The 69,961-nt window shown below is 46.8% G+C and overlaps 2 protein-coding genes across 2 annotated transcripts in view; both read right to left on the bottom strand.

Annotated features, from left to right (window-relative positions):
- Positions 1-18,354, bottom strand: part of LOC122433255 (integrin alpha-X-like) — a 19,743-nt gene extending 1,389 nt beyond the window's left edge. Inside the window, exons 1-30 of the mRNA XM_043455993.1 lie at positions 18,227-18,354; positions 17,506-17,608; positions 16,903-17,006; positions 16,547-16,617; positions 16,281-16,395; positions 13,850-13,980; positions 13,582-13,727; positions 13,209-13,359; positions 12,753-12,903; positions 12,237-12,310; positions 11,948-12,077; positions 11,680-11,822; positions 11,379-11,519; positions 11,077-11,286; positions 8,732-8,862; positions 8,466-8,623; positions 8,182-8,336; positions 7,316-7,447; positions 7,153-7,226; positions 6,794-6,941; positions 4,178-4,294; positions 4,009-4,088; positions 3,834-3,917; positions 2,424-2,502; positions 2,207-2,314; positions 1,789-1,872; positions 1,470-1,583; positions 1,218-1,319; positions 835-945; positions 1-81 (exon numbers count right to left, since the gene is read on the bottom strand). The exon at positions 1-81 is cut by the window's left edge and continues 1,389 nt beyond it. Of these exons, the coding sequence (XP_043311928.1) occupies positions 1-81; positions 835-945; positions 1,218-1,319; positions 1,470-1,583; positions 1,789-1,872; positions 2,207-2,314; positions 2,424-2,502; positions 3,834-3,917; positions 4,009-4,088; positions 4,178-4,294; positions 6,794-6,941; positions 7,153-7,226; positions 7,316-7,447; positions 8,182-8,336; positions 8,466-8,623; positions 8,732-8,862; positions 11,077-11,286; positions 11,379-11,519; positions 11,680-11,822; positions 11,948-12,077; positions 12,237-12,310; positions 12,753-12,903; positions 13,209-13,359; positions 13,582-13,727; positions 13,850-13,980; positions 16,281-16,395; positions 16,547-16,617; positions 16,903-17,006; positions 17,506-17,608; positions 18,227-18,287 (3,489 nt within the window). The 5' untranslated portion in view covers positions 18,288-18,354. The remainder of the gene's footprint in view (positions 82-834; positions 946-1,217; positions 1,320-1,469; positions 1,584-1,788; positions 1,873-2,206; positions 2,315-2,423; positions 2,503-3,833; positions 3,918-4,008; positions 4,089-4,177; positions 4,295-6,793; positions 6,942-7,152; positions 7,227-7,315; positions 7,448-8,181; positions 8,337-8,465; positions 8,624-8,731; positions 8,863-11,076; positions 11,287-11,378; positions 11,520-11,679; positions 11,823-11,947; positions 12,078-12,236; positions 12,311-12,752; positions 12,904-13,208; positions 13,360-13,581; positions 13,728-13,849; positions 13,981-16,280; positions 16,396-16,546; positions 16,618-16,902; positions 17,007-17,505; positions 17,609-18,226) is intronic.
- Positions 18,355-32,832: 14,478 nt separating this feature from the next.
- On the bottom strand, positions 32,833-68,502 carry ITGAM (integrin subunit alpha M). Its single transcript, XM_043456270.1, has 30 exons — positions 68,366-68,502; positions 65,728-65,833; positions 62,329-62,432; positions 61,743-61,813; positions 61,479-61,596; positions 60,658-60,788; positions 60,096-60,241; positions 58,970-59,123; positions 57,808-57,958; positions 56,305-56,378; positions 54,088-54,217; positions 53,416-53,558; positions 47,991-48,131; positions 47,698-47,907; positions 43,270-43,400; positions 43,024-43,187; positions 40,962-41,116; positions 40,735-40,866; positions 40,430-40,503; positions 40,087-40,228; positions 39,868-39,990; positions 38,400-38,479; positions 37,236-37,319; positions 36,836-36,911; positions 35,656-35,763; positions 35,390-35,473; positions 35,122-35,235; positions 34,932-35,033; positions 34,597-34,707; positions 32,833-33,937 (listed from the first exon to the last, which is right to left on the bottom strand). The coding sequence occupies exons 1-30, from the start codon at positions 68,391-68,393 to the stop codon at positions 33,866-33,868; spliced, it is 3,459 nt and encodes a 1,152-aa protein (XP_043312205.1). The 5' UTR covers positions 68,394-68,502; the 3' UTR covers positions 32,833-33,865.
- Positions 68,503-69,961: the final 1,459 nt, after the last annotated feature.

Raw genomic sequence — 69,961 nt, 5'->3', positions numbered from 1 at the left:
GTCTCCTGTCTCATTTTCTGGGACAGTCTGATTGTTTGCTCCTTCCATCATTTCCTTGTACTGACGTTTGAAGAAACCAACCTGTTAGGGAGGAAGGAGAAAAAAAAAATCAGGAAGTCCAGTGGACGAGAAGAAAAGAGATGATGGAGAGGATCCGTGATCACCATTTCTGGAACCCTATGTTCCAGCACTATACTAGGAACTTTAAATAAACAGTGTCATTTAGACTCTGCCACAGTTCTGTGAGTTGGGTAGAACCACCTTCAGAAAGAGAAACCAAGATCCATCATGGACCAACCACATGCCAACGGCCAAGGAAAGAATCAGTGGTGGCATCAACATCAAATCCAGGGCTTTCACGCTCTAATTTGCCTTCCAGGGAAACATGTAAGGAGATGAAGAAGAGTGGAAAAGAAATGGAGACAGATTAGAGGGGGCTTGAGAATCGGACAGAAAGACATGGAGTCCACTGGGGACAGGTGATGTCACAGGTGGCTTCCCTGATGGCTCAGCAGGAAAGAATCTACTAGCAATGCAGGAGACATGGGTTCGATCCCTGGGTTGGGAAGATCCCCTGGGATAAAGAAATGGCAACCCACTCCAGTATTCTTGCCTGGAAAATCCCGTGGACAGAGGAACCTGGTGGGATGCAGTCTGTGGGGTCACCAAAGAGTCAAATACGACTTAAGAGACTAAACAACAACAGATGTCACAGGTGGGAAGGGATCTCTTTAGGAAGAATGTGGGCTTGACTTGACGGTGAGCTCTTTCTTACACCATTGAAAGAGTGGGATCAAATGCTGGTGGTGTCTGGAGTGGGATAAAAACACTCACCTTATACAGTAAAGCTGTGATGAGGGCCAGGAGCAGCAGTCCTCCCACAGAGCTACCCACCATGAGGGGGATGGGGTTGTAGACTTCATACTTCTCCAGCACCAGCTCCGTCTGGAGTGGAGATGACCCCATCAGAAAGGCTCAGGACTCCTGCTGTCCCAGACTCCTCCCAGGTCCCCTTGAACTCCCTCCCCTCCTTCATCAGGCTCTGCTCCAAGGGGTGGGATACAGAAGGACTCATGGGCTTAGGAACAATTGTCCTGCCTGGGCCTCTCCATCCATCCTGCCTCTCTCTAGGCTTGCAAGCCCCCCATTCAGCATCACGGATTTAGCATCAGGAACTGTCTGACCAGCCCAGCCACTGCCTGCCACATGGTCACTACCTGAGCTCTCAAAAATGTCTCCTGTCCTGGAAGCTGAGAATACACGAGTCTGTTGAAGGTGATTTCAGCCACGCTCACAACCAGCACCTTCTTCTGCTGTGTCTGCAAAAGAGAAGGGGAGAGCTGGGAACTAGCTCTGGTTGGACGGGCAGGAGGGCTCGGGAGTAGAGAAACGCCTTGGGTTGAGGTAGGCACAGACACATCAGACTCCACCTGAGTCTGGGAAAGGACTCTGCTCTTAGAACTACACACCTGGCTGACCCAGCGGAAGCTGAGGTTGCCCTTCAGGATGAAGTCAAGTTCCTCCTGGATGCCAAAGGAGGGGATGTCACAGCGGAACCTCAGGCAGTCAGCGATGGAGCAGTCCTGGAGACACAGAAGTGGCGTCAGGCCAGGGAAAGGTGGCTTTGAAGGTAGAAGGCAGCGTTCAACTGTCTGATTTGAGAGGAGCTGCCACATCGGGAGCTCAAGCAGGCTCTTCAGCAGACATCCATCTGATATAATACACATTCCTGAATCAAATCCCTCTGAAGTGTGGCTTCCAGTGGGGGACCACCCAGGGCCCTCTCACCAGGACAGGCTTCTTCGTCAAGTGGGTCAGGAAGTCAGACTCTGTGGGCGCTGTTCTCTCTGAAGAGCACTGAATGGAGGGGTTCTAGGAAAAAGGCACAGGGAGAAAGCATGCGACTCACAAAGACCGAGGAGGCCAGGCAGGGCTTGCCTGGTGGCTCAGTGGTAAAGGATCTGCCCGCCAATGAGGGAGATGCAGGTTCGATCCCTGGGTCGGGAAAGATTTCCTGGAGGAGGAAATGGCCACCCACTCCAGTGTTCTTGCCTGGAAAATCCCGTGGACAGGGGAGCCTGGTGGGCTACAGTCTATGGGGTCGCAAAAGAGTTGGACACCACTGAGTCACTAAAGAATAACCAAGAAACCACAGGGAGTCCAGGGAGAAGGCATTAATGGCGGACCCATAGAGTCCTGTGAGTACCTGGGGGTTGAGGACCACTATGTCCTTCCACACGGCTATCTGGTTCAGCTCCGCGGGCACTGAGATGTGGATACTGACAGGCAGGTCCCTCTGCCCCAGGTTGTTCACCTGCACGGAGGACCGTGAGGGCCAAGGTCACGCCGAGCCCCCCGCCCTCCCGGATCTCTGGCTCCTGGGCCCCCCGCCCCGGGCCATGTTCCCAAGTCACCACACGTGCCTGGTATCTGTGCTGGGCCGCCCTGCTGCCCTCCTCCTGTGAGGCCGAGAAGTTGAGGTACTTGGTGGATTGTTCGTGGCTGCGGGGAGAGGAGGCAGGGGCGGAGGAGACGTCCCGTTAGGGCCTCCTGAGGAGACTCGGGGTGAGAGTGTGACAGGACGGGTGGTCAGAGGGCCCCTGGGCTGGTCGGGAGTGAGTGGCTGACTTAGGGTAATGGGAGGGTTCAGGGAGCCGGGCTGGGCTGCAGGCTGGGTGCGGGCTTCCTGTAGAGACTGTCCAGACAGGAGACCGCCGGGGCAGCCAGGCAAGGGGCTGGCTGAGAGCTCTGTCTGACCCGGGGGGAGGGGGCCAGGGCCTGCCCTCTCGTGCCCGGGTCCCCCTTCCGGGCCTTTGTGGACTGGAGGAGGCCAGATGGGCAGGTGGGACATGACGAAGGTGTAGGGAGACTCAGGCTGACACTGCTGACGAACATCTACTGGACCCACCCCTTCTGGCTCCCTGGGGTCTGCCCTGGGGCCCTTCTCTCCTGTTTCCTCAGTTTTTCTTTCTTTCTTCCTTCCTTCCTTTCTTCCTCCCTCCCTCTCCCTCTCTCTTTCTTCCTTTCTGCTTGTGAGCTCTTAGGTCCTTGACCAGGGATCAAACCTGCAGCCTTGGCAATGAAACCTCAGAGTCTTAGCCACAGGACCACCAGAGAATTCCCTCCTCGGCTTTTCTGGGCCTGGGGTTCAGAGGTGGGGGGGGGGCCAACACAGACTCTCCGCTGGGTATCAGTGTAACCACACCTTGAGGCTGCCCTCGGTCCCCAGCCTGGCCCCTCACCAGGGGGGCTGTTCTCACTTCCCTGCCCCCTCCCCTGCCCCCACTCCACTCCTTGCATACCTGCCCTTCACCTGCACCACAGAAATTCGAACCCCCACTCCTACTCTGAAGTGTCATCTTTCTCTAAGAAGGGCCCCTCCAAAACACCCCAGCTTGTCCTGGGGCCTCTATTAAATGTGGCCTATAATGATAATAATATCATAATTATTATTATCAATAGCCACCAAAAGCACTCAGTTGATTAGTAAGTGCTGCCAGCAGTGTCATCTACTGATTGAAAGGGTAGCAATAAAACTTAAATTTGAGGGGCTTCCCTGGTGGTCTGGTGGATAAGAATCCACCTTCCAATGCAGGGGACCAAGGAACTAAGATCCCACATGTCATGGGGCCACTAAGCCTGTGAGCTGCAACTACAGAAAGCCTGAGCACCGCAATGAAGACCCAGCATGGTCACAACAAAACAAAACAAAACAAAAAAACCGAAACAAACAAACTTAAACTTGGCAGAGGTTCAGCTCCTATAGAAAGAGCGAATTCCTCCTGCCCCATAGAGTGATGGGCGAGGACCCCTTGGAGGTCATGGTGTGGCACCTGCTGATCACGGTGTAGACGGCATACTTCACGGGCAGCTCCAGCTGGAAGGCAGTCTTGCTTGTCTTGGGGCTGTTATTCTCACTGGAAAAAAGAGGAGGATCCTAGCTGGCAAGCTCCCCAGGGGAGGAGACTGAGAGGGAGGGGGCGCTGCCCTGGGCCTGGCCCAGCTCACCTGCTCACATTGGCGGCAAGAAGCAGCTTGTCTCCCAGGGTGGCCGTGGGGGCGACGTGAAAGCTGACCGTGAAGGTGATCTGGGGAGGAGGCAGAAATGGGAGGCGGTCACCGAGGAGGGGGACCGCGTGGGGGCCGGGGAGGAGGTGCGGGCAGAAGCAAGGCGGACCTGGGCGCCCTCACGGAAGATGAAGTGGTTGATGCTACAGCGGGTGCTTCGGGTGCCCTGGGTCCCAGCAGGGGCGCTGTCACAGGTCAGACGCAGGGAACGAGACTGCAGATGGTTCTGGGGAAGCACGGATGAAGCCAGGCAGGTGAGAACGTGTTAGTGTCCCGACAAAACTCTACAGAAGTGACAGCTACCTGCAATTTACCTTAAGGTTATGTTTTGTTTTGTATTAAATTTTTGGGCTTCCCTGGCGGTCCAGTGGTTGAGAATCTGCCTTGCAATGCAGGGGACACGGGTTTGATCCCTGGTCCTGGAAGATTTCATATGCCTCGGGGCAACTAAGTCCATGTAATACTGAGTCTGTGCTCCCGAGCCCAGGAGCCACACCTACTGAGGCCCTGGGGCCCTAGATCCCATGCTCCACAACAAGAGACGCCACTGCAATGAGAAGCCCAAGCACCTCAACTAGAGAGTAGCCCCCGATCACCACCACAAGAGAAAAGCCCTCCCACAGCAACAAAGACTCAGCACAGTCAAAAATAAATAAAGAAATTGGTGTGACTTAAAAAATTTTTTTAAATCCTTAAACACTATCTGGTCAAACTTCCTCTTAAGGTAGAAATCCCAGATTTATTAGTAATAGCATTTCTCCTCTTTTCAATTCACAGTTCTTTTTAAAAGATTTGTATTATGAAAATTTCAAATCTACTCAAAAGTGGAAAGACAAGGTAAGTCCATCCCATATCCCCATCACTCAGATTAAATTACCAACATTTTTCTACTCTTCTTTTGTTCACCTGTTTTCTGCTTTTTCTCCCCTGAATTATTTAAAGCACAGGCCTAATATCACATACTTTCGATCTGGGAAGACTTCAGTGTATATAAACAACAGGTAAGGGTATTTTTTAACATAAGCACAAGACTTAACAAAATTAACAATAATTCCTTAAGATCAGCTGATATCCATGTTAAGTCATTCTAAATTGTATCCAAAAATGTGAAAGTTATGGCTCGTTTTTAGAAGCAATATCTGGTACTTCCCTGGTGGTCCAGTGATTGTGACTCTACATTCCCAACACAGAGGGCCTGGATTCAATCCCTGGTCAAGGAAGTAGATCCCATATGCCACTACTGAGACTTCCCATGCGTCAACTAAGAGTTCCCACAAGCCAAAAATAAGACCCAGTGTAGCCAAATAAATAAATCTTTTCAAAAAGTAAATAAAAGCCGTATCCATAAAAGGTCCACAGGTGGCATCTAGTTGGTGTGTCTAGAAGTACCTCCAATGATAGGGTGTTCACCCTCAGAAGGAAGCTGGAGCTTGTCATTCCTAGACAAACTCATAGACAGACATTCCTAGAAATACATTGATCATGTATTTGATCTTCATTGATCAAAATAAGCTTCCTTTGGGAAGACTGGCTTAAGAGACACATGGGAGAACAACCAAACATAAAATGTGGACCTAGTTTAAATGCTGGTTCAAATAAACCACTTAAAAGGATATATTTGAGACAATTAAGGAAATTGATTATGGTCTAAATACCAAGAAATCATTTATTTCATTGGGTGCGATCATGGCTATGGGGTCATGTAAGACAGTTCTACTATCCAGAGCAGTGAAACAGGAAGATGTATGATGACAGGGTGTCTGGGATTGGTTTTAAAATATTTAAACCAAGAGAGGGTAAAATCAGATGAAACAATGTAGCAAAATGCTGATGATTGTTGAATCTGGGAGATAATTTAGGAGGAGGTTTGTTGAACCACTCTTCTTTTGTAAATGTTTAACACAATTTTTCATGATAAAATGTTTGTTAAAAATCTCTCTTTGACTCCCTGTGGTCCAGGTTCTGTCTTCTAGAACACGGATTGCCATATGGCAGCCCAGCACCAATTTGTATAAATAAAGTTTTATTGAAACACAGCCATGCTCATTCATACACATATTGTCAATGGCTGCTTTCACTTTACATCAGCAAATATGGAGACAATGTGTGGTCCACAAAACTGAAATATCTACTCTCTAGCCCTTTATGGATAAAGTATGCCAAGCTCTGATCTAGAGTAATCAATAAATCCAACTCATTCTTTCACAGGACAGTATTTTATTTACTTTTTTCTTTTCTATTTTATTTTCTGAGTCACAAGGCTTTTGAGATCTTAGTTCCATTTCCCAACCAGGGATTGAACTTGGACCATTGCAGTGAAAACCCTGCTTTCTAGGGTTTTCACCCTAGATTCACCAGGGAATTCCCTGAAACAGTGTTTTAAAATATTTGAAGGCTGAGATATGTTCTCCTTCAAAAGAGAAACAGTGATACAATGTGGAATACAAAGAAATAGAAGGCAGTGTCCCTGCACTCCTCACACTAGCATCTTCCTGGGAACTCATTCCTGACTATCATTCTCAAAATGCCAAGCTCAGAGCTGAACACAAAATGAGTTGAGGCACACTGCAGCAAACACAACCACATCCCTCTAACCATGATCAGTCCAGCCTCTTGGCTTTCAAGAATGCTAAAGAGTGGAAGACCTGCCTGAGCACTGAACCCAACACAGGAGTCTCTGCTGGCCCCCTGCCATCAGCCTTTCCTTCCCCAGAGGGGACAGTACCTGGCCCCCGGTCACACGTTGGTAAGACAGCCCTGGAGGGTAGAAGAAGGTGACTGAGGTTCCATAGGAGTCCTCGCCATCATTCCACACTCTCACTTTCAAGTTCAGCTCCAGGTTACTCCCCACGATCAGGGTCTTCAAGCTAGCACTGGGGCAGAGGAGAGAAGATGATTCTATGACCGAGGCTGAAAATGGGGTCGGGATGAAATGCAGAGTGGGGAAGTGGGGGGAGAGACAGGGACAGTGTGTCTGGGTCCAGAGCCATGGGTAGAGACATTAGGAAGAGCCAGAGACAGGAGCCCTGGGTTCCAGGAGGGGTCCTGGGGAACCAGGATAGGTCTAAGGGGCTGGACGCTCACTCTGAGACCCCAAAGGAGATGCTGAGGTCATCCTGGCAGACATGATCCGCACCACAATTCTTCTCAAAGGGGAGCTGAGAGGGAAGGCAAAGCAGGGTTTTCCCTCAAGATCTACAGTCCACCCCCTCCAACCCCTCTGGAAAAGGCCAACCCCAGGACTCACAGAGGTCGTGAAGTATCTCTGGGCGTCCACTGCCAGCATAGGCTGGAGGTTTCTTAGGCTAGAGATGGGCTTGCCCACCAGGGAGAAGTTGAGACGCAATATGATGGGGGTCACCGAGTCCTCCACACAGTCCTGGGGGATGGATACAGGAGGAAGCAAGAAATGCATCCTTGCAGCCACCAGCTGGGTCCCATCTCCTCATTCATAAAATGGAGTAACAATGGTACCAACCCACAGCCCCTCGTAAACGCTCATTGCTAGGATCTGCATGTGGAATCGCTACTGTGGTTGTCTGTCCTTCATCTTGAGCAGCCTTCCCCCAGCCTCCCTTGGGCTCCCTCACTCTACCCAGGGTCTTCCCAGACTGTTCCCCATAGCCTGCTGGAACCTGCTCTGTTCTCTCTCCAGCTTCATCTCTCTTTCATCACTATTATCTATTATCTACAAATATTATTGACATCTATTATCTAGGAATTTGATTCGCTTCTGATCTTTCCCCATAGCTCCCCCTGGTCACGATCATTTTGTTCACTGCTGGCTCCTTGGTGTCGAGGACAGGACCTATCTCAGAGGAGTGGCTGGATAAAAGAATCCCAGCCCAGTGCCCCATGGCTCTCCGAAGCAGCCATAGGCTTCTACCTGAAATCCAGCCGAGTCGCCTCTGGCTGATGCAGCCAACCTCATTCATCCTTTACTCCCTCAGTCATTCAGCTAACCTGTGTTAAGCCCCTCCTGCTTTCCACCTGCCCTTGGGGGTGGAGCCAAGGCGAGGACCAGAACACATCCCTGAGTCCCTGCCCAGCCACCACCCCCTACCAGTCTCAGAGTTGCCTCCCTCCCCAGGACCCTGAGGCCACCCCCCTCACCGGAAGGAGCAACCTCACAGCCTCGCAGTGCTGCTTCAGCCCCAGCTCTCGAACACGGGTCAGATTCCGAGTCTTCGTCTCTTGGAAGATGGCACGAGGACTCAGGCGGCCAGGGTCAAGGGTTAGGTCAAAGGTCACAATGCTTTGGAGGTTAACTGTAGGGGAAAGTGGGGGATGGAAAAGGCTGAGAGAAGGAGGAACTCCCCAGGTGGGCAAGGGAGGAGACAGGAGCCCTGGGCCTCCCCAGGGTCAAGGCATCCTGGGTCAGGGGGCAAACGACTCACCCAGCTGGTTCTTGGGACTTTGGGAAACATGGAGGCAGACAGCGGCCTCGCCCAGATCATGGGGAAAGGTCCCCAGCTGCTGACACTCATACACAGACCTGGTGATCTCTGCGGGTGTGATGTGAATGTTCACCCCCATCCTGAGCACAGGTCTGGTCCTGTGGGCAGAACACTGAGCTGAGGACAAGCCCTTGGTTCCGGGAGGACAACCAGGGAGGCTGGTGTCCTCGCAGGCCTGGGACTACCCAAGGGGTATGTGTTCTCACCTGAGCAGCAACGCGTGCCCCTGGGCCCCCACGGCCAAGTCTGCCAGTCCATCCTGGGTGAGGTCCTGACCCCCGCTCAGCGACTGCCCGAAATACTGGAGGCTGGGGGAGAGCTGGGCGCCTGTGATCCGCTGGCCGGAGAGGGAGCGGCAAATCAGGTTGTTGTTATTGTTTAGTCACTCAGTCGTGTCTGACTCTTTTGCGACCCCATGGGCTACAGCCCACCTGGCTCCTCTGTCCATGGGATGTCCCAGGCAAGAAGAGTGGAATGGGTTGCCATTTCCTTCTCCAGGGGATCTTCCTGACCCAGGGATCCAGCCCGCCTCTCCTGAATTAGCAGCTGAGTTCTTCACCACTGAGCCACCAGGGAAACCCAAGTCAGGTTGAGGGTGAGAAAAATAAGTTGAACAGAAGCAACAAGAGGGACAGGGAAGAGGGGATGAGGGAGACAGAATGAAGGGTTGAGCTGTGAAAAAAAAAAAAAGACAACTCCAAGAAGTACCTAAAAAGAGGAAATGGGAGTAGAGAAATAGTGACTAGAGACAAAAGATTTCTAGGACATAAATGAAGAAGTGGAGCTAGAAAGACTGGCTTGGTGACCTGACTTTAATTCATTCACTTGGCTAGTTCATCTCAGGTTCCTATTCTGGCTCCTTCACTTATGAGCCATGAGATCTTAAGCCAGGAGTCAGTCTTTCTCTACCTCAATTTCCTCATTCCTCATCTGGGATGATAACACCTCAGAGCACTAAATGAGCTAATTCATGGAGTTCTTAGAACAGCACCTGGCATATGGTCACTACTCAGTAACTTACCATGATGAGTATCAGGGCTAGAAGGGTCCCTTAGCGGTCACCCCCACGTCCCTCATTCTCCTCTACCCCTTGCCCCTGACAATCAATAATCCACTTTCTGACTTTGTGGATTTACCTATTCTGGACATGTCATGTAAACAGAATCACACAGTATGTGGTCCTTGGATGGATCTAGCTTCTTTCACTAAGCAGAATGTTTTCAGGGTTCACCCATATTGTAGCACATGGCAGTTTTTCATTCTTTTCAGGGCTGAATACTATGCCACTGTGTGGGTATACCACATTTTCTTTATTTGTTCATCAGTGGATGGGCATTTTGATTATTTCCCCCTTTTGGTTGTTACATATAACACTAATATAAACAGTCATGTGTAACTTTTCTGTGTATGGACATATTTCTAATTCTCTTGGGTGGAACTTCCGGGTCACCCAGTAACTCTAGTTTAACCTTTCGAAGAGCTGTTTTCCAAAGTAGCTGCATCATTCTACATTCCCACTTATAGTGGTTGAGTATGCCACAAACTTTCACATCCTCATCAACACTTGTTATCATCTGTCTTTCTGATTCCAGCCATCCTAGTAGGTGTGAAGTAATGTCTCATTGTGGTTTTGACTTCCTGATGACTGATAACTAATGATGCTGAACATCTTACATGCGAATTGGTCCTTTGTATATCGCCTTTGAAGAAAAGTCTTTTCAGATCTTTTGCTTATTTTTTTAATTGAGACTTCCTTAACTTTTTCCCTCCCTTCTCAGCCTGCCCCACCCAGTGAAGGGCTCCTGCCTATGGGTATCTGGCAGGATTACTGATGGCAGGAGACAATAAAGTCATGACATCCAGGGAGATGAAGGGGTAGGTGGACAGGCAGACTGAGGCTCCCAGAACTAAACCGATTGGCAAAGCGAGCCAGATAGAGGTGGAGCACCCGGTCAGAGACAAGAGGTTGGAACCTCCCTCACCACGACTCTTGATCCACTATAAACCTTGGACAGGTCAAGGCACTTCTCTTCTCCAAGCCCCAGATTTCATCTTTAAAATGTCTTTGCTAATGCCTGGCCAATGTATGGGGTAAAACTGCCAGGGGATGAAAAGACTTGGGTGGAGAAAGTATCAAGTCACCATACAACGTAATGTTAGTCACTCAGTCATGTCCAACTCTTTGTGACCCAGTGGACTGTAGCCCACCAGGCTCCTCTGTCCATGGAATTCTCCAGGCAAGAGTACTGGAGTGGGTTGCCTTTCCCTTCTCCAGGGGATCTTCCTGACCCAGGGATCAAACCCAGGTCTCTTGCATTGCAGGAAGATTCTTTACTATCTGAGCCACCAAGAATCCGCCTATACAAATTAAAGAATTACCAATGTTTCCATTTCCGAAGCTCCACAGATTTTGCTTGATGCCTACTAGGTACCCAGTTCTAGGCAAAAGAGGCAAGATGAGGGAAAGAAGAATCTTCCAGGTGGCAGTGTCAAAGACAGGAAGGTGCCAGGAGGAGGTTTTGTGGCAACAGGGACTGTGATCAAGCCTCACCTGGCTGTGGGAGGGGCTGATGCCCAGTTCTGAGGTTCCGTGGAACAGGTAGACAGCACCCTGGTTCTCCTGCTCTCCCGGGGCCCCAATGGCCACATCCGCCAGCCTGTCCCCATTCACATCCCCCAGCGCTGTCAGGGCTGCCCCAAAGCGGCTCCAGGGGTGGCCGGGCTCCCCTCGCAGGACAGCATCACACTGCCACTTAGCTCTCTGCAGAACAAAAATAGTGTCAGGTCCCACCCCAGGCGACCCCTCCATCCCACAGCCAGACCCCACCCAGCCCGGCTCTCATCATTACTCACCCCCTGGGGAAAGGGGCACACAGACACCTGGCCCCCCTGGGTCTGCTCGTAGAAATGGGGAGCCCCGATGAGGACCAGATCAGAGCTACTATCTCCATTCACATCCACGGAGCAGAGGGAGGCCCCGAAGTAGGAGCCGATCTGGAGGGCAGAGTCTGGAGTCAGCCTGTCTGCCCTCTGCCAGGGGCATGCCCCCTGGGTCAAGTCCCACCTCTCCCCAGACACCAACACCTCCCCCATAGGCACTGCACCCCCTTCCTCTCCTCCTCCTCTGCCCCTGGAGACCCCCTCCACACTCAACCTGGCTCCCTGTGACTTCAGCCTTCGGCTTCCATTGCCTGGACTCCTGGGTGAAGAGGACCACCTTCCCGGTGTGCTGATGGCGGGGGGCCCCCAGGATCAGGTTCTGTTGCCCCTTCCAAAGGGCCAGCTCTGTGGAGTAACCTGAAGGGGCCAGGGCTCAGCACCGAGGCTTCCCCAGCCCTGTCCCCTCATCCCCCACCCCCGGGCCCCTGTCCTTCCCAGGCAGCCCATCTCCTGCCCAGCCCACAGCCGCAGCCTTGTCTCACCCAGGTAAGAGTCCCTCATGTCCACGTGCTCCTGGGACATGTTGATGAAGGTGGGGTTCTTATTTTGGGGGTACAAGAAGGCACCTCCAGACCAGCTGAAGCTCCCCACAGCCCCCAGAACTGGCCCATCCTGGGAGGAAAGGATTCCAGGGTGAGCAGGTGGGAAGACAGCCTATTCGGAAGAAATGCCTGCCGCTGACTCCGCCCACTCATCAGATACCCACTCTCGCCTTCCCTCCTCCGTCTCTGCCTAACCCTGCATCAATGGGCTGAAAGGGGCCCCACTCACAGGCATGAACACAGCACTGAAGCCCTCCTGAGACATCTCCAATTCGAAGGAACTACTGCTTATTGTCTGCGTACCTGGGGAAAGGTATGACACCCAGGTTCTATGGGGGAAAGACAAGCTTTGCCAGGTTCAAGGAGAATCTCAGCTTTAAGAGGATCTCATTCGTGTGCTATGTGCTAGATTGCTTCAGCCATGTCTGACGCTATGTCCCATGGACTGTAGCCCGCCAGGCTCCTCTGTGCACGGGATTCTCCAGACAAGAATAGTGGAGCGGGTTGCCATGCCCTCCTCCAGGGGATCTTCTCGACCCAGGGATCAAACCCACGTCTTCTGTGGCTTCTGCATTGCAGGCGGATTCTTTACCACTGAGCCACTGAGGAAGCCCAAGAAGATCTCATGTAGGAGACTAAATACCCAAAGGCAAGAACTGGCCCACGACAAAGGAGTCCAGGTTTTAGAAGAAAAAGGATTTATAGGTGAGGGCTTCTGAAGCGAGTAGTTCCATCTGTGACTTACCCTCAATGGCAAAAATCTTCTCTTTCAGTTGTTTCTGAATGTCTCGCAAAGCATCGAAGTTCTCCACTTGAAATACATGCTCTTTAGAGGGTGTGGAGGCAATGTCGATTAATTCTTGCAAGGTATTTGTGTATCGAAATGCTGATCCCACCTGTCCCCAGCAAAGACCAACTCAGTGAAAATAATCCAAACTATAACATGCCTGCTGGATGCTGGGCTCCTCCAGTAACCCTGCAAGGTTAATATAATTACAGCCAGCGAACAGGCAAGAAAAAGGAGGCTCAGACAGCATGGAGGAGTTTGAGGAAAAGGATGAGGGTCCCCCAGGCTGGGACAAAGTTTTCATCCTGAAGGTAGACGAAGCTAAGAGAGCTGGGGGCTTCTGTCCTTGAAAGGGAAGGTGCCTTAAGAGGACTTGAGGGGAGGAGGTAGAGTAAGGGCATCCCCCCATCCTACCCCAATTGCATATCGGATGATGCCGGCGGCCTCAGCTTGGGGAATGACATCCTTGTAATCCAGTTTTTCTGTTTTCTCCCCATCGGTGATGACGATGAGGATTTTGGAGGCATCTTTTCGGGCCCCGTATGCGGCACTGAACAGTCGATCTCTGTCGGAGAAGATGAGGGTCCAGAGGCCAGTGAACAGAGCCGCCGCTTGGCCCCTAATGCCTTTGTGAGAACGAGGGGATCCTCTGGAGGCCCCTGGCTTGGTCAGGACACCACAGACTGAATCTCAGTGCCCACCTCTCCCTTCCTCACCGAGACAGATGGGGCCCTGAAGGAAGACTCAGATGCTTTGGGGGGAGGACCTGGGAAGAGTCAGGACTCACGTGACCAATCGGATGGCTGAGGCCGTGAACGTCCACCCTCGCATCTGCCGGACGGAATTCAGGAGGCTTAGTGGGTCTGAGCTGGTAGCGAAGTCTTTGAAAGTGAAGTGTTGCGTGGTCTTGGTGGAGAACTGCACCAGGGAGAACTGAGAGAACCAAGCAGCGTTGGGGGTCAGGCCGAGGCAACGCCACCTCGAGGCTCCTCCCACAAGCCACCCCCGGGGCGGGGCGGGGCTACACCCCGGCCTTCGCTCCCTTGAGAGCCCACCTGGGAGCTGGGACGCTGGAACTGGCTCATCATGGCCTTCACGAAGTTCAACATTTTGTTAAAATCCCAGGAGGAGATGCTGCCTGAGCCGTCGATCAGAAAGACGATGTCCTGATCCTGCTTTGGGCACTCTGGGGAAGGAGATGGCACCAGTCCCCAGAGAGACACTCACAAAGCCCGGGTCTCCTGGCCACAAGACGAGGAGTTTCCCTCCCAGGAGCTGCCCTGACTCCTGCCTAGAACAGGGTCCTTTGCTCTCCCAAAGTCTCTAAAGACATCTGTGATTCAGCTGCTCACACCTGGTTGATTAAAAAGTGACAATTCGTCCCGTCCAGATGGTGACAGGCTGGGGTTCCTCCTTCTACCGCGAGTGTCCGTGCCCCGCCCCCTGGCCTTTCTCCACCTTCTCTCCCACCGTCCCCACTGTCCAGCAATAAAAGGACACGGCTCCAGCCCCTGGCTCGGGGTCAGCACCAAACTACTTTTGTTAAATATTTAAACAAAATCCATCCTCAGAAGAGACAGCTCGGGGACTTCCCTGGTGGACCAGTGGTTAAGAATCTGCCTGCCAATACAAGAGACACGGTTAGATCCCTGATCCTGGAAGATTCCACATGCTGTGGGGCAACTAAGCCTGCACACCGCACTTACTGAAGCCGGTGCATCCTAGAGCCCGTGATCCGAGAAGCCTATACACTACGAAGAGTAGCACAACTCTCCGCCCCACCCCGCCACGCCCCCACCCTCCCCGCCGCCGCCTCTCCCCCACCCCCCACAACTAGAGAAAGTTCTTGAGCAGCAATGAAGACCCAGGACAGACAAAAATAACATAAATACTAAATCAATAATTTTTTTAAAAAAAGAAGGGGAAGTCCAGCTTGATTTGGCTCTCTGATGGAGATTCCTGTCTAGCCCCTAGCTTCCCCTATCTGCCCCTGAGGCTTCCCAGCAGAAAGAGGGGTGTCCTGGTGGAAGCCCAGGGGCCTAGGAGGTGCTGAGAGGGGCACCCCAGTCAAGGCCCCGGATGTCAGTCTCCCCAAGGGCCTGGGTGTGAATGTGAAACCAGGAAGGGGCCTTGGTCTGCCCCAGGTGGGGTCTGAGAAGCTTACTGTTTCACCTCCTCATCCCCCATCCCCATCAGCACAGGGGAAGCCGGGTCCTCAACCTGTACTCACACACACATGTATACATAACACATATACCACACATACACAAACATACACATAACACACACATACATACAACATACACAAATACATATATACACATACACACTCATGCACATACATATCAACATACACAAACATACACTGCTGCTGCTGCTGCTAAGTCGCTTCAGTTGTGTCCGACTCTGTGTGGCCCCATAGGCGGCAGCCCATGAGGGTCCCCCATCCCCGGAATTCTCCAGGCAAGAACACTGGAGTGGGTTGCCATTTCCTTCTCCAGTGCATGAAAGTGAAAAGTGAAAGTGAAGTCTCTCAGCCGTGTCAGACTCTTAGACCCCATGGACCACAGCCTACCAGGCTCCTCCTTCCATGGGATTTTCCAGGCAAGAGTACTGGAGTGGGGTGCCATTGCCTTCTCCGACAAACATACACAACATGCACAAATACATATATACATACATCACACTCATACACACAACAAACACACATGCAAACATACATACAACATGCCCAAATACATATACACATACATCACACTCATATACATACATACACACATACAAACACACAAATACATGTAAACATCACACATGTACACATACACACAGAGAGATGAATAAACATACACACAACACACACAATACCTACATACATGCATTACATACACACATACAAACACATACATACGCACAACATACACAAACATACATAAATATATATACATCACTCTCATACACATACATGTACACACACATATACACACACACACACACACACATACATGCACACTGCTCAGATTGCCTGTATCCTCATCACCTTTTCCCAGCCTGCTGCACAAATCAATTGGTTATATACCACAGGGTACAATGGGTGAAAATAAATGTCCTTCACTCTAAAAATTGTAGCAGCTAGCATAAACTGAGGCCTCGCCACTGAGGCGCTGTGCTAAACCCTGGCCGTGGACCATCTATGTTATTCACAGTGTCGGGTGTGCTATTATTCCCGTCAAACGGACAAGGGCATCAAAGCTCAGAGAGAGAAAGGTCCTAGAAAGACCCTGCATTGGGACAGTGATGAGGCAGGTGTAAAAGCAGGTGGTGACCTCTCCAGGCATGTTTGGAATCACTGTGCCCTCCAGCGAAATTTTTTTTTTTTCTGGATCCCTCTGGTTTATCCACTCTGGTAAGAGTGTTCCTGGCCCCACGGCAAGCCCCTGTCAGATGTGTGTAGGTTCCTCAAAGGACTCAGTGACCCCAAACACTCACCCTGCAGGGCCGCCGGGATCCTCTGGACCTGCCGGAACGGGGAGGCCAGCAGAAAGCAGATCCCGGTCAAGTGCATGTTCTCCCGGCATGCGTGGTGCACGGTGGGGCCACAGGCCTGGGGACAGGGGGCTTGGTGGGAAGGGTTGTCCCTGCTACCATCGCACCCTCCGGTCCCAGCACCTCCACCCTCCACGAGACCCCCAGCACCAGAGCCCCAGGTCCCCACGCGTTCTCTCAGGACGCTCCCATGACCCAGGGCAACTCACCAGCAGCTGAAAGGGGTTGGTGGTGGCCGCCATGGACAGGCCCAGGGACATGTTCACAGCCTCTGGGGGCACTGAGAGCACAGATGTGTGCGCGGTTACCTTCAGGTCAGAGGAGGCGGGGACACCTCAACTCTGGGAGATGGGGCGGTCTGACAGGTGAAGGGAGCTTTCAGGTCTTGATGGAGCTATGGGGGTGCAGGGGTGGGATGGGAGGGGGACTATGGGAGGGTCAGGAGGCCTGTCTGAGGCTCAGGGTCTGCAGACAGAGCTGAAGCCAGGGAGTGAGTCTCCTGTGTTCCCCACAGACCCACAGAGCACGGGAGCCTGAACCTGGGTGAGCGTGGGCAGCCACTCACCCTGCAGGGGGATGGCCTCACAGCTGCGCATGCTGTAGTCGCACCGGTAGAGGCCGCCTGTTTGATTGGCAGCCTTTACTTCCTGGGGGGCTCCAACCACCAGCCTGGGGGGAGAAGAGAACACGGCAGCTAAGATCATGGATGCTGGAGCCAGACTGCCACTTGGCCAGTTTGCTTTCCCTCTCTAAGCCTCCATTTCCTCATCTGTAAAGTGGAGATTGATAACAATTTAAATTCCACCGGAGACAGATTTTTGTTTCTTTCATTCTCCAGTATATGTCTGGCTCCTGAGACATATAGTAATAGATGCTCAGTAAACATTTGTTGAGTGGTGGCTTCCTACATCATATGGTTGCTGTGAGGATGAAGTCAGTGCCCGTCCAAAGGTGCCTGGCACTTAGCGATCGCTCAATAAAAAAATGAAGTTAGCTGTGGTCATTGACATGCAAGATGGCCCTTCTTCAGTCCGGTTCTTCATAGCCTGAGGGGGAATTGCCATGGTAGACAGAGGAGAGTTTGTGAATAAAGGGAGGGATGTGGGGAGACACCAACCCTGTGCAGGGAAGGAGTTGATGAAAGCCAAAGACACCACACTGTCCTCACCATTTGGCATACTGGACCACACTGTGTCCAAACCCAGGGCTGTCCACACGGAAGGTTGTCGGTTGCTCCGTGTCCAAGTTGAAGCAGAAAGAGGACACCGGGGCTGGGAAGGAAGATGAGGACACAAGCTTTGAGGAAGGGTCTCCCACCTTCTCCATCTTCCTGGCCCCCAGGCTACATCCCCCCACTATCCCCTCCAGGCATAATGCCCCAGCATCTCCTGGGCTTCTGAACCCCCAGACTCGGGCCTCTCTCAGCCCTGTTTGCCTCCTTCAGATGGTCCAGAGATAGCTGTTCCTCCGCTAGTCTGCTAGCAAGTTTCAGTTCTCCATTTCCACAGAGCAATGCCCAAATAGAACTCTTTCCCCATATCTCCCTCAGGGCTCCCCATGAAGGCGAATTCAGGAAGACTTGGGGCCAAACAGATGCATCGGACAAAGTACACGATTGACTTGTTCTGCCTACTTGAGACACCTCTGCATTGTCCAGGCCACTGGCCTCTTTTCCAGCATTTTCTCTTAAACACCCCTAAAATTGATTCAGTATCCTCTCCACCTCCACAAACCCCAGATCCTCAACCTGCTATCACTCCAGATCCCTCCCCTAAAGTCTGAGTTCGAAAAGTGCATTCTTAAAAAAAAAAAAGAAAAGTGCATTCTTGGCTCTCTCCCTAGCTGGACCCCCATCCTCTCCTGCCCATCGTGACCCTTGGCTTACCTACCCATCAACAGGAAGAGAAAAACCTGGGTCCCGGTCATGACAAGAAGGTCAGACGTGGGCATCAGAGCACTTGAGCCCCAAAGAGAAGAGTTGGACCAAGATGCCAAGGAAGCCAGTGAGCAGAGAGAGGCTCAGGAGGCCAGACGCAGGGAGGGAAGTCGTCAGCATGACTCAGAGGTGGGGGGTGGAGAATACAACTGAAATAAGCAGAGAAAGGGGCAGGCAGCCCACACACACTGTGACCAGGAGTCTTTCTAAGCAGAGATGATATGATTCACTTCTCTCGTCTCTGCAATCTAGGCTGGAGTGGGTGCAAATCTCTTGCCCCACACCACCTCTCCCATGTTCCATTATTGTATAGAAGAAAGTTTCCCCTTGACCTTGAAATGTCAATGAACCAGGGGATGGGAAAAGGTAGATGCCAGGGTGTCTTCAGACCCCTAAGAGAGGCTCTGGGAAGAATCCTCCACTTTGGACCTGGAAACCTCTGGGCCCAGGAGTCAAGCCTCTGGATCCTAGGAGGAAGGCAGAGTGGGTGTTTGTTCATCATTTGTTTATCACGTATTCAACAAATCTAATTTGAGGCTGATTGTGCAAGCCATCTCTCAGCAGATTGGGAAAACACAAACCACAAGGCTCCAGCTTTGGTGTCCGTGGAGAAGGCAAACATTTAAACAGCAAGACATTGCTATGAGAGGAGAAGATACGCATTGGTCACAGGGTATCATACTCAGATTGGAAGGGTGTGAAGTTTCAGGAAAACTTCCTGGAAGAGGTGACATTTGATCTGAGTCTTGCAAGCAACTGACCCGAGGGGAGCATGTTTCAGGAGCAGTGACCAAATGTAGAAGAGACACGAGATAAGAGGGCTTCTTAGGATGTCAGTGGTAGAAACCAGAGAGTGGGAGGTGGGAAGTGGCAAAAGATGTGGTCAGTTGGGGAGTGGGGGGAAGTGAAAGCAGGGCTGAGGCCTGGAAACCCCCCTTAAGGCCTGTCAGTTTTATCTTGAGGACAGAGGGAGGCATAGAAGCAAATTACAAAGACTGAGATCTTCAAATCTGAGCTTTAGAAAACTAGAAAAAGGGGCTGTGTGGGACATGGGTTCCTTGGGAGCTGGTTGAAGATGGGCTGGTCAGGAGAGAGGTGGTGGGGGCTTCTGGGTGAGCTGGTGGCCATGGGGACAACCTGAAGGCTGACCAGTCCCTAAGGCTTGGACACTGATGACAGTCCCTGAGCTGCAGGATAGGAGTGGGGAGGGGTGGTGGGTGCAGCCAACTTCTGTGTTAAGGGAACAAAATATGGTATTCTCAGAGTTCGGGTTTATAAAAAAGAATGAAATAATATCATTTGCAGCAAAATGAATGGACCTAGAGATTGTCAGACTGAATGAAATAAGTCAAACAGAGAAAAACAATATCATGTGCTATCAGTCTTATGTGGAATCTAAAAAAAAATGGTACAAAGGAACTTAATTGCAAAACAGAAATAGAGTCTCAGATGTAGAAAGCAAACTTGGGCAAGGGCAAGTTTGGGTTACCAAATTGAAAGGTGTCCCAGTTGACTTGTTCTGTTCTGCGGAGGAACAGCTATTTCTGGACCATCTGAAGGAGGCAAACAGGGCTGAGAGAGGCCCGAGTCTGGGGGTTCAGAAGCCCAGGAGATGCTGGGGCATTATGCCTGGAGGGGATAGTGGGGGGATGTAGCCTGGGGGCCAGGAAGATGGAGAAGGTGGGAGACCCTTCCTCAAAGCTTGTGTCCTCATCTTCCTTCCCAGCCCCGGTGTCCTCTTTCTGCTTCAACTTGGACAACTTCTACACAGATGTAGAAAGCAAACTTGGGTTACCAAGGGCAAAGGGAGGGGTAGGGAGGGATGAACTGGGAGTCTGAGATGGACACATACACACTACCATGTATAAAATAGATAACTAATAAAGGGCTACTGTTTAGCACAGGGAACTCTTCTCAATACTCTGTAATGACCTATATGGGAAAAGAATTTTTAAAAGAGTAGATATATGTATAACCGATTCACTTTGCTGTACAACAGAAACTAACACAACATTGTAAATCAACTATATGCCAATAAATTTTTGAAAATAATAAAAACAAATTAAAATTTAAAAATAAGAGTTTGGCCTCTTTCATTGAAAATGACTGCTCCCAGAGAGGAAGGTGTGGAGGGGAAGGATCAAGGACAGCTCTTTTTCATAGCAAAGCTTGTGAAACAATTTGACTGTGCCTATGAATAACTTTGAAAAAATACAAACTAAAAAAAATAAAATTTTTTAAAGTTAAAAAAATGTTTAGGCTCTCTGACCACTCTCTGACCATTTCCTCCTCTGCTAAAGGAGGTGATAATAAAAAGACACACTTCCTATTGTTGTTGGGGCAGTTGAGTTAGTGTGTGAAAATGCTCAGAAGAGTACTTGTGAACTTTTATTATTGGTGGTTAACGTACTGTTGGGGACTGAGCGACTGAACTGCCTGAACTTACTGTTGCATGAGCGATATAAGTCACTTCAGTCGTGTCCAACTCTTTGCAACCCAATGGACTGTAGCCTGCCAGGCTCCTCTGTCCACGGGGAGTCTCCAGGTGAGAATACTGGAGTGGGTTGCCATGTCCTCCTCCAGGGGATCTTCCCAATCCAGGGATCAAACCTGCGTCTCTTATGTCTCCTATATTGACAGGCACGTTCTTTACCACTAGCGCCCCCAGGGAAGCCTTGGCTTACTATGCTATGATGATTACTGTGTTAGGTAAGCGGACTTCCCAAGTAGAGAAGCCGCCTCATCATGAAGGGTGTGTGGGGCTGGATCTGGGAGAAAAGCCTGGTCTGGTAACGAGTTCTGGAACCATCGGCAGAAGTGTTGGGTGAGATCCTGATGGGAGTGTGAAAATGAAGGAGAAAAATGGGCCTGGCCTGGGTCCCAGGAAAACACCCATGATGGCCACAAGGGGCTCAAGAAGGTTGGGAAGAAAAGTGTCCAAAAAGGATGAGAGGGACTTCCCTGGAAATCCAGTGTTTAATGGAGGGTGTGCAGATTCAATCCCTGGTCAGGGAGCTAAGATTCCACATGCCTTGCGGCCAAAAGATCAGAATGTGAACAACAGAAGTAGGACTTTCCTGGTAGTCCAGGTCTAAGAATCCTCCTACCAATGCAGGGGACAATGGGTTCGATCCCTGGTCCGGGAAGATCCCACATGCCACAGGGCACCTAAGCCTCTTGGGCCACAGCTACTGAAGCGCATGTGCCACAACTACTGGGCTACTGAATGTGCATGCTCCAGAGCCCGTGATCCACCACAAGAGAAGCCACCGCCCCTAGAAGCGCACTAGAGAAAAAGCCCGCTCAGCAGCGAAGACCGAGTACAGCCAATAAATAAACAAATCTTACAAAATAAAGCAGAAATAATATTGTGACAAATTCAATGAAGACTTTAAAAATGGTCCACGTTAACAAAATCTTCAGAAAAAAAAAAGAGAGAGAGAGAAGGACACAGTGAAAAGGCAGCCTGGAGAGAAGGAGTGTGAACATCACACGCTGCTGTCAAGTGAGGTAAGAAATGAGAAGTCTCTGAATCTGGCTACGGAGGCTGTTGGTGACCCTGGAGTGGGTGATCCCAGGGCAGCAATGTCACCCAGAGAGAGAAGCAGCCCTGAGGAGAGCTAGGACAAAATATGGCTGGAGAAGGGCCCTGGAATTCTTGGTGATGAAGAAAATTTGAGAGTGAGTGAGTGAGTGAGGGTTGATGTCATTTATTCACTCAGTCATGTCTGACTCTTGCGACCCCATGGACTGTAGCCCGACAGGCTCCTCTGTCCATAGGATTTCCCAGGCAAGAATACTGGAGAGGGTAGCCATTTCCTTCTCCAAGGGGTCTTCGCTACCTAGGGACTGAACCTGAGTCTCCTGCATTGGTACATGGATTCTTTACCACTGAGCCACCAGGGAAGCCCTCTGGAATTTTTTGCCATGAACGAAATTTGAGAGCAATTGAGCAAGGGTGCGGGGGTTCAATTCCAAGAAGGAAATGATGGTAGAAAAACCCAACAAAGAGAAAAGAGAAGTGGCCCAGATCCTGAATGATAAAAGACAATCAGAAATGACTCAGACCAGAGTCTGGGAGACTCGGGGCTGGTGTTATGGACAGAGGCCACCAGCCTTCAAAGAACCTTGAACCTGGCCTTACTATCACTCTCTTTCCTTAGACGTGGATTCCACCCTGGATGGGTGAACATAGACAAGATAAGAATCCTGGACCAGTAAGACTCCATCCCCTCTCTCACTCTGCTCACATACTTCCATTATGCTTCAGAGAAAAGTCAAGATAAGGTACCTCGCCTCTGGCATGAAAGACTTGGATCATAAAACTGTAGAACAGAATGTGTCCTTAATTCAACCCACCCATTTTACAGATGAGGGCAATGAGGCTCCAGCCAAGACCTTAGGGTGTCTAAAACTGAAAGTCCCATTTCAGTGATTCATGACTTTGACATTTCCAGAAAAAAGGATGACAGTAAAGGGGATGATATAAGCAGGGAAGGGGTGGACATCCCAGTTACTCATCTCCTCAGTGCAGTCAGTCACATCCAGCTTTGTCCACCTGGGACCCCTAGGGTGTTCAGAGTCCTGGCCAAACTTGGGGCAAGCAGTCAAGGGCAGAGGGATGGTCTGGGGAGGTTTGAAGAACAGCCAGCCTTCCCACTGCTGACATTTCTGACTCCATAAGTTTCTGCTCTGTCTCTGAGCTCAGAGGTGCTGAAGAAGATTCCAGAAAGACGGCAGGGTAGGAGGGGCTGCATCTGATCTACCATGTATGGGTGGGGGACGGAGGTGGTTGTGGGGAGTGGGTTAGAGAAACCAGGACAAAAGCCGTTTTAATTCAGGTCTAGTTTGCCCAAGCTAAGTGGAACTGAATAATCTGCAGTCTGTTTCGTGAGTTTTTTTTTTTTTTCCCATGGCAATAAGAGAACAGAAATGTAGTGGGCAGAAACCCTCAGATTTCTCGTGCGTTTCTACCCCATGCTCACCCACAGGGCTTGACCATATTTTCCATAATTTCAGCCCTTCCTCTTGCTGCGAACAATCCATCTCACTTCTCTGTCTTCAAAAGAACACCTGTCTACCTCACCCTGAGTTTTCTCAAAAACAGAACTTATTTGAATTCTGTAGTGTAGAAACACACATGGGCACGTAGGTACTTAGGAAGGTGTGTTTGTGTGTGCATGTGCTCCGTTGCTCAGCCGTGTCCAACTCTTTGTGACCCCATAGACTATAAGCCCACCAGGCTCCTCTGTCCATGGAATTTTCCAGGCAAGAATACTGGAGTGGGTTGCTACTTCCTACTCCAGGGGACTTCCCAACCCAGGGATCAAACCCATGTTTCCTGCATTGGCAGGCGGATTCACCACTAGTGCCAACTGGGAAGCCCCCTCAGGAAGATGCTTCTCTTCAAAAGCCTCTGATTCTCCCTACTCCTGGATCCCCGGGCATGGAGTTCTGGTGTGATGGGTGATTTGGGATCAATGGAGGATTTTATCCAATGACTGAAAAGCATGGGACATGGAAGAGAGAAGCAGACATAGGGTAGTAACTTTTTTTTTTTTTTTGCTTGTTTGGTTGCGCTGGGTCTTCGTTGCTGTGCTTGGGCTTTCTTTAGTTGCGGTGAATGGGTCTACTCGTCCTTGTGGTGCACAGGCTTCTCATTGTGTGGCTTCTCTTGTTGAGGAGCTCAGGCTTTAGAGTGTGGACTCAGTAGTTGTGGTACATAAGTTTAGTCGCTCCACAGTATGTAGAATCTTTCTGGACCAGGGATAGAACGCATGTCCCCTGCATTGGCAGGTGGATTCTTAACCACCAGGGAAGTCCCAGGTAATGACATCTTGATGGTAGAACAAAGGGACTGTGATAATCCTAACATTTCTATCAGTGTGAACTTTTTTTTCCAGTTTTATTGAGATATAATTGACCTATAGCACTGTGTGAGTTTAAGACATATAGTGTAATGATTTGACTAATGTACATCATGAAATGATGACCATAAGAGGCTTAGTGAACATCTATCATCTCATGTACATACATCATTAAAGATGTAGAAAAAATTTTTTTCCTTGTGATGAGAACTCTTAGGATTTACTCTCAACAATTTTCATTTATAACATACAGCAGTGTTAATTATATTCATCACATTGTACATTACATCCCTAAGACTGGGTCCAGTGGTTAAGACTCCACAGTTCCAATGCAGGGGTCACAGGTTCAATGCCTGGTTGGGGAACTAAGATCTCACATGCCCTGCCGCAGGATCAAAAAGCAAAATCCCATAATACTTATGTGAAAGTTTGTACCTTTTGACTACCTTCATCTGATTCCCCAGCCCCTACTCCCTGCCTATAGTAGCCAAAAATCTGATCTCTTTTTCTGAGTTTATCTGTTTGTTTTTGGAAGTGTAATTGACCTATAATATTATCCTGCCTGGTACACAACATAATGATTTGATATTTCTATATATCAAAATAATCACCATGATAAGTCTAGTTGTCATCTGGCACCATAAGAAGGTATTACAAGGTTATTGATTATATTGTCCACACTGTACATTTTATACCCAAGACTCATTTAGTTTGCAACTGGAAGATCATACCTCACCTATATTTCTCACCTATTTTTCTCTCTCTCCCATTTCCTTCCTCTCTGCCAACCACCTGTTTGTCCTCTGTATTTAGGACTCTGTTTCTGTTTAGTTACATTTGTTCATTTGTTTTTTAGATTCCACATACAAGTGAAATCACAAAGTATTTGTCTTTGACTTACTTCACTTAACATAATACCTTCGAGGTCCATTGGTGTTCTCACAAATGACAGTATTTCATTATTTTTATGGCTAAATATTCCATTGGCATTATATATATATGCCACTTCTTTATCCGTATATCTGTTGGTGGCCACAGATCGTTTCCGTATCTTGGCTATTATGGATAATTCTTCAATGAACATAGGGATGCATATATTTTTTTGAATTAGTGTTTTTGTTTTCTTGAGATAAATACCCAAAAGTGAAATTTCTGGATCACCTAGTAGTTTGGTTTTTAATTTTCTGAGGAACCTCCATACTGTTTTCTATATATCAGTATACATTCCTACCACCCACAATAATAGCAAAAACAGTGCATGAAGCTTCCTTTTTCTCCACATCCTCCTCACCACTTAATTGTTGTCTTTTTAATAATAGCCATTCTGACAAGTGGAAAGTGAAATCTCACTATGGGTTTGATTTGCGTTTTCTGATTATAAATGATGTTGACTATCTTTCCACATGCCAGTATTCCATTTATATATCTTCTTTGGGAAAATGTCTATTTAGGTGTTCTGTGAAGTTTTCAAGTGGGTTATTTATACCACTGAGCACTTTCCATCTATTAGTTCATTGAATCCTCATAGCAGTCCTAGGGGAACGGGGCTGCTTTATTCCATTTCACAGATGCAGAAGTGAGGCAGAGAGAAGCTGAGTCATTTGCGTCTATTTGTCCAGCTAGCACAAGGTGAAGACAGGTTTCAAGATGCTGAAGGGTTTCCCACATTGCTATAATCTCACTTCCCCTCTCTTACCCCCACCTCCAGCCTGGGTAGCATTGTTTCACTGAACTATTCATCCCATACATCGGAGCTTCTCATGTGCTTCAGGCTGCAGGCCGGCTGCTGGGGAAGCAAAACACGCAGGAAAGGGAGCCAGCCTTCAAGGAGATCATACCCTACAGGGGAGACAATAGTCTGATGCATTCAAATAGAAATTTTGCTAGACAGCAGAGTGACCTAGAGAAAGTGGTTAGTTCTGCTTTGGTGAGTCTCAGAAGGCGAAGCTTAGACCAAAAAGGAAAAAAAAAAAGGAATAATTTGATGGGCCAGGGACTGAAATGGGGACTTTAGACCTCTTCAATGTAGGGATTGTGCTCTTCCAGGAAGTACCCCATCAATATCTTATGCATGCACAACGTTAAAGAAAGGCAGTGCTGGGCCTTGCCCAGCGTTCCAGTGGTTAAGCCCTCACCTTCCAGTGCAGAGTGTGGGGGTCGGATCACTGGCCAGGGAGCCAAGATCCCACGTGCTTGGTAGTCAAAAAACCAAAACAGAAGCAATATTGTAACAAATTCAATAAAGACTTTTTAAAAAATGGTCCACATCAAAAAATCATTAAAAAGAAGAAATAGCAGCACTGATTCTGGGCAAGGGAAAAGAGAATGAGTTCCCTTGAAAAGAGTTTGTAGTCGTTTCCATTCTGGGCTTCCCTTGTGGCTTAGCTGGTAAAGAATCCTCCTGCAATGCAGGAGACCTGAGTTCAATCCCTGGGTTGGGAAGATCCCCTGGAGAAGGGAAAGGCTACCCACTCCAGTATTCTGGCCTGGAGAATTCCATGGACTGTAGAGTCCATGAGATCGTAAAGAGTCAGACATGACTGAGCAACTTTCACTCACTCACTCACTCTCATCCTGGTCACTGCTGCAGCTCAGTTATATCAGAGGAAAATAGCACTGCCTCCCTCTGACACTGCAGTTTCTATCAGCTGAGGGGAAGGGAGGGTTCCCAGTCTGTCTTCCTTTGTGGAGACTCAAAGGTGATGCCCTCTGGCTGGGAATTGAGAGAAGATGCTCTTTCTCCATGTCTCGCCAAGGATGGGCATCAGAACTGGAGGAGGTCCTACTGTTGGGTGTGTGGATGGATGGGTAATGGAAGGGCAGGTAATTTGCCCATGGATGGATGGGTGGGTGGGTGGGTGGGTATGCGCATGCCAGGGGCATCTGCACAGATTTGAAGTTCATGGGCCGAGTGCTCAGCCCAGATCCCCCTGAGGCCTGTCCGGTAATTGAAAAAATCAGAAAGCTGCCTCTGAACAAGCCAGAAGCAGCCTTTCCAGGAAGCAGACTGACTTGAATTTGGGGGCAAACTTGGGGTGAAAGAGGGATATGTTTAGGCTGAGTTAAGGCTGCAGCAATTAAGTGGAGGAATAGAAGGATGTTAGGGGACACAGCAAACATGCACCTGGCGGAGGAGGAAAGTGCCAGGAAGATAAGGATGAGTGAAGAAAGAGGAAGAAGCTGGGCACTTATGCATTGGCAAAAAAAAAAAAAAACAGAAAGAGCAAAAGGATTGTCTTTGCTCAAACTTTCACAGCTGACAAGAGATTTCGCTGGAATAAAAACAAAATCTTCATATTTCATTTATAGCTGAATTCTGTGAAAAGAAAAAGGGAAATGAAAACCTGTCATTGGGAAACAAGAAAGAGCAGAAATGAGGTGGTCTGAGTAAGAGGGGTTGGGTCTGAAGTGTTGGTGATAAGCCTTATCTCCTGGATTTCTCAAGAGACCATTTCAATTCTCATCTAGAGGCTCCACGGTCAGCCCTCAGTTCCCAGCCATGGCTGCAGCCCACAGAGATGAGACGGCATGACTGTCTAGTCTGACGTACAGGTAGCAGGCTGGCTTCCTGAACTGGTTCCTCTAGATGATGGATGAGTTTTTCGAGCTGGTTGCTACAGATTGTGGGGGCAGAGTTCTGTGTCTATCCACTGTCTATTTATGAATTCAGCTCTCAGTGTTTAGGAAATGTGAAGAGGTCACATATAGTAGGGTTTCCCTGGTGGCTCAGATGGTCAAGAATCCGCCTGCAATGCAGGACACCCGAGTTTGATCCTTGCTGGGGAAGATCCCCTGGAGAAGGGAATGGCAACCCACTCCAGTTTTCTTGCCTGGAGATTCCCATGGACAGGGGAGCCTGGTGGGCTATAGTCCATGGGGTTGCAAAGAGTCGGACATGACTGAGCGACTAAGCATGCATGCACGGGCATATAGTCAGATACTATATGAGCCTGAAGAAATGTATTAGAATGCAGGAAAACAGGTTTTATTTATTTTTGGCTGCTTTGTGTCCTGCTGCACACAGACTTCCTCTAGTTGCGGTGAGCCGGAGCTACTCTCTAGCTGTGGTGCTCTTCTCATTTCTGTGGCTTCTCTTGTTGCAGAGCACAACCTCTGGGGCACACAGGCTTCAGCAGTTGTAGCACACAGTCTTAGTTGCCCTGCAGCATGTGGGATCTTCCTGCAGCAGGGGTGGAACCCATGTCCCATGCATTGACAGGCCACTTAACCACTGGACCACCAGCCAACTCTGGGGAACAGATTTTTTGAGAGCTCTGTCTTCTGGTAGAGAGCTTGAGAACAGGAAGCTGGGTGATCCAAGCCTATTCATTCATTTACTTAACACATATATTTAGCAATTGTTTGTTCCAGGTTCCAGATCTTGTCCTAAGGACTCCTGCCCTCCAGGAAGGTACGGTGTCCAGAGGAAGAAACACAGGTTACTGTGACAGCATGTGAGAAGTGCAGATTTTCTCAGCCAGGGAGTTGGAAGGACCTGGAGGAAGTGGCACTCAAGCTAAGACAAGAGTCAGGTAAAGGAGGAGAGGAAGTGAGTCTGGTCAGAGCGTGCCGTGTGGGCTAAGACTGGGATGTGAGAGAGAGTATGGGGGAACACAGGTATATGCTGATCTGTCCCAGTGGATCATGTTGAGGCCTCAATCCCAACGTTATTACTAATCACAATCCCTTTCATTTTCAATCTTCCCTAGTGACTCAGATGGTAAAGAATCTGCCTGCAATGCAGGAGACCTGGGTTTGATCCCTGGTTTGGGAAGATCCCCTGGAGAAGAGAAAGGTAACCCACTCCAGTATTCTTGCTTGGAAAATTCCATGGTCAGAGGAGCCTGTTGGACTACAATCCATGGGGTTGCAAAGAGTCAGACACGACTGAGCAACTAACACACTTCACTTTTAAAAGGGTCCTATTTGGTCAGCCTAAATATGGTGCCTTTGAGAACTACGAGGTTGAGAGGGGAGGACAGGAGCAGGTGAGCTATAGAGGTAAGCAGAGACCAGTGAACACAGGGCCTCAGAGGTCCCCTTAAATTTAACAGGCTCGGCCTCAGAGGCACAAGTGTTACATGGACTGAGCTGTCCTGCTTACACGGTGACTGCCAGATGTCACCTTATTTTGTCAAACATTTCCCATTTTTCAAGAGAAACCATAAATCTGGATTTTCCTGAGAAACCTCGCCCTTTTAAATGGTCAGGAACTAATCAAAAACAAGTAAACAAAACTGTGAGTGCTAAATAAAACCTGAAGGCTGGATTTGGCCCAAGGATTGTCAGTTGGAAATCTCTTTTCTAAACTGTAAGTATTAATATCACAAGCTAGAATCAAGATTGCCAGGAGAAATACCTAGAACCTCAGATATGCAAGTGATACTACTCTAATGGCAGGAAGGGAAGAGGAACTAAAGATGAACACCCTTGTGATAAGGGTGAAAGAGGAGAGTAAAAAACCTGGCTTGAAACTCAGCACTCAGAGAACTAAGATCATGGTATCTGGTCCCATCACTTCATGGCAAATGGATGGGGAAAATGTAGAAGCAGAGACAGATTTTATTTTCTTGGGCTGCAAAATCACTGTGGACAGTGACTACAGCTAAAAGACTACAGTTAAAAGACACTTGCTCCTTGGAAGGAAAGCTATGACAAACCTAGACGGCATGTTAAAAGGCAGAGACATCACTCTGCTGACAAAGGTCCATATAGTCAAAGCTATGGTTCTTCCAGTAGTCATGTATGGATGTGAGTTGGACTATAAAGAAAGCTAAGCAACAAGGAATTGATGCTTTCGAAGTGTGGTGCTGGAGAAGACTCTTGAGAGTCCCTTGGACTGCAAGGAGATCAAACCAGTCAATCCTCAAGGAAATCAACCCTGAATATTCCTTCCTTGAAAGGACTGATGCCAAAGCTGAAGCTCCTATATTGTGGCCACCTGATGCGGAGGGCCAACTCATTCGAAAAGACCCTGATGTTGGGAAAGACTGAGAGCAGGAGGAGAGGGGGGCGACAGAGGATAAGATAGTTAGATACCATCACCGACTCAATGGACATGAATTTGAGCAAACTCCGGGAGATAGTGGAGGACAGAGGAGCCTGGCATACTGCAGGGGTCACAAAAAGTCAGACTTAGCAACTAAGCGACAGCTAAGTAAGAAAAGAAGGGTGGAGGTTGCAGAGATTTATTCTGAACCAAGGGATCTCCAAAAGTAAAACCAAGGACAGACTTTCCCAGGTTTATCTGCTTCTTCACCAGAGATTTATGGCCCTGTTTATTAGTAACTTTGGGGTCGTGCTAGGGTAATTTGTCACTAGAAATAATTTACTTTTTAACCCATCATTAAGCTCCTAGCTGGCTGAATTCAACACAGGCTTCCAACGCAAAGAGGCTATGTGGACTTTGAGCCTTGATTGCTTGTCCAAGGACTGCTGCCTTGAGGTACAGAGGCCCTTTTCTTTCCTGGGTCAGTTAAGGACTCTGGAGATCTTGAGGTCTTTTTTCATTCAATTTAAGGAGGGAGAAAGTCATTTCAAGGGTTCTGAAGTCAGAAAAAGAAATTGGGTAGAACTATTTCAAGGTGGACTTCCCTGGTAGCTCAGTGGTGAAGAATTTGCCTGCCAATGCAGGAGACATGGGTTCGATCCCTGGGTCAGGAAGATTCCCTGAAGAAGGAAATGGCAACCCATTCCAGTATTTTTGCCTGGGAAATCTTATGGACAAAGGAGTCTGGAGAGCTATAGTCCATGGGGTTGCGAAGAGTCAGACATGATTTAACGACTGAATAGCAACAAAGATACAAAGGGCCATTTTCTTATGCATCACCCTTCGATGACATCTTATTGCATTTTGAATAAAACTGAAACTCCTCACTCTGGCTCACAAAGCACATAAGCCCAGGGTCCCGCCCAGTCTTCCAGCCCCGAGCCTGCTGCCCCCTGACTGGAAGGCTCCTGCCCGTACTTGAGTCAGGGGTCGCTTCCCCCAGGAATCTTCCCTCACTTGCCCTCCGTCCTATCACATCTGGAGTCGGTGATGGTATCTAACTATCTTATCCTCTGTCGCCCCCCTCTCCTCCTGCTCTCAGTCTTTCCCAACATCAGGGTCTTTTCGAATGAGCTGGCCCTCCGCATCAGGTGGCCACAATATAGGAGCTTCAGCTTTGGCATCAGTCCTTTCAAAGAAGGAATATTCAGGGTTGATTTCCTTGAGGATTGACTGGTTTGATCTCCTTGCAGTCCAAGGGACTCTCAAGAGTCTTCTCCAGCACCACACTTTGAAAGCATCAATTCCTTGTTGCTTAGCCTTCTGGAGCAGATGTCCATCTAAGCCATAACTTCCTTGTCTCTAAATGAACTGCATGTACTTGCCATTTTTATCAACCTCCCTCACGCCTGCTGCAGGCCATTCCTCTGAGGCCATCAGGACAGCAAAAGAGAAAAGCTATGGAACCAGACTGAGCCAGGTTTGAATCCCACCTCCATCCCTTCCTTATCTGTATGAAAAGTGAAAGTGTTAGTTGCTCAGTCCCGTCCGACCCTTTGTGACCCCATGGACTATAACCTGCCAGGCTCCTCTGTCCATGGGATTCTCCAGGCTGGAATGCTGGAGTGGGTAGCCATTCTCTTCTCCAGGGGACCTTGCCGACACAGGGATCGAACCTGGGTCTTCTGCATGGTAGGCAGATTCTCTACCATCTGAGCCACCAAGGTAGCCCCACTTGGCGTATGACCTCAAGCAATTAGGATAATCTTGCAAAGCCTCAGCTTCCTTGAAAGTGAAATCCAGGGTAAATACCAAGATATGGCCACTTAGCAGGACTGGGGTGACAAGTAGAGTGGGTGCTAAGGGCAGAGTGGTAGGTGCTGCATTGGCGAAGGTTGGGAGGAGGGCAGTGGGAGAACTCCCCAGAGGAGGGAAGGCTACCTAGAAACGGGTAGCAAAACTTCACCTGTACACACTCGGGCAAGCAAGTGCTATTGGTGCCCTGCCCCGACCCCTGCAGGCCGTGCCAGGGCACAGCTATGCTCCCCTGGCGGACTTCCAACAGGCAGCATCTGCAGCCCTTTCGCTGGCCACCAGAGCCCGCTCTGCCTACATTCAGGGCTGGCTGGAAGTGTCAGGGGATTCACCCTTCCTTCTCCACTAAGAGCAACTCTCAGCCAATAACTATGGGGCATGGTGTATCCATTGAAAAAGACCCTGATGCCGGGAAAGATTGAAGGCAGGACGAGAAGGGGATGACAGAGGACAAGACGGTTGGACGGCATCACTGACTCAATGGACATGAGTTTGAGCAAACTGTGGGAGACAGTGAAGGACAGAAAAGCCTGGTGTGCTGTAATCCATGGGGTTGAAAAGAATCAGATGCAACTTAGCAACTGAACAACAACATGGTATATCTATCTGTGTACCTTCTCTGCACAGGTGGGAAGTGTCGAGGTGGGTGTTCTTCTTTATCTCCCAGACGTCCCCAGCCAAGTTACACTCGACAAGCTCATAGTGGTGCCTCTGTTGATAATACATCCTTTACCGTCTGCCTTTCCCTCCCAGCTCATGTTCCTCCCCTATTGATATTCCCTGGGGTCTCTCTTAAATAAGCATCTTTCACTCAAATTCTTCTCTTGGGATTGCCTCTCAGAGAACTCAAACTTCTGGGAATGTATCCTATAAATTAGCTTACACATATGCAAAAACCACATACATTCAATTTATTAATTCACCATTTTTGTCACTGTGAGGTTGGAAACAATATACCAGAAGGAGACGGACTTAGGATCCACCCACACAGTGGAATACAGAGCCACTATATAAAAGAATGAGAAAGTACTTTATGTCATGATAAAAAAACAATGTCTGAGCCATATTCATGAAAAAAGCAAGATGCAGAACAGTATAAATAATGCATGTTGCCATTTGTGTAAAAAAAATTGTGTGTGTGTGTTTGCATATCCCTAGAATCATTGTATAAAAAGAGGAAAAAAAAAAAAAGAATCTTAGTAAAGGAGACCTCCAAATACATAACCTGGACTACCCTTTACAAGAGGTCTGAATGGCTGGGAGACCAGAATGGAAAGGAGAGACTTTTCATCATATACCTTTGCACACCTTTTGATTTTGATACTACAGACAGGTTCATCGTTTCAAAAAATAAAATTACCATTAAAATAATAAATAAGTGAATACACGAAGAAAGGTGCGCCATTGTGCACTGAACACATCAGCTCTAGTGTAGAATGGTCGAACAGGCTCCTGCTGGTGCTCAGCCCCAGCTGCTCGGGCTCCTGCCAGCCTGCAGGCTCACCCACCAAAGTAGGTCCTACTTCCTTCCGGGGAGAGCAGGGGAGGATTTGTTGGCCTTGCCTTTGTGTTCACCCACAAGAGCTGCCATCACCTCTGCCCCCAAGGAAGGATCAGTGGCATCTTCACCCACACACAAGGAAGCCCAAGCAACTCCCTTTGGCCCCAGACCTTGTGCTGAAGGCACTTATCTTGGCTCAAGGGAGATCTGAGGCACACACACAACTCACACTCACGCGCGCACACACACACACACCTGTGCACACAGATGATAATGGAAACCCAAGCAGGTTGCTCCTGAGTGAAATGTCACAGCCCCGATTGCCTAACAGAGGTGTCCATCCAGCAACCTGGGCACCCGCTCTTTGGTCCCATCATGTCCTGACTGCTGCGGAGGAGGCCACTTGTGGGGAAGGAGCTGTTACTGGGGGGCGGCCGTATCAGGACCAGCTTCAGTCATCATGTCCTTGTACTGTCGTTTGAAGAAGCCGAGCTGTGGAGGCAGAAGCAAGTGAGTGAGGGCACCCAGGCTGGGGGAAGGGGATGGGTGAAAGTCATGCAGGATAGGCAGGGAGACTGTGGGACCGAGAGATGCAAAGAAAAAACATGGTGGGTTGTAGAAGAGCCCCGGGGAACGTGGAAGGGCACTGCTGCTGGGAAAGAAAAGAAGGAAAGAAATAGAAAACATAAGAAGAACTACTCCTTATACAGCGATTGTACCAGAGACCATTCTCAGTTCTCTAGAGTTATGAACCCAGTGACCTCCACAAAATGGGTATTTCCCTAGTGACTCAGAAGGTAAAGAATCTGCCTGCAATACAGGAGACCCAGGTTCAATCCCCGGGTCGGGAAGGGGAAGGGAATGGCCACCCACTCCAGTATTCTTGCCTGGAGAATCCCATGGACAGAGGAGCCTAGTGGGCTACAATCCATGGGGTGGCAAAGAGTCGGACAAGACTGAGCGACTTTCACTTACACTTAGTCTCATTGTACTGTTGAAGAAACAGGTTCTGTGACCCCGCCCAGGTCACCCAACTGGCGGCAGAAGTGGGAGTTGAGCCCAGGAAGGCAGTGCTGAGTGAGACGCAGTGGCTGGCGGGGGGGGGGGGGGGGGGGGGGGAGCGGGCAAGAAGAGGGTCCCGGGGGAGTTACCTTGTACAGACCGGCAGAGATGAGGGCCAGGAGCACAAGTCCCCCTACCGAGCTGCCCACGATCAGCGGGACAGGGTTATGTACTTCGTAGGATTCCACCTTGGTCTCTGTCTGGAGCAGGGATGGGGGAGGGGGAACATCAAGGAGAAAGATTCCAGGTTTCTTGGGGGTCCCCCATCAGACTTGGGTGCTCCCTGAACCCCATGATTAACCCCTCCCTGCCCCCTGTCTCCTTCAGGCCTAGCGCTCACTCCTCCTGCCCATCCTTCTCTGCCCCCCACAAGCCCAGACTCCTCTCCTGCCTCCAATGATCACTCTGTGTCCCAGACACATACCTGGGCCATCACAAACCCGTCCTGCCCTGGAAGCAGGGTGAACTCTGACTCATCAAATAAGATCTCCGCTTTGCTCACAACTTGAAGGTGGTTGTGTGAAGTCTGTGGGAGAGAGACAGGGTGGGAGCTGGACCCCTGAGCCCTGAAGGATCATGACTCGTGCCCAGCCGAGCCTCAGGCCCCCACAGACCTGGATGTACCAGTCAAATGAGAGGTTGCTCTTGAGGGTGACCTTGAACTCCTCCTGGACGCCAAAGGATGGGATCGCACACTGGATTCTCTGGCAGACAGCAACAGAGCAGTTCTGGGGACGGGAGGAAAAGAGACAGGTGAGCAGGAAAGCTGGATTCGGGACATGCCCTCTGAGCCCAGGCTGCTCAGTTGAGAGGTGGTCCTGGGCATGGTGAGGGGGTGGCACAGAGTCTGCATGCAGCCCCGAGGCTGGGACTTAGTCTCACCAGCACTGGGCTCTTCTTAAGCTCTGCCAGGAAGTCAGAGTGACGAGGGGCAACCTCCGTCATGTTACATCCACTGGATACATTCTGAGGAAGAGGCACACAGTGAGGAAGGGATTGAAGTGAGGCTCCTGGGTCCACCCTCCAGGTCAGGAGAGGGTCGGAAATGGCTCCATAACCCAACAGAAGAAGCAGAAACAATTTTAGGAAAAACCAGGGGGCTGTGGAGGGAGGAGTTGGGCCCACTCCTCAGAGCCGGCTGGGCTTACCTGGGAGAAGGTGACCTGGGGCTGGGACCACACGGCCACCTTGTTCAGCTGGATGGGGATCCAGAAGACCACGCTGATGGGCAGTTTCTTCCGGCCCAGGTTGTTGAACTGTGTGGTGGGGGAAGGGTGGGTATCAGGGCTCTGGCCTTTCCACCCCCACCAGCAACTAGAATCAGGTTCCCCACTCCCGAATATCAGGGGAGTCCTGGGAGAGGGCCCAGGACTGAATAAGGCCTCCCAGACCCAAGCACCCTGCCTTCTGATGCTTTCTGAGAGGTAGGAGAGTGTGGTAGTTAAATACCCACTCCTGAGCCAAACAGGCTGTTGTAAGCAGTGGCTCTTCCACTTACTAGGGGGTGACACTGGTGGGGGGGGTGTTCTGTTAACCTCTCTGAGCCCCAGTCTCTTCATCTATAAACTGGGGGAGATGACAGTGCCTCCGTCACAGAGTCGTTATGAAAATGAAGAAAAAAGAGGTAATTACATACATGTGTGTATACACATGTGTGCTCAGTCACTTCATTCGTGTCTGACTCTTTGCAACCCCATGGACTGTAGCCTGCCAGGCTCCTCTGTCCATGGGGATTCTCCAGGCAAGAATACTGGAGCGGGTTGCCTTGCCCTCCTCCAGAGGATCTTCCCAACCCCAGTATTGAATCTGGTCTCCTCCACTGCAGGCAGATTCTCTACTGCTGAGCCACCAAGGAAGTCCCATGTATACACATATGTGTGTGTGTACATGTGTGATGCACGTGCTTGTGTGTGTGTGGAGTCAGAGCAAGCTTAGAACAGAGCCTGGCCCAAAGCAGGCACCTCATGCATGTTTCCCATCTTTCATTTTTTTTTTTTTTTTTGACAACATAACATGTGAGATCTTTGTTCCCTGACAGGGACTGAACCCTTGTGCCCTGCAGTGGAAGAGTGGAACTTTTTAAAAAGATTTTTTGATGTGGACCATTTAAAAAAGTCTTTATTGAATCTGTTACAATACTGCTTCCGATTCATGTTTCGGTTTTTTGTCCTGAGGTATGTGGGGTCTTAGTTTCCCGACTAGGGATCAAACCTGTGTCCCATGCAGTCAAAGCGTGGAGTCTTAGCCACTGGACCCCAGGGAAGTCCCTCCCGCTGTTCTTTCCTATCACTCTGGTTTCCCTCCCCAGGCTCCTTCTCCACTCCCCACCTGATACTGATGCTCCATAACGTGTCTGGTCTTCTCTGAGGCTGTGAAGTTGAGATATTTGGTGGAGGCCTCGAGGCTGACGGGAGAAAGAAGAAAGGGCAGGAGGTGACAGAACATCAGGGGAGTCCTGGGAGGGGGTCTCCGGCTAAGGGTGTTAAGGGGTGAACAGGCACATGGGAAATGCAACTGAGAGAGCGAGAGCAAGATGGTGTGCAAGGACCGTGTCAGGGGGCCCACATCATGTGCCAGTTTGGCCCCCCACACACACACAAATGCACACGTGTGCACACATAACTGCAGACACACAGAGGCACACGCGCACAGACTCGCACGCAGATGCTCGATGCGCCACGTCCAGCCCAGGGGCGAAGGCAGAGAGAAAAGCCCCGGAAGCCAGTACCTGGTGACCACCATGTACACGGCGTATTTCACAGGCAGCTCCAGCTGGAACTGAGTTTTGTTGTTCCCGGGCATGTTGTTCTCACTGAAGGGAAACAGAGAGCTCTGACCAGCTCTTGAGAATTGAGAATCTGCCTTTCCTTCTCCTTTCTCTCCCTCACCCTCTAGCACCAACCAACCACTGAGTCTTTTCCTCTCAGCATTTTAAACACTGTCCTTTAAATCCAACAGGGGAAATAGAGATTGTAGGAAAGACCAGGGCTGCCCCATGGAGTTCAGGCCCATCCCAACTCACCTGGATGGATGCCTGGAGCATCTTCTTTTTCTCACCGGTCCCCTGAACTCAAAACCACTCCCACCTTAATCCCCCCCCGCCCTCCTGGAGAAAGATCTTTCTAGCATGTAAAGGTGATCACATTCTGTCCCTCCCAAGTTCAACTGCAAACTCCCTAATAGGACCTGCCGGTCACTACATGAAATGGGCCATATCTAACCAAATCCAACTCTGCCTCCTGTGTTCAAACTTAGCCTGACGTTTGCAGTATCCAGGCATGGCTTGGTCCATACTTCCTTCTCTCTCTATTGATGCCCACCCTCAATTTGTGCCTTTGCTGGGCTTCCCTGGTGGCTCAGATGGCAAAGAATCTGCCTGCAATGCAGGAGACCCTGGGTCAGGAAGATCCCTTGGAAAAGGGAATGGCTACCTGCTCCAGTATTCTTGGCTGGAGGATTCCATGGACAGAGGAGCCTGGTGGGCTATAGTCCATGGGGTCACAAACAGTCGGACATGACTGAACGACTAACACTTCCTTTCACTTTTTTTTTGGCTAACCCACAGCCCAAATGAATCTTCCTCTCTGAACACCAAACTCCCAAGAACACTGGACATCATTCATTTCATACTGTATGGTAATCATCAACTTTCCTGTCCATCCTTGCCACTAAATTATAACCTCCATGAGGCAGGAACCACAGCCATCTGGTCTGCTGCTATCCCATCAGCCCTGGGCAACATGCCTGGCATGTGATGGGTGCTCAGTTGGCATTTCTTGAGTGAATGAATGAGCTGAAGGGAGAACCAGTGGGGAGAGTGTAATGGTCCACCATCAGCATGCGGCTGGGACCTCAAAACTGATGATGTGGTGGGCAGCCAGGCATAGCTCACCTGGTAACATTGGCCTTGAGAAGTAGCTTGTTTCCAAAGTAAGTATCAGGGTTCACGTCAAATGTGACATTAAAGGTGATCTGGAGTTGGAGAAAGGAGAGACAGTGACAAGAGTAAGAGAGAAGAAACTTCCAAGATGTTCATCAGCTGAAGAATGGGTAAATAAAATGTGGTACGTCCATACAACAGAGTGTTATTCAGCAGTAAAAAGAATCAGAGTATTACTACATCTTGCAACATGGGTAACCCTTGAAAGCGTGATGCTCAAAGAAGCCATCATATTGTATGATTCCATTTATATGAAATATCAAGACAGAAAATAGATTAGTGGTTGCCTAGAACTGGGACAGATGGGAAGACATAGGCTGATGGCCAAGGGGAGCAAGGTGTTTTGAGGGGGAGGTTATAAAATACTCTAGGACTTCCCAGGTTGTCCAGGGGTTAACAATCTGCCTTGCAATGCAGGGGACTCGAATTCAATACCTGGTCGGGGAACCAAGATTCCACATGCCTTGGAGCAACTAAGCCCAAATGCTACAACTACTGAGCCTGTGGACCACAACTAGAGATTTCAAGAGCTGCAGTGAAAGATCCTGCATGATGCAGTGAAGACCCCACATGCTACAGCTAAGACCCAATGCAGCCAAATAAGTAATATTTTAAACATTAAATTAAAAATATAATACTCTAAAATTGATCACGCTGATGAATGCACAACTCTGTGAACATTTCAAAAGCCATTGGATTGTATACTTTTCTCAGTTTATTTATTTATTCATTTTTGAGTGCATCTGGTCTTGGTGTGTGTGGGCTCTCTAGCTGTAGCACTTGGACTTAGATTGCCGAGTGGCATGTGGCATAGGATCTTAGTTCCTTAACCCAGGATCAAACCCGGGTCCCCTACATTGCAAGTCAGATTCTCAACCACTTGACCATCAGAGAAGTCCCTGGACCATATACTTTAAATGTTTGTGTTAGACATTCAGTCGTGTCTGACCCTTTGTGACCCCATGGACTATATAGCCTGTTAGGCTCCTCTGTCCATGGAATTCTCCAGGCAAGAATACTGGAGTGGGTTGCCATTCCCTTCTCCAGGGAATCTTCCCAACCCAGGAATCAAACCCAGGGCTCCCGCATTGCAAGAAGATTCTTTACTGTCTGAGCTGCCAGGGAAGCCCTATGGGTGTATTGTAATGGTAGATGGATTTTATCTCAGCAAAACTTTTTTTCAAAAAAAAAAAGACAGAAAGAAAGATCTACTTTTAAAAAGAAGAAGGAGAAGGGAATTCCCTGACGATCATTGGTTAAGATTTCACGTTTTCATTGCCAAGGGCCTGAGTTCAATACCTGGTCCGGGAACTAAAATCCCACAGGCCATGCAGTGTGGGAAGAAGGAGAAGGGGAAGAACTAGGGAAGAATTCAGAAGAAAACAAAGGAGAAAAAGGGAGGAGGAGCCAGCAGTCTGACCTCCGAGTTGTCTGGGAAAATGGGGTGGTTTATGCTGCAGGTGGTGCTCTTCAAGGTTTCAGACCCTTCGGTGGAGACATCAGACTCACAGGCCAGGCGCCAGGATCGATGTGAGCGCTGGTTCTGGAAGGCCAGGGAGGCAGAGCTGGTGAAGTCAGCTGGGAGCCAGGGCGGGCAGGGCAAGCAAAGTCAGATGGAGCCTGAGAAGCGTTTGGCTACCTGGCCGCCTGACACCCTCCGGTAGGACAAGCCGGATGGATAGAAGAAGGTGACCTGAGTTCTGTAGGAGTCCTCGCCCTGGTTTCTCACAGTCAGCGTCACGTTCAAGTCCCGGGGACCACCCACCACCAGGGTGTCCAGACTGTGGAAGGAAGAAGCCAGGCCATAAGAGGCTGGGGGGAATGTGCTCTGGAGGGAAGGAGGCGCAGACACTGGGAGAGAGAAGGTAGTGGATGAGGCGGCAGCAGCTGCTCTGCGCCGGGCTCCCTTGGGGGCCAGGAGGAGAACAGAGCGCCAGCTTACGGTGCAGGTTTGGGGGTAAAAACGAGGACAGGGAACTCACTCCAGAAAACTGAAGGTGATGCTGAGGTCATCCTGGCAGACGGTGTCATTGCCACAGTTCTTCTCAAAGGGAAGCTGCCAAACACAAAATATGAGAAAAACGAAAGGAAATCAGGACAGGATGTGAAACGAAACAGTAAAGTGAAATCTTGAAATAAAGTGAAAGTGTTAGTTGCTCAGTCGTGTCCGACTCTTTGGGACCCCGTGGACTGCAGCCCGCCAGGCTCTTCTTGCCTGTGGGATTCTCCAGGCAAGAATACTGCAGTGGGTTGCCCTTGCCTGCTCCAGGGGATCTTTCTGACTCACCGAGGCTGTGAAGAGTCTCAGAGCGTCCACAGCCAGCACTGGCCTGAGGCCCCCATAATTGCGCGCGGGCTCCCCCACCAGAGAGAAGTTGAGGCGCAGAGCAATGGGGGTCACTGAGTCCTCCACACAGTCCTGAGAGACAGTGGGGGGTTGGTGATCCAGCCTTCTCAGCTTCACAAGGCCACCCCTGCTTGGAGGACCCAGGAGGGTGGTCACCCCCTGCTCACCAGTAACCGGATCGTCAGGGTCTCGCATTTCTGACGCAGCCTCAGCGTCTCTACATGTCTGCGTGTGTTGTTCTTTGTCTCATCAAAGACGGCCTGGGAATGGGGGCGACCTGGGTCCAGAGCCAGTTCATAGGTGATAGTGCTCTGGGTATCTCCTGAGGGGCAGAGAAGAATGGTGGTAAAGAGCCTGGCTTTGGAGTCAGACTGGCAAGAGGTGGAGGCCCCTTTCCTCTGCTCCCCAACTGTCCAACTTGGGCCACGTTAGCTGACCTCTCTGTGTCTCTCAGCTCCTTATTTTAAAAAAAAAAAGAGTCGGATATGACTTAGTGACTGAACAACAACATGGGGTCTTCAGTTGCAGCATGTGGGATCTAATTCCCTGACCAGGGATTGAACCCTGGCCCCTGCACTGGAAGCACAGTGCCCTAGCCACTGGACCACCAGGGAAGTTCCTCCTTATTTTTAAATTGAAGATAATAATTGTAACTTCCCAACAGTGAAAATAAAATTGTGCCTATGAAGCCTTGAGCATAGTGCCTGCCACATAATAAGTGCTCAGTAAATAATAGCTATTCTGTTAAAAGCTAGAAAATTAAGTATATTTTTTAAGTATATTGCTTTTCACTTTTTCTCTTTGTCTTTGTTCTTCAGCAGTTTGTACCTTGGGATGATACAGTGTCTAGTGTTGTGGGCATTGGTGTAATGTACCAATTTATGGTTCCTTTTATATTTATCTTGCTCTGACTTGGTAGAGAATCTTGATGTCTTTCACCAGTTTTAGAAGTCTTTACCACCATTTCTTTTTTAAATTCTGTTTTATATTGAAGTATAGCTGATTAACAGTGTTGTTTTGGTTTCAAGTATACAGCAAAGTGATTCAGTTATACATATATATTTTTTCAGCATCTTTTCCATTATAAAGATATTGATTGAATATGATTATCTGTGCCATACAGTAAATCCTTGTTTACCTATCTTATATATAGTAATGTATATCTGTTTGTTCTGCTTCTAATCTGCTATTAAATGTATTGAATTCTCAATTCCATTCCGTGTGTTTTTCAGTGCTAGTGTTTCCATTTAATTCTTTCAGGAAATCCAGATTTTTTTATGAAGTTCTCCATCCTTTCCTCTTTTTTCTTGAAGATATTAATTTTAGTTATATTTTAAATTCTGATTTGATAATTCTGAATCATCTGTGGGTCTGTATCTATTATCTGTTATTTCTCTTGCTTGCTGGTCTCAGTGGACATTTTCCCAATAGAAGGACCGAGGTGTTTTTCAAGGCCCCACTCAAATCTCTGCTTCCTCAGCAGCTGGATTTCTTTTTAACTCATTAGCTCTCCAGTTGCTAGCTTCCACTGAGTTTCTGGAAGTATTGACCTGGACATGCATGACTTAGAAGTCAGCCAATGACTTGTATGAAATTTCCATTTAGATTTTGGGGGATCTTCTCTGTAATTCTCTACTCTCCAAGATTTCACTCTCAATTTCTAGCCATGTTGTTTGCCCCAAACCCTGACTGCAATCTCCTCAGTCCAGTAAGATTACTGCTAGAAAACTAATTTTATCTTCTCCCCTTGTTTCTCTCTAGAACCACCATTACTCTTCCTCACCCCAAGCACAATGCCACTCAGAATAGAGACAAGGGAGGAAGTCAAGTTAGTTGTGATAAAATACATGTCTGAATGCTTTGTGAGTTTGTGTTTAGCTTCATCAACTCAATCTCCCCTTTGACCAAATTATCGTTGCTGTTTAGTTGCTAAGTCGTGTCTAACTCTTTGCAACCCCATGAACTATAGATTTCCAAGCTCCTCTGCCCATCTCTCAGTTAAAAAAATGTTTCTGGTTAGTTCACAGGGTAGGGCCCTTCATTCTATAGAGAACTGAAATTGTAAAGAAGTGCCAGAGACTTACTTCTTTGGGGGTGCTTTCTGGGCCTCCCCACCCATGCCCTAGCAGGGGAACCATCTGCTTACTCCATCCAAGCTTGAAGAAGGCTATCAGAGCCCATCAATGTCCCAGTCATTTAACCTCTTGAAATTCACCCACCCAGCCTCACCTTCTCCCAGCCGATCCCATGTACTCTTGCGAACTTGGAGACAGACTTTGACCTGCCCAGCAATCCGGTCTTTTATCACTAAGTCACGACACTCATACACATTCCTCTTCACTTCCTTGGGTGTGAACTCCATCGTCGCCTCAACTTTCAGCACAGGCTGTGACCTGGGGGGACACCAGAGGGCCATCAGGAGCCATCGTACAGCAAACTCACTCCTTAAAAAGAAGGTACCCGGTATGATCTCACCTGAGCAGCAGCACGTGCCCCTGAGCCCCGACAGCCAAGTCTACCAGTCCATCCATTGTGAGGTCCTGGCCCCCGCTCAGTGACTGCCCAAAATACTGAAGCTTGGGGGAGATCTGTGAGCCTGTGATCCGCTGAGGGTAGAAAAGAGGAGGAGAGAAGGAGATGGGAAAGAACAGAGAAGAGAGTAACTCAGTCTCCCAGGGTGACCCAAGGAGAGATTGTCTGAGCTCCACTCAAGCCACACCTCCCACAATTTCTTTAAAAATTAGAGTAACTATTCAACTTTAAACTGCAACCTTGAGATGATATCAAAAATTTCCATAATTGCTGGGTTTTTCAGAGAAAACAAGAAGCTTCACAGGAAAGAAGAGACAGTATACTATTTGACTAAGCTGAATCTCTTGACTCAGTTGGATCTCTCTTACGTGGTCAAGAAAATGCAAACACTCTGTATTGACCTTACCAAAATTATCAAATAAATTTAATGTGGGGGGGTGGGATGGAAAGCATGTGAATACCTGAAAAGAGAGGCCTCAAAGAGAGCTCAGTCCTCACCTTCCATAGTAGGAAGTCAACACAAACACAAAAATCAAGCAGCAGCAATATAATTGTGTCCTTGGGAAGTATGGAGAATTATTGAAAGAGCTGAAAGTGGTTTCCTCAAGAGGATGAAAAACAAAGAGGAAATCACAGTGAGGGTATGAAAATTGTTACTTTTCATAATAAGCTGTTAGGAACAATTTTGACTCTTCAATCTATGTGGAAGATTAACACTGAAAGGATCAGTTCAGTTCAGTCACTCAGTCGTGTCTGACTCTTTGCAACCCCATGGACTACAGCACGACAGGCTTTCCCGTCCGTCACCAACTCCTGGAGCTTATTCAAACTCATGTGCATAGAGTTAGTAATGCCATCCAACCATCTCATTCTCTGTCGTCCCCTTCTCCTCCTGCCTTCAGTCTTTTCTAGCATCATGGTCTTTTCCAGTGAGTCAGTTCTTCACATCAGGTGGCCAAAGTATTGGAGTTTCAGCTTCAGCATCAGTCCTTCCAATGAACACCCAGGACTGATCTCCTATAAGATGGACTGGTTGGATCTCCTTGCTGTCCAAGAGACTCTCAAGAGTCTTCTCCAACACCACAGTTCAAAAGCATCAATTCTTCGGTGCTCAGCCTTCTTTATAGTCCAACTCTCACATCCATGCATGACTACTGGAAAGATCATAAGACTATACAGAGCTTTGTTGGCAAAGTAATGTCTCTGCTTTTTAATATGCTGTCTAGGTTGGTCATAGCTTTTCTTCCAAGGAGCAAGCATCTTTTAATTTCATGGCAGCAACCACCATCTGCAGTGATTTTGGAGCCCCCCAAAAAAATAAAGTCTAACTGAAAGGATAACAGCCAAATACATTAAAAAATTTTAAAAGTGACTTTGTCATGTACTTAATGCTGCTGAAGTGTATACTCTTAAAAATGGTTAAGGTGGTGAGTTTTAGGTCGTGTATATTTTGCTGCCATTTTTTAAGTGAATTTGTCAACTGGAAAGAAGAATGAGGAAGTGCAGGACGCTGGAAATGTGCTATATCTTCATCTGGGTGGTGCTTACTCGGGTTCACAGATGTGAAAATTCAACACTTAAGATTTGTGTGTTTACTGAACATACATTATACTGCAAATTTTTCTGAGAAAAAATTATTTTATCCTATTGGGAGGAAGTTTTGTTTTGAAATTATATAACATGGTAGTTGGGAGATCCACAAGACCTTTGCTTGTTGAAATACTGACCATCCCCAGTTCCAGTCATAGAAAAAGAACAACTAAAAATTACAAACAGTAGAACAACAAACTTGCATGATCCTTTTTGTATTTATTTTTAATTCCAAAGTCTGTGGTGTGGGAGAGGAGAATGTGAGTGGAATGGGAGTGTGTGTATGGGTGTGAGTGGATGTGGGTGTCTGGGGGGGTGTGGGTGGGTGTGAGTGGGTGTGAGTATGGGTGGGAATGGGTGCACGGGGGTGTGGGTGAGGGTGGGTGAATGTGTGGACCCTCCCCTTACCCTTGTTTTCCTTTCCAGGGCAAGTTCTGGTGAAGATAAAAGGGCAGAAGGAGCTAGGGCTTTTGCTGTTTACTTTAGATATTTTAACTTATACAAGCATGTAAAGTGTTGTAATAAAAATAAAGTAAAACCAGAGCCTTCAAATCCCATTTACACAAAGAAGCAACAGATGCCAATGAGATAAAAGCTTAACTATAACATTCACAAAATTGTGGATTCACAACTAGAGAGAAACCGGAGAAGCAATGGAGATTCAGTGCAGCCATAAATAAATAAGTAAAATTATTTTCTTAAAAGGAGTGTGTGAAAAATACTAGGGCTGACATAGCATAATAGTCCACACACTAGAATGGGCAAAACTGATCTATGGTGGAAAATAATTGGAACAGTAGCTTCCTCTAGGATGGAGTGGGGTCAGAAATTGACTGGGAGGGGACAGGTGAGAACTTTCTAAAGTGATAATGATGTTCGGTACAGTAAGTGAAATTGCTCAGTTGGGTCCGACCCTGCAACCCCATGGACCGTAGCCTGCCAGGCTCCTCTGTCCATGGAATTTTACAGGTATGTATCTTTGTAGAATTATTGGGGGTTGTTTGTTTGGTTTTTGGTTGTCTGGTCATACCACACAGCTTTCAGGGTCTTAGTTTCCCGATCAGGGATTGAACCCAGGCCATGGCAATGAAAGCACTGAGTCATAACCGCTGGACCACCAGAGAATTCCCAGGATTTGGGGTTATGTTTTTCAAAATTCATTGACTGGCCAAAGATCTGTGCATTTTCTGTCTATACATTTTATCTTAAAATTAACGGTAAGCAAATATTAAATTCTAGTTAAAGATATACATGGTGAGGTATTTAGGGGTGAAGTCGGACTGGTGTTGCAAATTACTTTGAAATGCATTTTAAAATGTGATGAACTGATGAACAGGCAGAAAAGGATGAATATAAGGATGGAGATGTGAAAAAGTAAATCAAGTAAAATATTCATAGATTTTAGCTTATAAATACATGGATGTTCACTGTACATTAAAATTTTTCTTAATAAAATGGAAAATTTTTACTGATGCCTGGGGCTCTGTCCACATGTGCTTCAGTCGTGTCTGACTTTTTGCCACCCCATGGACTGTAGCCCACCAGGCTCTTCTGTCCATGGGATACTCCAAGCAAGAATACTGGAGTGGGTTGCCATGCCCTTCTGCAAGAGATCTTCCCGATCCAGGGATCAAACCCTTGTCTCCTGCATTGGCAGATGGGTTCTTTACTGCTGGTGCCACCAGGGAAGCCCCTGGAGCCCTGACCTCAGACCAATTAAATCAGAACCCTTACTGGCAGGGCCCAGGCACCCAGTTTTTAAGAACTTCAGGTGATGTTAGTGGGGTTGAACCTTGTGAGGGATTTGGCAGGAGTGATGAAGAAACAGAGAAAGGACATAAGAAAAATTTGGGGGGAAAAATGCTGGAAAAAAGTCAGAGACCAGAAGACTGGATGGCCTCAGTGGGCTGTAAGGGAGAAAGCCAGACTGTGGGGGTCCCTCTAGATGGTGGGCTTCATCTGGCAGGAAAGAGGGCACTTCTTCAGAAGGAAACAAGTTGTGGCAATCAACATTTCAAGTGACCAGCCATCAGGATCAGCTGCACAGTTTGCAGGACCCCATGGGGGGAAAACCATGTAGGACTCCTTATTCAAAAGTTGTTAAGAATTTCAAGATGGCCGGAGCAGAGCATTAATCTAAGCACAGCACCCGTTTGAGAGAGGAGCCCTGAGTGACTACACAGGTCACACACCTGTGAAGAATGCAGTCCTGGTAGAATGACCAACCACAGGGCTTCCTGTGTTGTGAGCCTCTCACTGCTAAAATCAAGAGGTTAGTTAGTTACTGTTAGTTGCTCAGTCGTGTCTGACTCTGTGCAACCCCACGGACTGTAGCCCACCAGCCTCCTCTGTCCATGGAATTCTCCAAGCAAGAATACTGGAGTGGGTTGCCATTTCCTCCTCCAGGGGATCTTCCCAAGCCGGGGCTTGAACCCCGGTCTCCTGCATTGCAGATTCTTTACCATTTGAGCCAACAAGGAAGCCCCAAACCAGGACAGATGTGGGGCAAACCAGGTCTACTGGTCATCCTACGAAGACTGAGATTCAGAGGAGAGGAACGTCTACATCCTAACACTTCTGGCTCACCATTCATTACCTCTGAGCCTTCATCTTCCCTCCTGTAAAGGGGCAGCAGTGATGCTGGCCCTGTGCACCTCCTCTAGTTGTCAGAATGAATCTTTTCTGTATTGTTTTTGAAGGTTCTGAAAAGGGCTTCTGGGAGAACTAGCCTGGCAGCTGCGGGAATGTCAATTTAGAAAGGAATAGATGACCCGGCCTCACCTGGCTGTGGGAGGGGTTGATGCCCAGTTCTGAGGTTCCGTGGAACAGGTAGACAGCACCCTGGTTCTCCTGCTCTCCCGGGGCCCCAATGGCCACATCCATCAGCCTGTCCCCATTCACATCCCCCATTGCTGTCAGGGCTGCCCCAAAGCGGCTCCAGGGGTGGCCCGGCTCCCCTCGCAGGACAGCATCACACTGCCACTTAGCTCTCTGCAGAACAAAAAATAGTGTCAGGTCCCACCCCAGGCGACCCCTCCATCCCACACCCAGCCCGGGGTCTCATCACTACTCACCCCCCGGGGAAAGGGGCACACGGACACCTGGCCCCCTCGCATCTGCTCATAGAAATGGGGGGCCCCGATGAGGATCAGGTCAGAGCTGCCATCTCTGTTGACATCCACGGAGCGGAGGGAGGCCCCAAAGTAGGAGCCGATCTGAAAGAGATAAGGCCAAGATCACATACCTCTTCCCACCTAAAACAGGGCATGGGGGTTTTCTCCCTGGGACGTAAAATCACGCCTGCTGAGGCAAGCCCTTTGGAGTAGATGAGATCCTCTCCCTGTTTCATGATCAATCCTTGTTTGAATGTACTGCCAGCTGAAGAGCCTGTTATAGAGTTGATGGGCGGTGGTGAGGATTCACCCTGAACCATGTTCCAGGGAGATGATTAAGGTAGCAAAGAAGTTGGATTTGAAAATACAGACAGGGGCTTCCCTGGTAGTCCAGTGGTTAAGAATCCACCTTCCAATGCAGAGAAAGCAGGTTCTATCCCCGGTTGGGGAACCAAGGTCCCACATGTTGTGGGACAACTAAGCCCGAGTACCATAACTACTGAGGCTGCACACCACCACTAGAGAGAAGCCTGCATCTGCGACAAAGAGTCCTCAAGTTGGCTCCTATGAAATATCCCACGCACTGCAACTAAGCCCCGGAGCAGCCAAAAATAAAATAAATATTTTTTTAATTAAAAAAAAATACGGAGAGAAAAGCCTAGAAGGCCATACAGGATATCCTTTCAATATGTTGGAAGTCTTTAGGGGTAAATCAAAGTTGGCAGTCTGGCTAATAAGGAATCAACTGGCTTGGATGAAAAATAACTATTGCTACAGGAATTTTTTTTGCATGATATTGAGAAATAATGTTTACCTTTTAAAACAGTTTTAAAATATGTTAAAAAAATATCAAGATATGTTCTCTGTAAATGGGTAGACTTCATCCACAGAAATCACCCGTTAAGTCATTCATTCATTCATTCAACAAACAAAGGGTTGCTCTTTGCTGAGTGTGAGGCTGGGTGGTGGAGACGGTGCCTTCAAGGCTTTCGGTTCAGGAGGTTGGAAGGGAGAACAGTACCAGATAAAAGGGAGATGTATATGGAAATTTCTCATTTGTGGGGCAAGTTCTAGGAAGGAAAACTGCAGATGGCACCAAGACAGTGACTTACCACTGTCTGATTTCTGCCCCACACACCTCTGAGGGAAGCCTCCTGATAAGTCTGAGCATATGCATGCTAAGTTGCTTCACCTGTGCCTGACTCTTTGCGACCCTATGGATTGCAGCTTGCCACGCTCCTCTCTCCATGCAGAGGAGACTCTTGCCTGGACTCCCCAGGAGATCTTAATAAATTCTTGCCTGGATTTCTCAAGGCAAGAATCCTGGAGTGGGTTGCCATGCCCTACTCCAGGGGATCTTGCCACTCAGGGATCAAACCCATGTCTCCTGTGTTTCTTGCACTGCAAGAGGCTTCTTTCCTGCTGAGCCATCGGGGAAGCCCCACCTCCCCCACCCCACCCAGCCCCCGCCTCCTCCCCCATAGTTCAATAAAGGCATTTAAGCTTCATCATAAATTCAATAGGATTTTTTTTTCTTTTAGGTCAAGTTTATTGGGTATAATTTCCACATAATAAAATCCAACCTTTTTACTACAGTTTTATGAGTTTTGACAAATACATAAAGTCATGTAATTACCATGATGGTCAAGATTCAGGACAGTTTCCTCACCCCCAAAATATTCCCTTTTGCTGTAATCAACCTCTTTCCTCAGTCATCAGCCCCTGGTAACCACTAATCTGTTTTCTGTCCCTATAGTTTTGCCCTTTCCAGAATGTTATATAAAGGGAATTATACAGTAGGTAGCTTTTCAGATCTGGCTTCTTTCAACTAGAGTAAGCATTTGGGATTCATCCATGTTGTTGCATGTATCATTAATTTGTTCTGATTTATTTCTGACCAGTATTCCATTGTACAGACGTACCACAGTTTGTTTATCCATTACCCAGTTGAGGGATATTCAGGTTGATTCCAATTTGGGGCATTTATGAATAAAGCCACTAGAAACATTCATACGTAGGTTTTCATGTGAATGTCTATTTTTATTTCTCTTGGATAAATACCTAAGAGTGTTATGGCAACTACATATTGAACTTTATAAGATACTGATGAACTTTTCCAAAGTAGTCATTTTTCCAATGCCATTTTTCCATTCTGACAGCAATGTATGGGTGTTTTAATTGCCACACATCCTTGCCAGAACTTGATATTGCAAGCTTTTTGTGTTAATCATACTAATAGGTGTGCAATTGTACCTCACTATGGTTTTAATTTGCATTTCTGTGATGAATTAATGATATGGGACATTCTTTCATGTGCTTATTTGCCATTCACATATCTTCTTTGGTTAAGTGTCTGTTCAAATATTCTGCTTATTTTTGAATTGAATTATTTAACTTCTTGTTGTTGAGTTTTGAGAATCCTTTATGTATTCTGGATATAAGTCTTTTGTCAGATATGTAATTTTATTTTATTTCAAATATGTCATTTTTAAAAAGGAAGGGAAATTTGCAAATATTTTCTTCCAATCTGTAGCTTATCTGTTCATTCTCTTAATAAACAGAGCAAAACTTTTCTTAGTTATCTTTTTTTTTTTCTTTATGGGCCATGTTTTCAGTGTTATATCTAAGAATTCTTCGACTAATGCAAGGTCACAAAAATTTTCTCCTAATGTTTTCTTTCACAAGTATAACAGTTTTACATTTTACATTTAGCTCTATAATCTATTTTGAATTAATCTTAACATGGATCAGTTGACAAGATACGTGTAGAATGTTTTGTTTTGTTTTCTTACTATGGGTGTTCAATTGTTTCAGCACCATTGAACTCTCCATTGAATTGTCTTTGTGTCTTTATTGACAAGCAATTGACTATATATGTGTCAGTTTACTTGAGGCCTGTTCTGTTTCTCTGATATTCCTGCCACACTGTTCTGCTTACTGCAACTTTCATAGGAAGTCCGAAAATTCAGGTAGTCTATGAATCTTCCACTAAATACCTAATAGTGTTCACCTAAGATCTTTTTCAAACCTGTTTTGAATATTTACTTTCTTTGATTTTTTCATATAAATCTTAGAACCAGCTCATTAATTCTACAAATAAATTAGAATTTTGATTGGCATTGTGTTGCATCTATAGATCAACTTGAGAAATAACATCTTAGCAATATTGAGTCTTCCAATCCATCAACACAGTATATCTTTCCATTTATTTAGGCTTTTGATTTCTCTCATTAATGTTTTGTACATTTCGGTATAAAGATACTGTACACATTTTATTAGATTTATACTTAAGTATTTCATGGTCTGGGCTTCTCAGGTGGTACTAATAGTAAAGAACCCACCTGCCAGTGCAGGAGATTCAGGAGACACAGGTTCAATCCCTGGGTCAGGAAGATCCCCTGGAGAAGTAAATGGCAACCCACTCCAGTATTCTTGCCTGGAGAATACCATGGACAGAGGAACCTGGCAGGCTACAGTCTATGGGGGGTCACAAAAGAGTCAGGTATGACTGAGCAACTAAACAACTAAACAACAACAACAATAGTAAATCTATAGTTAACTTAAACTGCCAAACTGTGTTCCATAAGAGCTGTATTATTTTACATTCCCAGCAGCAAAGTATGAAGGTTCCAATTTCTCGACATTCTCACCAACATATGTTATTTTTCATTTTTTTTTTCTCTGAAATAGCCTTTCTAGTGCTATCTCTATTGCGGTTTTGACTTACATTTCCCTAATGACTAGTAATGTCAAACATCTTTTCATGTTCTTATTGGCCATTTGTATATCTTATCTGAAGAAATATCTATCTGAATTCTTAGTCCATTTTTAAATGAAGTTGTCTTTTTATTGTTGAATTGTAAAAGTTCTTTATATATTCTAAATACCAGATCTTTATCAGATATATGACTTGTAAATAGTTTCTCCCATTCTTTTCATTTTCTTTACAGTGTAATTTGATGCTCAATGGTTTTAAATTTAATGAAGTCCAACTTACCTATTTTATATTTGCTTGTGTTTATGGTGGAATGTTCAAAAACTCATTGCCAAGTCTAAGGTTACAGAAATTCACCTAAGAATCTCTCTAAGAGGTTTATAGCTTTTATTTTTACATTTAGGTTTTTGATCCATTTTAAATTAATTTTTGTATATTGTGAGGTAAGGATCCAAATTTATCCATTTGCATGTGGATATCCAGTTAACCCAACATCTTTGTTGAAAATCTTTTTTTCCTTAGTGAATGAACTTGATACCTTTGTTGAAAATCAACTGGCCATAGTTATATGGGCTTATTTCTGGACTTTCAGTTCTATTCCATTGATTATAAGTTTGTCCTTAGCTGTACCATCCTGTCTTGATTACTGTAACTTTAAAGTAAGCTCCAAATTGGAAACTGTGACTCCTCCAACTTAATTCTTCTTTTTCAAGATTGTTTTGGCTACTGCGGGTCTGTTGCATTTTCATATGAACTTCAGAATCAGTTGGCCCATTTCTGCAACATTGTTGAACAAGCCCTATGTTTCTGGGATAAACCACACTGGGTCATGATGTATTATTCTTTTTATAGATTGATGAATTCAAGTTGCTAACACTTTCTTAAAAACAGTTTTTGCAGGGGTGATATTCAAAATATTGACCTCCTAGGACTGCTCAGGCAGCAACCACAGGCTTAGCTGAAGTCGGTCCTAGAAGTCTTCTGAGTCAGGTTGTGTCTGACATCATAGTTGCTAGATTATGGTGAAGTTCAAACAGTACTGGGTGAGGGGACCAGAGTGCATGGTGGGGGTCGGGGTGGGGGAGGATGTCTCAACGAAGCAGTTATTTATTGACAGATGTAGAATTATTTCAATATTTTAATAACTAATACAGTTTCCTTGTTAAAACAGTGAAAGTGCTAATCACTCAGTCATGTCCCACTCTTTGTGATCCCAAGGATCAAACTCAGGTCTCCCCCATTGCAGGCAGATTCTTTACCGTCATAGCCATCCTGGTTATGGACTGGTCAAATGCCAGTTTTGTGTACAAATAGACTTGTAGAGAGCTCTGGACAGGTCAAGTGTTGGTATTTACTATTATCAGAAAAGTGAGGACACAATATTTTCAAATGCAAGTTTGTCCCAGAGTTGGTCCCACTGCTCTCTAGCTTAAAGCCCTCTGAAATCTGCTTTACAAAACTCTGCCACACCTTATATATATGACTGAGTCCCTTTGCGGTCCACCTGAAACTACCGCAACACTGATAATCAGCTATACTCCAATACAAAATAAAAAGTTTAATAAAAAAAAAACTCTGCTCCATTGGCACCTGGTGATGCCCATCCTGGAAGCCCTCAGTTCCCAGGGTACTTCTGTTGGTACATCCATGCCCTACATACTCGGCACTCACCTGGCTTCCTTTGATTTCAGCGTTTTTCTCCCAAACACCTGCATTCTGTCTAAATATCACCACCAGGCCAACGTGCTGATATCGAGGCGCTCCCAGAAACAGGCTTTGCACCCGGTTCCGCAAGGTGACTTCGGCAGCATAACCTGAAGATGATGAATTAAGAGGAGAAAGTGCTTTCCCTCAGAGACTCTGCCTCCACCAACAGGACTGTCCCATGAGTAGGGGCAATGGGGCTGCCCCGCGGTTGTGAGATTGGGGTAATTGAACCCGGCACTCTATTCCTCTTCATTTGTTGTTGTTGGTAGTGGTGTTATTGTTTAGTCACTAAGTCATATCCAACTGTTTTTGACTCCATGAACTGTAGCCCACCAGGCTCCTCTGTCCATTGGATTCTCCAAGCAAGAATACTGGAGTGGGTTGCCATTTCCTTCTCCAGGGGATCTTCCCAACCCAGGGATTGAATCTGAGTCTCCTGCATTGGCAGACAGATTCTTTACCTCTGAGTCACCAGGGAAGCCCATTCCTCCTCATTAGCATAATTAAAATGAGGTTTTGATATTTCTGTCTTTAAATCTATCCCAAGAGCCTGTGAAAGATCCAAGGACATCTACACTGGTTGAATTATGCCACATCCTGACCCCTTCTTAGAGTAACTCTGCCCTCTCTACTTACCCAAGTAAGCATCATTCATATCTGAATCTACCCTGGTTGTATTGATGAAAGTGATTTTATCCTTTGACGTATGCAGAAAGGCTCCACCAGCCCAATCAAAGCTCCCCACAGCACCCAGCAAGGGACCATCCTGGGAAAGAAGGTAGAATAAGATTAAGAAATCTAGAGCTTCAGTGCCATCAAAATCCCAATGGTATTTTTCACAGAAATAGAACAAACAATCCTAAAATTTGTATGGGATCACAAACGATACCAAATAACCAAAGCATTTTGAGAAAAAGAACAAGTTAGAGGCATCACACTTCCTGGATTCAAACTATATTGCAAAGCTATAGTAATCAAAACAGGATGATATTGTCATAAAAATAGATGCATAAGTCAATGGAACAGAATAGAGAACCGTTTATATATGAATGTATATAAACCCATACATATGTTCTTCTTATGTATTGTGGGCTTCCCTGGATAGCTCAATGGTAAAGAGTCTGCCTACAAGGCAGGAGACATGGGTTCAATCCCTGAGTTGGGAAGATCCTCTAGAGAAAGAAATGGTAATCCACTCCAGTATTCTTATCTGGGAAACCCCATGGACAGAGAAGCCTGGTAGGCTAAAGTCCATGGGGTCATAAAACAGTTGGACACGACTTAGTGAATTTACAACAAAGGACAGAATAATATACATTGGGCAAAGGATAGTCTCTTCAATAGATGGTTTTGGGAAAATTAGACAGCCACATGCAAAAGAATGAAACTGGACCACTGTTTTACACTATTCACAAAGATCAATTCAAAATGGACAAAAGACTTGAACATAAGGTCAGAAACCATAAAACTCCAAGAAGAAAACATAGGTAGTAATCTCCTTGACATCAGTCTTGGCGATGATTGTTTGAATTTAACACCAAAAATATAAGCAGTAAGACTACATTAACTAAAAAACTTCTTCATAGCAAAGGAAACCAACAACAAAATTAAAAGGTAACTTATAGAGCAGGAGAAAATATTTTCAAATAATATATCATATATCCATATTTGGGTTAGTACCCAAAATATATAAAGAACTCATACCACTCAAAAGTTTGTTTTAAAACCTGAATTTTAAATGGGCAAAAGATCTGAAAAGACATTTTTCCAAAGAAGACATACAGATGGCCAAGACATACATGAAAAAAAAAGCTCAACATCACTAATCATCAAGGAAATGCAAACCAAAATCACAATGAGCTATCACTTCACACCTGTTGGAGGGGCTGTCATCACAAACAGAAGAAATAAGTGTTGCTGAGGATGTGAACAAAAAGGAAACCTTATACACAGTTGGTGGAAAAGTAATTGGTATAGCCACTATGGAAAAGAATAAGGAGGTTCCTCAAAATTTTTAAATTAAAACTAGTATGATCCCAGCAATCATACTTCTGGGTAAATATCCAAAAGAAATGAAAATACTAACTTGAAAAGGTGTCTGGGACTTCCCTGGTGGTTCAGTGGTTAAGAATCCTCCTGCCAATGTAGGGGACACAAGTTCAATCCCTGGTCTGGGAAAGTCCCACATACTGTAGAGCAACTAAGCCCATGCACCTCAAGTACTGAAGCCCATGCACGTAGAGCCCATGCTCTGCAACAAGAGAAGCCACTGCAATGAGAAGCCTGTGCACCGTAACTAGAGAGTAGCCCCTGCTCTTAGAGTAGCCCCCACTTGCCACAGCTAGAGAAAGCAATGTGCAGCAATGAAGACCCAGCACAATCAAACATAAATAAATTAGCTTTTAAATGATGCTACTGAACTTGTTTCCAGAGCAGAAACAGACTCACAGACATAGAAAACAAATTTATGATTACCAAAGAGGAAAGTGGGAGAAGGGATAAATTAGGAAACTGGGATTTATAGATACACACTACATATAAAACAGATAAACAAGGTCCTACTGTATAGCACAGGGAACTGTATTCAATATCTTATTGTAGCCTATAATGGAAAAGAATATGAAAAAGAATATAAATATATATATATAGAGAGAGAGAGAGAGAACTGAATCACTTTGCTGTACACCAGAAATTAATACAACACTGTAAATTAACCATACTTCAATATTAAAAAAAGAAAAAAAGATGTACCTCCCAACAGGTACCCAGCACAGAGAACAGCCCCCAAACCTTTGCACCTCTTCTCCCACTTTGTCTCACCCCTCAACTCCAATTAAACAAAAGGCCACTTACGGAGGTGAAGGCAGCACTGAAACCTTCCTGAGACATCTCATATTCAAAGGAACTGGTACTTCCTGTCTGCGTACCTGTGAAGAAAAGAGCACTCTACATTAAAGAAAGCAGAAGAACCAAGAACAGGGGCTGGAAACTCAAATGCTATCGCAACCAGACAAAAGGAGCCTCAGATGAGGGCCATACAACCCACTCCCCTTATTTTACATTTCCTCTGTTATGCTTTTCTTTTGTTTTTCACTTAAGTTATAGTTAATCTACAATATTAATGTCAGTTTCAGGTGAAGAGCATAGTGATTCAGTATTTTCGCAGATTATACTCCTTTATAGGTTATTACAAGATAATGGCTATAATTTATATCTTTGTTGCTTATCTAGCCGTATTGCTGTTGTTCAGTCACTAAGTTGTGTCCAACTCTTTGCACCCCCATAAATTGCACCACACCAGGTTTCCCTGTCCTTCACTATCTCCTGGAGTTTGCTCAAACTCATGTCCATTGAGTCTGTGATGCCCTCCAACCATCTTATACTCTATCACTCCTTTCTCCTGCCCTCAATCTTCCCCAGCATCAGGGTCTTTCCAATGAGTCAGCTCTTCACATCAGGTGGTCAAAGTATTAGAGTTTCAGCTTCAGTATCAGTCCTTCCAATGAATTTTCAGAGTTGATTCCCTTTAGGATTGACTGGTTTGATCTCCTTGCTGTCCAAGGGACTCTCAAGAGTCTTTTCCAGCACCACAATTCAAAAGCATCAATTCTTTGTTGCTCAGCCTCCTTTATGATCCAACTCTCACACGACTACTAGAAAAACCACAGCTTTGACTATATGGACTGTTGTCAGCATGTGGCCCCTTTTTAATATTTATTTTTATTTATTCGGCTGCACTGGGTCTTAGATATGGGTGCAGGATCCAGTTCCCTGACCAGGGATCAAACCCTGGCTCCCAGGATTGGGAACATGGAGTCTTAGCCACTAGACCACCAGGGAAGGCCGCATATGCCCCTTTTAAAGGGATGGTGGCTATTTGGTTCCAATTATTTTTTGTCCAGTGGGTATATGGTCCTCAAGGTGTCTAATCTTCCAAATTTTCAAGAGAAACCATAAATTGACTGTATGTGAACATTCCCCCAATTTTTAAATTCTTTCCTTCAAAAAACATTTACTGAACATGCTTCATGTACCAGGCATTATTCTAAGCACTGGAGATACAGCAGTGAACGAAACAGACAAATGTTGGCAACACATCCAAATTTGGGGAAAATACCATATGGGATTTGTCTCCCCTACCTCTAATTTTGCAGCCAAGACTTGCAAAATTAGATCTTTCTATTTCAAAGAAATGGAGCGAGAGGCTGGAGTTGTTGAGAACAAGAGGAAGAAGAGAGTTGATGATGAGGGTCAGAATGCCAAGGGCTAGGCGGTCCTTGTTTCTTGAGGGAAATACATGTTTGGGGGTAAGGGGCTGCCTTGGAGCTGCTCCAGGATTACAAAACCTTAGCTTACCCTCAATTGCAAAGATCTTTTCTTGAAGCTGGTTCTGAATGGTCTTCAGAGCTTCGAAGTTATTCACCCGGAACACGTGGTCAGCAGATGGCTTAGATGCAATAGTATGGAGCTCCTTTTGAGTGTTCTCACCACTAAAAGCATCTCCCACCTGTTAGCAAAAAACAGAGGTCGAATCAGACAATTTCTGGAAGTAGCACTCTCCTCCAGCAAAGAACATTCTACAGGAAAAGAATCTGAAAATATCTGTCCAAGGAAGGAATGTACCAGAAGGCCCCCGGGACGGGGCTGCCAGGTACGGTGGAGCAGGTTGTATACTCTACATTCTGTCAAGGGGGAAATTGCGGCTGAAATTCAGCCTTTGGTCCATTTGCTGTGCCATGCCTCCTGACATGGAACTGACCTCTCTTTAGAGGACAGGGAGTTTTCTCCTTCACATGAATTTGTTTCCCACTTGCCAAGCCAGGGACCCCAGATGATACATCTTTCTATGCCATACAAGATACTGTAGTAATTTGATGACACTGATGTGCCCAACCCGTTACCCCTTCCTGTATCCAAGCCCTTTCCCCAAAGCTTTGCTGTGCCCTCCTCCTCCTGGTAGAGTATTCTGCTCCATTCATTGTCTCTGGGCTCTGCCACATGTATTGCTTTAGCTCTCAGATATTATTACATGTGATACAAACAGAGGCTTGAAAAAATGCTCGCAACATTTCTACTTGCTCTTTTGTTCCTCCGCTTTTACCATGAGAACATGCCCAGGCTAGCCCACTGGAGGAAGAGACACATGGAACACAAGCATCAAGCTACCCCAGCCCCAGGAGACAAACATGGCAACCCTCAGACATGGAGAGAGCTCAGTCAAGATCAGCAGAGCCACCAACCAGCCTGCAGCTGATTACAGACACATGAGTGAGTCCAGCTGGGACCAGAAAAACTGCCCAGCCTGACCCACAGACTCACTTACCGTTTTAAGCCACTGAATGTTGGGATCATTTGTTATACAGCATCATTGCAACAGTAGTTCGCTAGACAGGTGCATCTGTGCTAGCAGAGATGACCCTGGCCCCATTTTGACTTTATTGATGCTTGCAAGTTCAAAGGAGGGTGTGTTTGAGTAGAAACCCACACAAGTATCAAGTCGGAGAGCCACATTTCCTACCCCAATGACGTAGCGAATGATCCCTTTTCTATCAGCTTCAGGGATGACATCGCTATACTCCAAAGGATCGAGATATTTTTCCCCATCTGTGATGACAATCATGATCTTAAGGGCATGATTCCGGGCTCCACGGCTGCTGTGAAACAGTTCTCTTCTATCCAGGGTAAAGGAGAGAAAAGTCAAATTCAAGCAGACAGAGATGCGCTTAATACCAGGAAAGGAACATCAGCAGTTACAGATGCAACTGGACTCTGTCTAGAAGGCACTTATGCTCCCCTGGGACAAACGCTGAGCTGTAGGTGCCCCAAGATCTGGAAGGGCAGCAGAAGAACAGGAAAGTAGAAGGAAAAGAATCCTTCATTGCTTTTATATTCTTTGGCATAGGCTGATTTTTTAAATTGAGTACTATTCCTTCTAAATTAAAAAGTTGACAGCTTATTTATGCCTTCATCAGACCTCTCCTGATGACTCTCCAGCTCGTCTTCCTGCACTTTTGTCTCAACCCCTACCCTTGCCTCTAAACACACACACACACACACACACACACACACACACAGATCAGAGGGAACTTTCCAAAACAAGATATGGGTACATCTCCCCACTGAAAACTTGAATGGATGCATTGGCTTTTCAGTTGCCTTGCTAACCTGGCCTCAACTGATCTTTCTACACTCCCTCCAGCCTTGCCCTCTCTCCCCCTAATCCCTGCCTTGTTGTTGCTTAGTCGTTCAGTCATGTTTAGCTCTTTGCAACCCCATGGACCAGAGCCCACCAGGTTCCTCTGTCCAGGGATTTCCCAGGCAAGAACATTGCAGTGGGTTGCCATTTCCTTCTCCAGGGGATCTCCCGACCCAGGGATGGAACCCATGTCTCCTGCATTGCAGGCGAATTCTTTACTGCTGAGCCACCAGGGAAGCCCTTACTCTCACTTTTACTCACAATTTGTATGTCATGAACATACCAGGCACAGTCCCTCCTCCACACCTAACTCAAACCGCCCCATCCACTGGAAATACCCTCTACCCCAGCCCTTTCTGAACAATACCCCTTTATCCTGCAAAGCTCAGCCAAAAAAAAAAAGAGAAAAATTCCTCCTTTCATCCTAAGCAAAGAGGGAAGAGCTTACACCACTTTGCGGATCCCCGTGGCTGTGTGTGTCCACCCCTGCAGCTGTCTTATTGGCCCCACCAGCAATTTCGGGTCAGAGTTTCTCTTGAAATCATTGAAGGTGAAGTGAGTCCGGAAGTCATTCGAGTACTGCATCAGAGAGAACTGGGAACAGGCACCTGTATTAGACTGGAGAAGGCACCACTCCTCCCACTTAGCTATCTCCCAGAAAGCTCTCCATAAATCCTGAAATAGTCCAGGCTCCAAATTCCTCCAAATTCTGCCCCATCCCAGCCCTTCTGCCTCACCAGGAGGACCCCGATTGGCCATCAGCTCCCACTTCTCAGACTAGAACTTAGCCAGAGATGACAAATGGGTTTCATGTCCCACCCAAGCCCTATCAATTATTGTGCCTGCTTTACAGAGGGCTGGAAGAAGGCTGAAGCTGCATCCAGTCAGAGAAAGACAGCAAATCATGAAAGAAAATGCTGATCAACTGGCAATTTGGCACCATCTGGACAGGAAGTAGGACACGACCCGCCTTAGGCAGGCGGTTTCCTAACCTACCCATTTGCACTTACCAAGGTTTTGGACTTTTGGAATTGACTCATCACAGTTGAGACAAATTTCTTCATCCGATCAAAGTCTTCTGGGAAGATGCTACCAGAGCCATCAATCAAAAAGGCAATGTCACTGTCTTGCTGAGGGCACCCTGCGGGAAAAGGAAGAGAAACTAAGTACAAGAGACTCGGGCTCATTTTTTTTTTTTAATCAGCTGTCTGCTGAGCAATGAGAATGAAAGGCAGACAAAATGACAACCATGTGCCTAGCTAAACAAAAACATATGACAAAGTGGTGTGGGAAACTTAAAATTAGTTCGTTCTGCTCAAGGCAGGGAAAGTAGAGTTATCACAGCTACCTCATAGAAGAATAAGAAATAATTTGCAGACTTCCCTGGTGGTCCAGTGGTTAAGAATCCGATCTCCCAGTGGGACATGGGTTCGATCCCTGGGGCAGGAAGTATCCACATGCCGCAGGGCAAGTGAGCCCATACGCCACAACTACTAAGCCCACGTGCGCTGGAGCCCATACTCCGAAACAAGACAAGCCACTAGAATGAGAAGCCTGAGCCCCACATCTAGAGACTAGCCCTAGCTCACTGCAGCTAGAAAAAATCCCCCGACCAGCAATGAAGACCCAGCCCAACCAAAAATAAATAATTTTCTTAAAAAAGAAAGAAGAAAAGCCTGGAATGTTTAAGAGTGAAAACTGAAGAGAGACACTGGAACCCAGTTTCCTCACCCTTCTGCACCAAGATCTGTAAATAACCCCCCAGACTACGAGCCCCTCAGCCCAGTCCTGCCCAGGGCCCTCCAGTCTCACACTGCTCCTCTGTACCCACCTCTGAGAGCCTCGGGGATCGTCCTGGGTTGCTGGCGTAGATTGGATCCAAACAAGAAGCAGAGGCCATTTGCATAGGCGTTCTCCTTGCAAATTTGGTGCACTGTGGGGCCACAGGCCTAGGGGGCAGGGAAACAGTGGGAGGCGCTGTCTCTGTTCCCTGTCCTTTCAACCCAGCACCTCCACCCATCAAGACCCCAGGCCCAGCAGCCTTGGGCCCCCAACTCCTTCCCTCGGAACGCTCCCATGACCCCAGGCAACTCACCAGCAGCCGGAAAGGGTTGGCAGCAAAAGCAAGAGACAAGCCCAGGGACATGTTCACAGCCTCCGGGGGAACTGAGAGGACAGATATACACATGGTCAGCCTTGGGGGATGGAAGGGACTCTGTAAGAGCTAGATGGGCTTCCCTGACGACCCAGCGGTAAAGAGTCTGCCTGCCAGTGCAGGAGACTGGGGTTCGATTCCTGGGTCAGGAAGATCCCCTGGAGGACGAAATGGCAACACACTCCAGTATGCCTGAATGGGAAATCCCATGGACAGAGGAGCCTGGCAGGCTACAGTCCATGGGGTCTCCAAGAGCTGGACATGACTCAGCGACTAAACAACAAGAGCTGGACTGGGGTCACCTCAACCTGGGAGATTCGGAGGTCTGACAGATCCAAAGAGGCACGTAGGTCATAGAAAGGGACAAGGAGGGGGGTGCCTGAGAGTGATTGCATACAGTTCAGAGGCCGAGGAGCTGCCCCCCGAGCACCCCACCACAGACCCCAGGACAAAGGCCTGACAGGTCCAGCTGTGTGCAGGGGTGGAATCCTAGCCCTGGGTCCCGGCCAGGGGCGCGATGACTCACCCTGCAGGGAAATGGCCTCACACCTGCCCAAGCTGTAGTCACACTGGTAGAGGCCGCCTGTTTGATTAGCAGCCTTTACCTCCTGGGGGGCTCCAACCACCAGCCTGGGGGGAGAGGGGAAACAGGTCACCACGATGACAACTAGGGAGGAGACCACTCAGAGGAAAAGTGGGGGGGCCACCCTCGCAGGGATTCCCCTCCTCCCCACAACAGGAAGAAGACTCAGCAAAGAAAAAATGAGGAATTTATTTTTAAACCATTGTTTGTTTATTGTGAATATTCTCGTAATCCAGTCATTTGAATTTATGGTCCCAAGGGTCACTTCAGTAAGTTCAAAAATTTCTAAATCGTGAAGGTAGACAGTCTACTTTCCTAACTTGAAAGCATTTCCCTCTTCCTGTCAGGCAAGGATGCAATATTGCAGAGTGGAAAGGAATAGAGGCCTTGGAGTTTTACTGTTTGAAATCAAAATTTAGTGCCACCCTTAATTCCTGTGTGACCTTGAAGGACTGAATTAATTACCTTATTATTCTTCAATGTTCTCATCTCTAAAATACAGAGAACAGTAGTACCTACCTCAAAGTTATTATCATGATTAAACGAGTTAGTCCATGTACAGTTCCCAAACAGGAAAATGTCTGGGGACTTCTCTGGCAGTCCAGTGGTTAAAATTCTGCACTTCCATTGTAGAGGGCATGGGTTCAATTCCTGGTCAAGGAACTTCCCTGGTGGTCCAGTGATTAAGACTTCTGCACTTCCACTGTAGAAGGCATGGGTTCAATTCCTGGTCAGGGAACTAAGATCATGCCTGCAATATGGCACAGCCAAATTTTTTTTTTTTAATTTTTTAAGATAGGAAAATGTTTAATCTTGGAGTGAGAAGAGTCCTTCTAAGGAGGACATAATATATCCAGAAGTCATTTTTAAATGAATACAGTCAACTCCACAAGTTTTTTAGTTTTTTTTTTTTTTTTTATCATGCCACAAGGCATTTGAGATCCTAGTCGCCAACCAAGGGTCAAACCCGTGCCCCCTGCCACAGAAGCACAGAGTCCTAACCACTGGACTACCAGGGAAGTCCCCCCAACAGTCATTTAAAATAAATTTCTGTATGTGATCTACTACCAAAAACAAAGTCAAAAAATAAACGATAAACTGGGGGAGGGAGATGAACACCCAGACTATTTCCTCAGTAGTCAGATTTCCCACAGATCAAGAAGGCAAAAAAAAAAGAGAGAGAGAGGAAGATGGGCCACAGATAAGGTGGAAAAAAAGTGCTCACAGAAAAGGAAATAAATCTCTCTTAAAAGAAGAAATGCAATTTATTTTCTTTCCACTTATTTTTATTAGTTGGAGGCTAATTACTCTACAATATTGTAGTGGTTTCTGCCATACATTGACATGAATCAGAGAAGTGCAATTTAAAACTAAATTGAGATACCATTTCTTCCCTATTTGATTTACAAAGATCGTTAAGTTTGCTAACACTTTGGGTTGGCTAAGTGGTGGGGAAGTAAGTGTTTGCACAAATTTCTGGTTCGAGTACAAAGTGTTGCCACCATCATAGAAGGTAATCTGGAAAAATCTATTAAAATTACATACGCACATATACCCTTGGATCCAGCGATCCTAGTTTTAAGAATTTACTTCCAAAATACACTTGCTCATGTACAAAATGTCAGCATTGTTTATAAAGCAAAAGTTGGGAAACAATCCAATATCTGCTCAGAAGAGATTTAAATGTAACAAAAAAGTAAATTACAGTATTTCCAAATAATAGATAATAATAAAAATAGAATATGATGTCAGCATAGAAAAGAACAAGGAAGCTCTTTATATACTTATTCAGTAAAATCAGCAAGCTCAGCTGATTTTTAAAAAATTGCAGAAGACAGTTTAGAGCAGAAGTTGGCAAACTTTTTCTCGAAGAAAGGTGCTATTTCCATAAGCATTATTTTTGTAAAAGTAAATATTTTAGGCTTTGCAGGCTATAGACTCTGTGTCCCAGCCTCCCTGTTCTGCTACTGTGCTCCAGAGCTGCCATAAATAATAAATGACTAGAGATTGTCTTACTAAGTGAAGTCAGTCAGAAAAAAAAAATACAATATCACTCATATGTGGAATCCAGTAAAAAAAAAAAGAAAAAGGTATAAAAATGAACTTACAAAACAGATACAGACTCACTGATTTCAAAAACAAACTTATGGTTACCGAAGGGGAAACGTAAGTGGGAGAGATAAATTAGGAATTTACTATTAACATACATACACTGCTGTATATAAATTAGATAACCAAAACAAGGACCTATGGTATATAGTACAATGAACTCTACTCATTTTTTCTGTAATAACCTATATGGGGAAAGAATCTCAAAAATAATGAATATATGTACATGTATAACCAAACCACTTTGCTGTACATCTGAAACCAGCACAACATTGTAAATCAGCTATACTCCAATAAAAAATTCAAGTATTAGAAAATAATAATCACAATAATAGTAACAATAATAAATGGCAAGTAGGGGGTGGGGTGGCCGATTGTCAATAAAATGTATTTACAAAAATAGGCAGCAGGCTGTGGTTCGAGTACAACATGTGCTACAAATTGTGTGCAGGATGGGTGTTAGAAAAAATGTGGTCTATGCAGTGTAGAACACCTCTGAAAGAACACATGAGAAACCACTTACCAGGGACCCTGCTGGGGAGGCAACTGGGGGAGGAGAGGGAGGAAGAGGTTTTCTATCACACTCTTTCGTATGTTTTGAATTTATTACTCCGATAAATTAAGAAAAACAGGAAATCAAGGAAATTTCTAATTTTTTCAGGTATGTTGTCTTTTTTTTTAATTGGAGGGTAATTACTTTATATTATTTTGTTGGTTTCTGCCATACATCAACATGAATCAGTCATGGGTATACATATGTCCCCTCCCTCTTAAGCCTCCCTGCCACCTCCTAGCATCCCATCACTCTAGGTTGTCACAGAGCCCCGGGTTGAGTTCCCTGAGTCACACAGAGAATTCCCACTATCTATTTTACATATGGTAATGCATATGTTTCAGCATTACTCTCTTAAATTGTCCCACTCTATCCTTCCCTCGCTGTGTCCACAAGTCTGTTCTTTACGTCTGCATCTCCTTTGCTGCCCTGCAAATAGGTTCATCAGTAATTGTCTCTCTAGATTCCATATATGTATGTGTTCATATAAGATATTTGTTCCTCTCACTTACTTCACTCTGTATAATAGGCTCCAGGTGATATTCCATTGTATACATTTACCACATCTTCTTTATCCATTCATCAGTTGATGGACATCTAGGTTGCTTCCATGTCCTAGCTAGGTATGTTAAATCTTGAATGGAAAGAGTGTGGGCAGGGAGTGCCCCTGCAACCCTTACCGGGATCCCTGAATCTGGACCACGCTCTGCCCGAAGCCCCTTGCGTTGTTTTGGAAGATGACTGCTTTTTCTGTGTCCAGGTTGAACCCATGACATAAGGCCAAGGCTGGAGGGAGAACAAGGAGGTGGAAGTCAGGAAGTGATATGGAAACAGTTAAGAAAGCAGCCTGGGACTTTCCTAGTGGTCCAGTGGTTAAGACTCTGAGCTTGCAATTCAGGGGGCACAGGTTCCATCCCCAGTTGAAGAACTAAGATCCCACATGCCACAGAACTTGGCCAAAAAATTAAATTAAATTTAAAAATAAGAAAGATTTTAAAAAGAAAGAAAGCAGCCTGCTCTCTTGCCCCAAGCATATTCCTGTCAGGATTCACCCTAGCCTTACATGGAGATGGGTCCCCCCCAGGTCCCAGCCTGGAGCAGAGGTCACCACACTCTTCCTATAAAGGGGTACATGCTAAGTCCCTTCAGTCGTGTCCAATTCTTTGCAACCCCATGGACTATAGCCCACCAGACTCCTCTGTCCATGGGATTCTCCAGGCAAGAATATTGGAATGGGTTGCCATACCCTTATTCAAGGGATCTTCCTGAAGCATGGACCAAATCCATGTGTCTCACATCTCTTGTATTGGCAAGCAAGTTCTTTACCATTAGCACCACTTGGGAAGCATTCTATAAAGGGTTCAATAGTAAATATTTTAGGCTTTGTGGACCAAGAAGCAAGTGGAATCTAACTATGTATGTATTTATATAAGAAAAGAAGGGGCTTCCCTGGTGGTTCAGACAGTAAAGAATTTGTCCACAATGTGGGAAACCCAGGTTCGATCCCTGGGTCAGGAAGATCCCCTGGAGAAGGGAATGGCAACCCACTCCAGTATTCTTGCTTGGAAAATTCATTGGACAGAGGAGCCTGGCAGGCTACAGTCCATGGGGTCACAAAGAAGTGGACACAACTGAGCAACTACACTTTCACTTTCAAGAAAAGAAAAAATGCATTTCTCATGAAGGAAATTAAAAATATAATAATTGAGTAAAAGTTCTTTTAATACAATTTTGCTGATGAGACAGATGGAATTTTGCAAGAGAACTAACACTTTGCTTCATTGGGATTTAAAGTTAGTATTCCTTGTCATGGATCAATTACAAATATTCTTCTGGATCTCATGGCTCCAAATATTCATCTGGGACCCATGTACAAAAACACATGGTGGAGTCCTCACATTATGCCCCCAGAGTACAGTTTGCTGACTCCTGGCCTTGGAACACCAATATTGGGTATAACAGAAGAAATTTTGATATATTGAGCTATGGGAAGTCATTCTGGCTTCTGTGCATGCTAAGTCACTTCAGTGGTGTCCGACTCTTTGTGATCCCATGGACTGTAGCCTGCCAGGCTCCTCTGTCCATGGGATTCTCGCAAGGATACTGGAGTAGGTTGCCATGTCCTCCTCCAGGAGATCTTCCAGTAGGAGGTTTGATCCAGGAGACACAGATTTGATCCCTGGTCTGGAAAGGTCCCACATGCTGCAGGGCAACTAAGCCCATGCACTACAACCACAGAAGCCCTAGAGCCCGTGCTCTGCCTCAAGAGATACCACCATAATCAGATGCTCTCGCACCACAACTAGAGAGTAGCCCCTGCTTGCCACAGCTAGAGAAAGTCTGCATGCAGCAGTGAAGACCCAGCGCAGCCAAAACTAAATAAAAATTTTAAAATAAAAAAACAAAGATGAAATGCCTCCTTTCCTGGGGCGCCAATGCTATTCCTGCTTTGATGATAAGACTTCCTTCCCAGGTGCCAAGTCCATACCAACTTTCTGTGTACTTTCTGATGATCTGTTTGGCTTTCATGTCTCTTGAAACCTCGAAAGAATGCCTCCCTGACTTGTTTGATGTGCTTTCTTCTGACAAAACATAAAACTATGTCCAAAACCCTGCTTCTCTGGAGCAGTTCCTCCAAGTTCTCAGGAGGCTGTCTCCTGGGCTATAGTCCTCAGTTTGACTCAAAAAACAAATGAACAAAAAAACCTCTTTTCTTGTTTATTGATTATTTCCATCAATAGGTACATTCAACCCCTCTCTGAGCCCCACCCTAGGTTCCCACTCCACTGATTTGCCCAACAGTAAGTTCCTAAAGACTCCATTAGGTAAGTTCCTCGCTGTGCAACTCACAAGCATTTCTTTCCCCTCTTTGACTCAAACGCCACAAAACACAGACAAAAAAGGAAACGAACTTGAATCATTTCAGTCAGTCAGTCATTTGACAAACATTTACACCTGGGTCCTTGGAAAAGAGGAGACAAACAGGCGGAATCCAAGAAAAAATCACTCTGAGAAGAGAAGCCAAGATCTACTATGCACCCTTTAATATGTCTTTTCACCTCTCTACACCTCAGTTTCCTCATCCGTGAAGAAGGGACCAACCAAATCCAGGGCATACTCTATGAACCGAGTCATTTATCCAAGCTTCTGTGATCATCCCATTTCGGTCTAGTTCTACTTCGTGAATCCTTTCACCTTCCTCCAATCCCCTTTGGCTCTCCCCAGTCTCACTCCTAAGTATTCTGGACCCTTTCTCTCCACTCACAAACTCAAAAACTCCCCTCCTCCTTCCCCAAGAACCCCCAGCTCCAGGCATACCTGTTAGTAGAAGGATCCTGTGATTCATAGCTGGAGACAGCAGGAACCGTAAGGCTGCAGGCACCACTGAGCCACTTCAAGGAAGCCACCAAAGCCAAGAAGGACAGAAAAAGAGAAGTAGGAGGCAGAAGTCTGTCAGACTCAAAGGAAGAGGGCGGAGGCTCAGTGAGCACACAGTCCTGCCTGACCTTCCTCTCCAGGCTGTGTGCACACAGCTTGGGCTGCCTCCCTACCCAGCTCCCTGGCCCAAACCATCAAGGTCAATATCCCAAAGTTATCTTTGTTTGCCCACCTGCTTCTAGAGTTGGCCAAAACATTATGGAAAACAAAGAATAGACTGAGGACCTGCCTCCCAGGACGTGTCTCCCTGAAGCACAGTTTGCAAAACGTCCCTCCCTCCCACCCAAGGAGCTGTCTTCTGGTGTGGCCATCAATAAGGACAACTCAGGTACAGGGACATCTGGTGATTTTTGAATATTATTTTGCTTTAAAAAAAAAAAGTCTCAAACACTTTTGCCCAGGAATTTTCACTTCCAAGAATTTATCTTGGGACTTTCATGCTGGTCCAGTGGCTAAGACTCTGCACATCCAATGATGCAGAGGGCCCAGGTTTGATCCCTGGTCAGGGAACTAAATCACACATGCCTCAACTAAGGAAACATGTGCTGCAAGTAAGACCCAGCACAGCCAAATAAATAAATTTGTTTTATTTTTTTAAAGTTTATCCTAAGAAATAGCTGAGAAGTACAGTCAAAGATGTCTGCACAAACTGTTTTCAGGGACACAGGAGCATAATTTTCATGAAATATATAGAACCCCAAACCATACCTTGTGTCTGTCCGATAATGTGGCCCCCAAGCCAATCATTTTTCAACCTCTCTCAAATATATTCTCTCTTGCCCTAGTTCTGCTTTAATAACCAGAGCAAAGAAATGTGTGTTAGTCACTCAGCTGTGTCCAACTCTTTGCGACCCCATGGACTGTAGCCCACCAGGCTCCTCTGTCTATGGAATTCTCCAGACAAGAATACTGGAATGAGTGGCCATTCCCTTCTCCAGGAGGTCTTCCTGACCCAGGAATTGAACCCGGGTCTCCTGCATTGCAGGCAGACTCTTTACCATCTGAGCCACCACGGAAGCCTACTCTCTGAAAAAAATTCCATTAAAATTCTGAACATTTTGTTTTCAAATTACCTGTTTAAAGATACGAGTGTGGGAGCTTCCCCCAAAGAACCCATCTGCCCAGGCAAGAGACACGGGTTTGATCACTGACGCAGGAAGATCCCACATGACATGGAGCAGCTAAGCCCATGCATCATGACTACTGAGCCTAGCTCTAGAGTCTAGGAGTTGCAACTACTGAAGCCTGCATGCCCTAGAGCCTGTGCTCTGCAACAAAAGAAGCCACTGCAATGAGAAGCCTGTGCGCTGCAACTAGAGAAAGCCCCTGAAGTGAAAGCTGCTCAGTCGTGTCCAACTTTTTGTGACCCCATGGACTATACAGTCCATGGAATTCTCCAGGCCAGAATCCTGGAGTGGGGAGCCTTTTCCTTCTCCAGGGGATCTTCCCAACCCAGGGATCAAACCCAGGTCTCCC

This window comes from Cervus canadensis, chromosome 32, assembly GCF_019320065.1.
Source record: "Cervus canadensis isolate Bull #8, Minnesota chromosome 32, ASM1932006v1, whole genome shotgun sequence".
Classification (NCBI taxonomy): Eukaryota; Metazoa; Chordata; class Mammalia; order Artiodactyla; family Cervidae; genus Cervus; species Cervus canadensis.
Note: the sequence above shows the minus strand (reverse complement) of the source record. Positions and strands in the feature narration are given on the sequence as shown.

Coding starts and splice junctions, on each gene's coding strand:
- ITGAM (XM_043456270.1), bottom strand. CDS start 68,393: ATGAATCACAGGATCCTTCTACTAACAG. Junction 56,379..57,807: donor AAAGATCTTTGCAATTGAGG/GTAAGCTAAGGT, acceptor TTTTCTTCACAG/GTACGCAGACAGGAAGTACC. Junction 34,708..34,931: donor ACGGGTTTGTGATGGCCCAG/GTATGTGTCTGG, acceptor TCCCTGCTCCAG/ACAGAGACCAAGGTGGAATC.